The 68,813-nt window shown below is 46.4% G+C and overlaps 5 protein-coding genes across 8 annotated transcripts in view; 3 read left to right on the top strand and 2 right to left on the bottom strand.

Annotated features, from left to right (window-relative positions):
- Positions 1–1,901, bottom strand: part of chgb (chromogranin B) — a 5,280-nt gene extending 3,379 nt beyond the window's left edge. The window contains exons 1-4 of the mRNA XM_076044646.1: positions 1,648–1,901; positions 1,420–1,466; positions 920–1,010; positions 1–692 (exon numbers count right to left, since the gene is read on the bottom strand). The exon at positions 1–692 is cut by the window's left edge and continues 1,397 nt beyond it. Of these exons, the coding sequence (XP_075900761.1) occupies positions 1–692; positions 920–1,010; positions 1,420–1,466; positions 1,648–1,693 (876 nt within the window). The 5' untranslated portion in view covers positions 1,694–1,901. The remainder of the gene's footprint in view (positions 693–919; positions 1,011–1,419; positions 1,467–1,647) is intronic.
- A 6,316-nt stretch (positions 1,902–8,217) lies between these two features.
- On the top strand, positions 8,218–17,356 carry LOC142900362 (uncharacterized). The gene is made up of 26 exons (XM_076044619.1): positions 8,218–8,299; positions 8,445–8,564; positions 8,792–8,941; positions 9,022–9,179; positions 9,510–9,669; positions 9,766–9,947; positions 10,071–10,191; positions 10,337–10,493; positions 10,646–10,899; positions 10,980–11,144; positions 11,226–11,334; positions 11,453–11,548; positions 11,671–11,953; positions 12,675–12,773; positions 13,321–13,435; positions 14,144–14,287; positions 14,428–14,585; positions 14,783–14,942; positions 15,039–15,220; positions 15,320–15,440; positions 15,506–15,662; positions 15,769–16,022; positions 16,100–16,264; positions 16,348–16,456; positions 16,529–16,624; positions 16,738–17,356. Exons 2-26 carry the CDS (start codon positions 8,502–8,504, stop codon positions 16,989–16,991), a joined length of 3,912 nt encoding a protein of 1,303 aa, XP_075900734.1. The 5' UTR covers positions 8,218–8,299; positions 8,445–8,501; the 3' UTR covers positions 16,992–17,356.
- A 2,714-nt stretch (positions 17,357–20,070) lies between these two features.
- Positions 20,071–32,671, top strand: gpcpd1 (glycerophosphocholine phosphodiesterase 1). Its single transcript, XM_076044523.1, has 20 exons — positions 20,071–20,352; positions 20,456–20,537; positions 20,866–20,953; positions 21,045–21,129; positions 22,142–22,217; positions 22,981–23,022; positions 23,233–23,356; positions 23,527–23,767; positions 24,251–24,413; positions 24,518–24,647; positions 24,734–24,788; positions 25,182–25,274; positions 25,377–25,454; positions 25,704–25,743; positions 25,857–25,915; positions 26,020–26,085; positions 26,186–26,322; positions 26,512–26,647; positions 27,696–27,856; positions 31,595–32,671. Exons 2-20 carry the CDS (start codon positions 20,489–20,491, stop codon positions 31,791–31,793), a joined length of 2,022 nt encoding a protein of 673 aa, XP_075900638.1. The 5' UTR covers positions 20,071–20,352; positions 20,456–20,488; the 3' UTR covers positions 31,794–32,671.
- A 1,888-nt stretch (positions 32,672–34,559) lies between these two features.
- napbb (N-ethylmaleimide-sensitive factor attachment protein, beta b) lies at positions 34,560–40,862 on the top strand. 3 transcript variants are annotated; one of them, XM_076044546.1, is made up of 11 exons: positions 34,560–34,769; positions 36,061–36,140; positions 36,265–36,381; positions 36,880–36,926; positions 37,361–37,438; positions 37,544–37,599; positions 37,712–37,796; positions 37,900–38,004; positions 38,096–38,164; positions 38,276–38,326; positions 39,682–40,862. In XM_076044546.1, the coding sequence occupies exons 1-11, from the start codon at positions 34,669–34,671 to the stop codon at positions 39,781–39,783; spliced, it is 891 nt and encodes a 296-aa protein (XP_075900661.1). In that variant the 5' UTR covers positions 34,560–34,668; the 3' UTR covers positions 39,784–40,862. The 3 variants fall into 3 exon arrangements, with proteins under 3 accessions (XP_075900661.1, XP_075900662.1, XP_075900663.1); XM_076044547.1 differs by lacking the exon at positions 34,560–34,769 and adding an exon at positions 34,847–34,867; XM_076044548.1 differs by lacking the exon at positions 34,560–34,769 and adding an exon at positions 35,686–35,976.
- A 229-nt stretch (positions 40,863–41,091) lies between these two features.
- Positions 41,092–46,081, bottom strand: gzf1 (GDNF-inducible zinc finger protein 1). 2 transcript variants are annotated; one of them, XM_076044544.1, is made up of 8 exons: positions 45,814–46,081; positions 44,359–45,347; positions 44,007–44,190; positions 43,739–43,908; positions 43,542–43,636; positions 43,286–43,453; positions 43,020–43,177; positions 41,092–42,322 (listed from the first exon to the last, which is right to left on the bottom strand). In XM_076044544.1, exons 1-8 carry the CDS (start codon positions 45,871–45,873, stop codon positions 41,738–41,740), a joined length of 2,409 nt encoding a protein of 802 aa, XP_075900659.1. In that variant the 5' UTR covers positions 45,874–46,081; the 3' UTR covers positions 41,092–41,737. The 2 variants fall into 2 exon arrangements, with proteins under 2 accessions (XP_075900659.1, XP_075900660.1); XM_076044545.1 differs by lacking the exon at positions 45,814–46,081 and adding an exon at positions 45,628–45,788.
- Between the last annotated feature and the right edge of the window lie 22,732 nt (positions 46,082–68,813).

Raw genomic sequence — 68,813 nt, 5'->3', positions numbered from 1 at the left:
GCTGCGCTCATCACCCCAGTCTTCTCTGGGTCCATCTGAAAGCTCTTCATCACGTTTGTGTCTCCTTTGGTGGTGTCTGCCAGGCCTCCAGTCTCTTTTGTCCCTTCCAGTGTCAAAGTCCCATGATTCCTGACTACGCTCATCATATGGCTCCTCCCTGGCTTCTTCTGGCAGCTCTTCATCGCGTTTGTGTCTTGTCTGATGGTACCTGCCAGGCCTCCAATCCCTCTTGTCTCGCCCATCATCAAAGTCCCAGGACTCTTGGCTACGTTCTTCTGTCCCCTCGTCCTCGCCACGCTTATGCTTTCTTTGGTGGTATCTTCCAGGCCTCCAGGTCCTCTTCTCTCGGTCATCACCTTCTCCTTCTTCTTCTTCTGCTCTTTTGTCCTCAAACCCCCAACTCTCCTGGCTTCGCTCATTGTCCTCTTCTTCCTCCCCTCGTTTGGGTTTTCGTGAGGCGTACTTTGGCCTCCAGCTGCTTCGCTTCTCACGCTCCTCCTGCTCTCCATCCTCATGCCTCTTGTCCTTCTCCTCATCTAAACCCCAAGACTCTTGGCTGCGCTCATCCTCTGGGGTTTGCCGCTTTTCCTCTACGGTCTTGAGGAGATCTTCTATGTCTTTCACTTCTGCTCCCTTAGCCTCGGTTGCTGTACCCTCCGTGCTCTTTTTGTCCGGTGGGGTATGTTTAACCCCTACAACAAAACATAACATAGATAACAGAGATCAAAAGAAGGAAATAGTAGTGGTTGTTTAGATAAAATTTAATTTTGTGTCTGTAATTTGAAGGAAAGTAAAGAGTTTCCTATAATTCTGTATTCCCCATTGCGTGGCGAAATTAAATACAGAAACAATCTTGACACAAAATATTTGGTTTCAATTGCACTAAATATGAAAAAAAAATACTTTATCAATGACAAACCTGCCAGAATGATGTCTTTGCATTCATCATCCAGCTGCGAGTCTGGTTTGGAGAGAGCTTTCGACAGGACTTCGGTCAGACACCGTGCTATCTGCAGTCAACAAACAAATAATTGAATGAAAGTCAAACGGATTTACCACCTTTTTACTACTTACCCCTCAGTGGCTTTGGTGACATATTCTAATGATCACAATAGCTTAACTTAACGTTACATTTAGGAAAAGAATTCAATCCCAAGGCAGTTCAATGGAACAGAAGAACAAAAACATTCCCTCATACTGCTGTTGTTTTTTTCACTTTGAGTACACGTTGTGCAGTGTCCATTTTATCAGCATTTTGTGGAATTATTTCCCTTTATGAAACTGAAAATTGGGGTGGCAGATAGTACAGACGTGAGATTTGGGTTTTATATCAACTTCACACTTTCCTTCTGGCACGAAGATGATCTGCATTCGGTTTACAACTTTTAATAAAAAAAGTGAAGAAGGTAGAGAACAAACCACATCTTTTCTCTGTCCATCTTTTCCAACTGGAAGCGCGAGAGTCTCTGCATGAAAAGGAGAAGTACTTTAATGTAAGAAACAGAGAGAATGAGGAAACTGAAAATAGACAAGATTCCTCAGTGTCTCTGTCCATGGTGCTGAGCTAAAAAAAATAAAAATAAAAATAAAAATAACTTAGCAGTGGGGCGGGTGAAGGAGTGAGAGAATGAGAAATGCGCCACTCACCTGCCAGCAAAGCGGCGACCACAACCAGGACCCAAAGGCGTTTCATTGTGTCGGGGCGCAGGGCTTCGGGACCGCCGCTCTCTCTCCTGTCTTCTCCTCTCTTCTCCTCTCTTTCTCTCAGCAGCAGGTAGAAGAGAGCCCCACTGAATGGGGCGCAGGCGGCGCTCTGACGGGTCGATCCGAGGAGCGCCTCTAATAAAAGCGAGAGGAGTGGGCTGGGGGAGGCGTGGGAGGGAGACGCCGAGGGCTCCGCTCATGTCACGACTCATTAGACCCGGCGAGAGAGTGATGGCCAGAGAAACGCGGTGCGGTGCGGCACGATGCGGTGCCACCACGTGGACGTCTGCGGTTGCAAAGCGCGTGTGTAATAATGCGGTTAGATGTCCCGGCGGGGGTCAGGAGGGCTGAATGATTATTGACAAGGATCGACAAGGAGGCAAGGGAATCGGAGCTGGTGCGTGTTGGCGTTTGAATGCCACGTAATGCCTGAGGAAAGGCAGAGGTGGACCAAAAAATGAGAGAGTGAGTGAGAAAGAAAAAAAGAGAACACAACCTTGCTGGTTGGTGTTGTTTGCCCACTTGGTATGCACTTTTTGGACTGTTTGCAGAAAGCAAAAAATATTGTCTTCTGCTCTGATTGCAGACACATTTCTGCAAAAATTAAGTTTTTATTTTCAAATGAGGCTTTTCCCAACGTCTGGCTGATGTTATGTAATCCCTCCTCCATCTCAACTGCAGTGTTGCCCTAGTTTTGGTGAAAAGCGGTTGGCGTCTCTGATGAAAGATAAAAGTCTGACGATAGCTGAAATATGGGATCTCTGAACCAGAATTCATTTACACTGATTTCATGGTTAGCCATCCGGTTTGACGGCTCACGATTAAACCCAGCTGACTCCCTCATAATTCACTCAGCCCTCAGTGTCTACTTGACACCAGTTAGAAACTATAATAAATGGAAACCTGGATCAATAGCTTCTGAGATTGACAATAAAGTAAAAAGATATTTTTGTACTACAAGTAAATGTCAACGTTTTTCATTGATTGGATACATTTAAGTCCCTATGGGCCTTTTTTCCCATTTTTCGATAATTGGCTCTTTTCTGTTTAATTAAAGTTAGCTGTGATTTGCGCTGTCTTCATATCAAGCCCCAGTGAGGGCTGACCTGAAGTGTGCAGCTACAGACAGAGCTCAGAGGTAGATACCGAGGTCAGTGTGGCTCAGAACATTCAAACTGACAGCTGCTGGCGTCTTCCTTTTTTGGCACTTTGCAAGATATGTTTTCCGGCTTGGGTAAAAAAAAAAAAGTGCATGTATCACATTATTCAGCAGAAGAAAGCACCGTCCAAACTCTTGAGGCTTGTCAGAAATGGATTGCCATCAATTTCTTTCCTCTTCAATCCATTCGCGCACGTATATCGGCACGTAAATGTTGGCAACATTGTGCACGCAGCATGTTTACACAACAAGAGCTGACCTTTATGTATGGCGGCATTCGCTCATATTCAATCATGTCTCCAAAACCATAAGCCCAGCAAGTGAAAAAAAAAAAAAAAACAGCTGCGGGCAAAATGAGAATATCGTCCTACATAAATCTCGTCTCTGCCCCCCGGCGTCTCGTGCCTGCACAGACTGACATCCATCACGGGGCCGAGTCCATTCCAGTGGCTGAGTTTGTAATTCCATCACAAAGTATATTGTGCAGCCAGGCAATGAGCGTTGATGGCTGTTTTAATGTAAATGCCGGCTTTTTTATGTGTGTTGTTTTTCTGTTAGGTGCGAAAACAGCTCAGTCGTTTCCGCATCGTCTCTCTGGCTGAAGAAGTCAGAAAAGTACCAAAGTACACGAGTCCCACGATCTGAAAGACAGTCGGTCTTTTCTTCCGGCCTTTTGAATATTTTTGGTGATTAACGGAGATGCAGGAGCTCACGGCTGCCTGGATGCGTCCGGACTTACATGGCTTTTCCCGTTCCGCCCCTTCGCTGCCGCTTTCATCACGACCTCTTCCGCGCACAGACAACAGGCAGGGCGGCGAGCACAATGCGACCGTCCGGATAAAAGACGCAGCTGGCCTTTTGATCATCCGCCCGGAGACGAGGTAGCAGGTCTGTGTTTGACTTAACAACCATTTTGAGAGGTGACGCTTTGTATGAAGGCCTGTTGTATAATGTATCACGGAGGCAAAAAGGCCATTCTGACAAATTCATAAGGCTTTGTGACACCTGTTACAAACGTTCATAACATCTTACATCTTATAACCGAGGTTGTATTGTGGTGGATATTATGCATTTCAAGCTCTTCAGACATTTTGGATTGTATATATATTACAATTCGCGCATATAGAACTGCAACTGCTGTCCTACACACTGCAGTTGCAGTTGCTGCAGTTTTTTATTTCAACACAGACCGTGTTAATATAAAGAACAGCGCTAACACAGTGCTCTACTCTTAGTAATTTGAGTAAACGCTAAAGACCCTAATGAGGTCTTTGGGGAAGAAAAGAACAATAAGGGAGAATTATTGTGAATAAATGATGAATGCACAAGAGAGGACTCGGAACCTAATGTGCCTTGTGTGGAGTTTAATTCTGCGTCGCTCCCTTGTGAACGACTATAAAATCTCAAACAAATGACACAGTGGTTTGCATGTTGCACTGCTGGACTGAAGGTTTAGCGTTTTAGAGTTGAATGTTTGTCTTGGCGAGTCATTTTTTGTGTCGTTCCTCTTTATTTGTCTTTCTTTTGGAACTTCATATTATAGCAGCCTAATTATGGTGCAAGTAGTTCTGTAAGTTGCGTACTGTTGTGCAACAATAAAGAGATAAATCCAAAGTATTTAGAAAACATCTGACCACTCCACAAATGTTAATGTTATAATATAAAAACAAGAAGAACATGTATGTACGTACATACACACACATTACATGCATGGTGATAAAAATTAAAAAAAAACTGTATGATCGGTTTTACTATGTAGGCAAAGATTTCAGTCATTTTCCCAATTACCAATTTTGAACGTTCTTGAATTATGACTGTATAGACCGTATAGATTAGTACATAAATGGCACAAGAAGGGTGATGTGTGGATGATGAATGACGGACATGTGCCCTGTGATCATCGAATAGTAAATCTGAAAGGCACATGCACGGTCCAGTGACACGAGTCCATCGAGTCCTCCGTCAGAGTCGTGGGCTCACATGTCATAAAGCCTAATGGCGGTGGGGGACGAGGGGTGGGGGAGGGCCGATGGATCTTCTCGCCAAGTCAGTCCCTCCCTCGCGTGGTCAGATGACTCGTTCGCTCTTGTCGTCTTGTCTTCTCTGACCTGACAGGAGGGTGGCGGCGCTGGCAGTGACAGGGTATTATCATCTCTTACATAACTTGTTTGAGCGAGGTTGTTTTATGAGCACAGTTGAGTTTTGTTAAACGTGCAGAATGATGGAGGAGTTTAATACAGTCACCATTTTCCCACAGGGACTGGATTAAAAGCTTCGTACACAGTGCGAGAGGCTCCAGGTTGGAACGCTGTTGGACTTAAAGACCCCGACCTCGGCCGACGAGCGCTGGATATTTTTCTACTGTATTGAGTCACACAAAAAGCACACACCCTTCAAATATGGTTCACCGCCAACGCGGAGCATCAATCACATTAAAACCCCTTGTGTTTTTAATAAACAACGCCGCTCTCATTTCTTATCACCGCAGATGCACGCGGTTAATATTTCATCGTTGCAGATGTTTACCAGTGTTTTTGCGGTGAAACTCTCCAGCAGATGAAAAATTAATGACCCCAATCGTCTCTGTATTTGCATCCCTCTCCATGCGGTGTGTGACCCTGTTGCACGGCCCAGTCGGCCGGACAGACCGACCAGTGAACCAGAAGCAGAGATTGATCTGACCACTCGGTGCCGAGCACAAAGCGCGGTTTATGACCGCCGCACTGCTGACAAGTGGTTTCTCTATAAGGCTAATTATTTCCTATTGACCTTTGTGACATGAGCTGTATGTTCACCATACTAATATTGATGGCAAAGCACGTGTATGTATTTGCGTCCACGTGAGTCTCAAGACAATGATGCACCACTCTTTTTAATACACCATCAAGTCTTTTCCGTTCAACAACAGGCGTGTGCTTGTTCAATCCGATGTTGTGCAAATTGAAAACGTTTGTTGTTTCCGATAAAACGTCTGTATGTTGCGAAAAGGTTTTTACGCTTGCGTGTCTCACAATTGAGACTTGTGCAGCACGGACTATGTATCGTAGACAAAGAGGGGGAAATCTTCAGTGCTGCTCTGTTAGCTACGCCGCCATCCAGTTCGGACAAACTCTTTCGGTAACAGCAAAAAGCAAGCTGATTGGTAAAGGAATCTCATGATAAAATTAAAACTCTGTCTGTGTGAGCTTGACAAGATGGATCACAGAACTGAAACATTATCGACCCAACTGTCATGCAAGGCTGTAATATTCTTGACTTAATAAAAAGAACCTTTTTAAGTATCTGTGTTGAAAAAAAAAAAATCAAACTGTGATGAATGAGATTCTGGGGCAAAAAAAATGATTGGTTGGTTTTTCGTCCTCAAGCACTAAACCGAAAAATAATACCTTGGTACGATGATCCACTATATCAAACCTATTGATTTATCCCAAAGCGCCTTCCTCGCCGTGACCTTCAGCTCTCGGGCTAAATTGGCACTGATGCTAACCGTTGTTCACAGGAGGGTGATAATGCCGGGGCAGCTTGAAGAGATCGTGCCAAGGATAAATTGGATTGTTTTGTTTGAGCCCTCCTCGGGTCCAAAGGTTGGAAGGTTGACAATTAGCCTGGAGAGGAAACTTCCCCAGTGAGGCCTTTGGGTTTAAAGAGTAACCGTCATCTCCAATTTGAGCAACAGGTCTCATGATGCCACCTTCTGTTTGTTTTGCACAAACCTTCAATCAAAGACTCACTTAGCAAATAAGCTGCCGCAGCGTCTCAAATGGGCTGAGATCCCTTTTGGCTCTGATGTCGTTTGGAAGTGACTCAGTGCTCGTTGTGATTCATAGACAATATAAAGATAAAAAGGAGCTAGGGAACGAGGTGTTTGACAAGGCGACGGCTCATCGTTAGATAACAGAAACCTCTAAAACCCACTGGAGCTGCAGGGGTTTCAAAAGTTTACCACCGTGAATGTAAATGTTTGATCGAACCCTTTGGTAATGTCTCTGTTTTTGTTGCTGTGGTTTCACTTTTACCACTTTGTCATGTGCTGTGTCAGAGTTTTTTTTCGAGCGCATTTGTCCGTCTTGGCTTGAACTCTCAGCATTTGTGACCATGAGTTATGATTGTGCACAAAAGACATACAGACCTCTAACATTAGACCGAGACCACGAGACTCAAAATACTCACACTCACTGCCTTTTGCCGTATGTTACTTTTCATGGAAAAACCCTTTTTACTATTCAATTTGTTTTATCAAAATTGACTGAGCTCCAAGGACTCTTTTTTTAATGTATTACCACCACATTTGCTAATTTTAAAGTATGAAAATGTAATGTAAATGTAATTTAATGTAAGATGTTGGTGTTATTTGTCAAAAATGTTTCCACTGGCTAGCTGTGTGTTGTGTTATTTTATAGTTAAAAAAAAAAAAAAACTCATAATTTTGTTGTTTTGAAAAGCAGCCCCAGGGGAGGGAAAGCTCATCAGCACTAATGAACCAGAATGGGGAGGGGGAAAAACTACTATTAGTACCCAATACTGCTTGTGGCTGAATTGCTGAACCTCGAGGAATATTCTTGTTTTCTTCACGACTGACTGAGACGTCAGCCTGGAAATGGACTCCAAAAGAAAAGGATGGAGAAACTGAGTTCTTCTACAATGAACTGAAGTTCTACCTTTGTGGTGAATTCCTCAGGCTGCAGCAGTGAAGTGTAGATGTTGAAGGAATCCTGGTTGACACCGACTTGATTGTATAAAAGCAGGTTTATTACAAAGAGGTCAGGTATCAAAGAGGCGCCTGAGGAGGTTGTGTGTCCAGATGCGCACAAGCTCTCACAATCTCCTGAGAATAGATCGAACATCCCCTTCTTATACACACAGGTCTCGTCATCATGCACAATTCCATATAAGGAGGACAAAGAAATAAACATGAAACAGAAGACGAAGGGAAGGGAAAGTTACAGGCCGGAGTTAGAATGTGCGTTGTCTAAACACTCTTCCAACGGAGTGGACATGAAACTATCCAGGGGAAGTAACCTGATACAGGAGTTGCAGCTGAATGTGTTAAGTTGCTTCTTGCATGATTTTAGTATTTTTTTTACTCTATGAAGCCCTTTGAGTTGCGTTAGTGCATTATTATTAACGCATAAGGAATTGTGACGCACAAATATGCTGCCGTGCCCTGTTTTAGCACCTTGACGTGCACACGGGTTAGGGTTAGGTTTAGGTTTACAGTGAGGATTTGTTAGTGTTCCTGTATTTGCTCACACTAGATTCTCAGGTAGGAATGTTACTGTCATTCATTGAAATAACAAAAACAAAAACCTTAACGATTCGCACAGTGATGGGTGAGCTATTCACTGTGATTAAAGAAAACAGTCCCTCCTCTGAGTAGAGTCAGTCTGGGTCCGTCCGAGCTGTCCGCAGTGCGCTCACTTTTGTGAATTCCGCCACGTGAGTGTAACCTGTGTGAGTGATGTGTGTGCTGCTGTTGCCGTCTCTCGCTGGCTATTTGTCAAATAAAGATACTGTTGAACCTCGGACCCTTTGGGTGGATATGAGCTCACAGTTTTTTGTCTTTTTGTTTATTTTGTCTCAGTGCGCTGGTAGCACGGCAGCGACTCAGGAAACGTGAACCCGATGTTTTTAGTCAGATATGATGGCATCTGCTGTGGCACCCAGAAAACATGAAGGAGGACTTTGCAGTCTGGAATTTGATGTAAGTGGACAGACGTTCCCGTATAAAATATAGACTTCTCTTGACAAATTGATTGTTAGTAATTGTTAGGTTTGCCATTAGGCAAGCGTTGACATTACCAGGAGAGATTTACTTGGCTTCTATATCTATATATTATATATTTTGTTTTTTCTCATTTCAGGTTTTTTTGCACATTAATTAGACAAAAAATCTGACTGGTTAAATCTGCTTGTTTCCAAATTATAAAGGTGCTGCCGATAGATGATGTCAATGATCGACCAAAGAAGAAGAGAAAATCATGTATAGACATCAGGATGCCAGAGGAGGGCAGAAACAAGCTGGTGTATTCAGTGACTGATGTACCACCTTGGTATCTTTGTGCATTTTTGGCCTTGCAGGTGAGTGTCGTACAAAGTCTCGCCAGCGTGGCTTACCGTCGTTTTAACGCAGCTCATACTTGTCTTGTCCCGCCGTGTAGCACTACCTGACTGCGTTCGGAGCCATGATCGCCATCCCTCTGCTCCTGTCCGAAGGTCTTTGTCTGCGGCACGACAGCTTGACCCAGAGCCGACTCATGAACACCGGCTTCTTCGTTTGCGGCCTGTCCACTGTGCTGCAGGTCACCTTCGGCGTCAGGTCGGGATGTCGCTGTTCATTAGTCGCTCAATGACGCTCAGTAAAGGGAAAATGAAAGACATTTAGGGCTTTCTGCACATTAAGAATAGCCTTCAGAATCAGAATAGCCATTATTGTCACTGTAGCAGAGGATACAATGAAATTGCGTGACATTTGACGCAGGAAATACACAGCGGCTGGGACATTCGTCAACTACACACAAATGGAAATGCTGGACGTTTGCATCAATCAAACCAACATTTGTAGTGTTGGGTTTTTTACCCAACCCCAACTGAACACATTGTTTTCCCAATTGTCTAAATGTGTTTGCGTCGACTTTCCACCTCCCAGGCTCCCGATCCTGCAGGGAGGAACCTTTTCTTTAATCACACCTACAATGGCGATGCTGTCCACGCCAGAGTGGAAGTGCCCAGCTTGGACCCAGAATGCCAGTCTGGTCAACACGTCTTCACCTGTCTTCATAGAAGTGTGGCAAACCCGCTTGAGAGCAGTAAGCCAAACAAGGACGGAACAGTTTCAGTGTTGGTCTTTTAATCCGGAGATCGTGTGTTGTCACTGAGGCACATTGTGTTGCATTTTTGCACAGGTGCAGGGCTCCATCATGGTCGCCTCCCTCCTTCAGATCTTGGTGGGTTTCTCCGGCCTCATTGGCTTCCTCATGCGCTTCATCGGACCATTGACCATTGCACCCACGGTTGCTCTCATCGGCCTCTCGCTGTACGACTCAGCTGGAGTCGAGGCAGGGAGCCACTGGGGCATCGCTGCCATGTAGGTCACCAACCTGTCCCCATTGTGGCTGTCAAAGTCTAAAATGAAGAACAATCCCTGAAGTCTGACAAATTGCAGCCTTCAAGACTGCTTGCTCCAACCGTTTTCCTTTCATTCCCACAGGACCACCGTGTTGATCATTGTCTTCTCCCAGTACCTCCAACGTGTACCAGTCCCTGTCCCTGCATATAGCAGAACCAAGAAAGCACACGTCACAAAGTTCTACATCTTCCAGACGATGCCCGTATGTTCTGTGTAAAATTTCTTCTCTTGAGCAACTGCCAGAGTACGATTCTGTCAGTTATGTTTTTTTGTCTCATCTAAAGTTTCTGTTGGCTTTTTATTTGTTGATATTACTTTTTAATATGTTAATATTATGCCTTAAAAAGATTTTGCTGGGAATATCCGTCTCCTGGTTGGTCTGCTACCTTCTCACCGTCTTCAATGTCCTACCATCTGATCCCTCCCATTATGGCTACATGGCCAGAACTGATGTCAAGGAGAAAGCGATCTCTGATGCACCCTGGTTTACATTTCCATATCCTGGTAAATTTATAGGAAAGCCATCAATGTGCTGAGGAAATTGTCAGTGATTTGTTCACCTACACATACCGACGAATAAGAGACATTTAAAAAGTGTCCCTAGGAAAAGAATCTTACCAAAAGAAACATTTTCTTTTCTTATTCTTCTTCTTCAGGTCAGTGGGGCATGCCGACTGTAAGTCTGGCAGGCGTTCTAGGCATTATGGGTGGGATCGTCTGCTCGATGACCGAGTCTGTAGGGGACTACTATGCTTGTGCAAAACTGTCAGGGGCCCCTCCTCCACCCAAACACGCCATCAGTCGGGGGATTGGCATTGAGGGCCTCGGTAGTCTGCTGGCTGGTGCTTTTGGCACAGGCAATGGGACCACCTCATTTAGTGAGAATGTGGCCATCCTTGGCATCACAAAGGTAAACTGAAACATGTTTAAATCAAAATGCTGGCAGTTGGGGACTGGTTCTGAGTCTATGATTTTCTTATTTCCTGACAGGTGTGCAGCAGGACTGTGATTCTCCTGAGTGGAGTGTTTATGATTCTGATGGGGATCATTGGCAAAATTGGTGCCATCTTCACCACCATCCCCAACCCTGTGGTTGGAGGAATGTTTATGGTGGCCTTTGGTGTCATTGGTGCTACGGGCATTTCTAACCTGCAGGTGAACAAGCTGCAGCGTCATATTGTAATCAATCTTCAAGACATGATATGAAAAAATGTGCTCACACATCTCCATTTAAAGTCCACAGACATGAATTCTTCTAGGAACATATTCATCTTTGGCTTTTCCATGTTCTCTGCATTGGTCATCCCCAACTGGATCATGAAGAATCCTGGTTTCATTCATACAGGTACAGTCAACTAGAAAAGGTACTAAATTTATCAACTTGTCCTTTAATCAAGGCGGCTACTTGCTTGATATTTTTTGAATGTTCCATTTTTGTTTCACATGTCCATGCATAACCATAGGTGTCAAGGAGGTGGACCAAGTGCTACACATATTTTTGACCACCCATATGTTCATTGGAGGCTTTCTTGGCTTCGTCCTTGACAACACAGTCCCTGGTAAGAGCATGACTTTGGTGGTGGACTTAGAGCTGAACTTTGTAACCTCTGTTGGGCCAAAACATCAGTCGTATTTCCATAATCTTCTTTGCAACTCAACATTTTATTTTTTTTGCGCCCAGGGACCAAACGTGAGCGTGGCCTCTTAGACTGGAACAAGGTGGAACAGCTTGATGACTCAGATGAATCCATGCCCTCAGAGGAACTGTATGACCTCCCCTTTGGCATCACTCCTTTCCTGTCATCGCAGTCCTGGGTTCGCTTCATTCCTTTCTGTCCACGGAACGGCGATGAAAATCTGTGCAGGCCTGAAGACGTTCAGACAACAGCACAGAGACAGAAGAGGAAGGAACTGTCTGAGAGGGCGGGGCCTATCAGATCTGCTTTACTGAAATTAATAAAGAAGTAATATGAACCAGATTCATTTCCATTGGGGTGATAGTTTTGTACGTTCATCTGAATGGTGAAGAGTTGCAATTTATGTCAGAACAGAAAACCAGGTAATGTCATCACCTTGTAATGCAACTGCTACTTCAACACATGCTGTATTTTTAAAATTCATTTCAAATCAAATTCAGCTCCACACATCCCAACTTGCCCTGGAGATCAGAGTTTTATTGGAAATGTTGCCGTTTGTGTTTCTTACCTTTGCATGCAAAGGAGATTTCCGGCTCACTTTTGGAAAGAAAATCCTTCTTCACCTCGCTGAGATAAAATTAAAATTTGCCTGGAAAGAAATGTATTATATTGTTCACTCTTGCTGCTCCTGGAACCCATAAAACCAACCAATAAGTTATTATTGGTATTCTCACTGCAAAACAAATAACCCACCTCCTTTATCTTTCTCTTGGCCGCCCACACCGAGGCCTTGTGTAGCCTGCATTCATTTCCTCTTTGGTAGCATGAACGGCTTTTACGCGTCAATTCCGTCAGTGGTACCATCACTTTGACCTGAGGACATTTTGTCCACTGGCAAATGATTGGCTAGCGAGATGACAATTGTGGTTAAAAATTTCCTTTTGAATGATCCCTCTCCTTAGATGTGCCTATTACTGTTTGAAATCTGGGAACCCAGTGTGGAATGTGATGAGAGACAGAGTCAGGCTCATTTTGAGCTGATGTAAAGGGGTATTTTGTTCCCGAGGCACTGGTCGACAAGAGAAGTGCATTTAAGATGCAATCACTTTTGTCCAAATCGTAAAGAAGCCACTCCATTCATCCCCAGGTAAGACTCAGGGGATTCTAGCCTATGGGTCTGGAGCCAGTAAGTGTGAAAGTGCAGTTGTGGTTTTAGTTGTTTTTTTTGTTTGTTTTTTTTTTCAGAGGTGTGAGAGGGCATTTGTACGATGTAAATTGCATTTACATAAAAAAAAAAAAAAAATCTATTTTTGTGAGTAATTTTTCCTGTAGTTGTTTTTTTTATGAAGGGAATTTCTGGGGAAAGTATTTTCCCATGTTTTTCTGAGTAATTTATATTTTTTAGTTGTTTTGTCAAGGTATATGGTAATTTGAGGTATTTTGGTAATTCAGGGGGGGAAATTACTCTTTTTAAAAATGGAAGAGTAAATTACTCCAAAACACAGGGGAAAAAATACTACAAAAACCAAAACTGCTTCAGTAAACATGATCTAGTTTTTTAATTACTAAATGAAAAAAAAAACTTGTCTGATTTATCCTTGCGTCGTGTCCACGTCACCTTTTCAAATACAGGAAACTTCCTTTTACTCCTCCTCCTTTCATGATGCATTTCCTTATTGGTTCGCACTGCCAAGGTGGAAGAACTTTGACACAAGATATCACACCAACATTTTTTTTCTACGATTGTGCGTGCTCTCCAACATGGGTACTCGGACATCAAACGGAGGACTTAACAATTCTGGATTTAATGTAAGTATATGACTGATTCATATTGAATATAAAATATGTTTTCAAAATAATAATAATACTTTAAAAAAAAAAGCAGTTTCCAAATTGCGTCATCATAGAGTAAATAACACTTATTTACTCTATGAAAGTTATTGGGAGAATTTTAATTCGAAGAAAAATGTCAAACTGTACATTGTGCTTATTTGTATGTTTCATTAAGTTTCACATTCTATTTGTTTGAATGCTTTTGGGTTTTTTTGTTTTGTCTTTTTTTCAAATATTACTAATATAGGGTAATAAGAAAACTTGATTATTTGTCTAAAAACTTAAATTACGCAGAATGCAAATTTGTGCCTCACTATTTTTCTGATGGTGTTCTCAACGGCGGCTGTATCGAGAAGAAAAATCAAAGATCTTTATTGTTATTATGCAAGCAGAACAACATTTTGCTTGCATAAGTAACATGGACATTCAAGAAAAACATGTTTGAAAAAAAAAAATGTAAAACATTAGAAAAAAATATTTACAAAGTCCATAGGACACAAAATATTAACCACATTTGGATTTTTTTTTTTGATTTTTTTCGGGATCAGAACTGACCCGCAAGCTATTATTCAACAGGAGGTGGTGTTATTTTTTTTTTATGTGCCTGTGTAATTTTCTCTTGCAAATTCTTTTATGATTGGTTGCATGTGTTATCATGTTCATATTTTCTTAATGGTGCTGCAGATAGGTGAAGTCAATGATCAATCCAAAGAAACAAACGCAAAGCCTCCCATGGACGCCAGCACGCTACAGAAGGACAGAAACAGTCTGACCTATGTGGTCACTGACATTCCACCCTGGTACCTCTGTATTTTTTTGGCCTTGCAGGTGAGCGTCTTACAGCCTATTTCATGGTTTGAATTTGGCTCCTGGCCTTTGGCCCATGCTTTGAGCTGGGCTTGCTTGCACTGTTTGCAGTGGACGAAACACTGCATTGATTCCAGTCATAAATTCCTTCTCATGTGCAGCACTACATGACGGCATTCGGCGCACTCATCACCATCCCTCTGCTTCTGGCCGAGGGTCTTTGTCTGCAACATGACAGCCTGGTCCAGAGCCAACTCATCAACACCATATTCTTCGTCAGTGGCCTGTGCACCGTGCTGCAGGTCACCTTTGGCGTCAGGTCAGAATGCTAGAGCCACTCAGTTTTTTCAGCCACGGATGCTATTTCTGTGAGGCACAACTAAAACACAGAGCCTAATGTCATCATCAGCTACACACACCTGAAAATATGGGCGTTGATTATCATGTAGCGACCAGATGAAATGCTTTCCTTTCCTGATTGTCTAAATGTGTTTGCGTCGACTTTCCACCTCCCAGGCTCCCGATCCTGCAGGGAGGAACCTTTGCTTTACTCACACCTACCTTGGCGATGCTTTCAACGCCAGAGTGGAAGTGCCCAGTTTGGACCCAGAACGCCAGTCTGGTCAACACGTCTTCACCTGTCTTCATAGAAGTGTGGCAAACCCGCTTGAGAGTAGTAAGCCAAACAAGGACGTAGCAGTTACAATCATGGAATAACGATCTGGAGATCAAGTGTTGTCACTGAGGCACATTGTGTTGCATGTTTGCACAGGTGCAGGGCTCCATCATGGTCGCCTCTGTCCTTCAGATCCTGGTGGGTTTCTCCGGCCTCATTGGCTTCCTCATGCGCTTCATCGGACCATTGACCATTGCACCCACGGTTGCTCTCATCGGCCTGTCGCTGTACGACTCGGCTGGAGACAAGGCTGGAAGCCACTGGGGCATTGCTGCCATGTAGGTCACTTGCTTCTGCGGCATGTAGATGTCTTTGTGCAGATGTCAAAGATTTCCAAAGGTTTTAAATCACTTACCACATTCCTCCCATACCCACAGGACCACCGTGTTGATCATTGTCTTCTCCCAGTACCTCCAACGTGTACCAGTCCCTGTCCCTGCATATAGCAGAACCAAGAAACTCCATGTCTCAAAGTTCTACATCTTCCAGATCATGCCAGTATGTTTCTATCTATCTATCTATCTATCTATCTATCTATCTTACTTATCATAGATCTTTCTCAGATTCTTTTAGGAATTTCCATCTCCTGGTTGGTCTGCTACCTCCTCACCATCTACGATGCCCTACCATCTGATCCTTCCCATTACGGCTACATGGCCCGAACTGATGTGAAGGGGGATGTGGTTTCTGATGCACCATGGTTTACTTTTCCATATCCTGGTAAATTATGAAAAGATACTGATAAATCAATATCAGTATATCAAATATAGACAAAATCCTATGAGGGAGCTGATGTGAGGTACCAGTGTTTTCATCTCTCACTCAGGTCAGTGGGGCATGCCGACTGTGAACCTGGCAGGCATTCTGGGCATTATGGGTGGGATTGTCTGCTCGATGGCCGAGTCTGTGGGGGACTATTACGCTTGTGCCAAACTGTCAGGTGCCCCTCCTCCACCCAAACACGCCATCAGTCGAGGGATTGGCATTGAGGGGCTTGGCTGTCTGTTGGCTGGGGCCTTTGGCACAGGCAACGGCACCACCTCATTTAGCGAGAACATTGCTGTCCTCGGCATCACAAAGGTAAGCAACTCCACAATTCTGAACCGAACACAAAACGTACTGGCAATTACCTATGATTAAAAAACACTTCCTGACAGGTGGGCAGCAGGACTGTGATTCTCCTGAGTGGAGTGTTTATGATTCTGATGGGGATCATTGGCAAAATTGGTGCCATCTTCACCACCATCCCCAACCCCGTGATTGGAGGAATGTTTATTGTGGCTTTTGGTGTCATCAGCGCCGCGGGTATTTCTAACTTGCAGGTGAACAAACTGTCTCGTCCAGTTGGAATCAATCTTCAAGATATGATGTGAAGAAAAATATGCTCACTCATCTCCTTTTAAAGTCCACAGACATGAATTCCTCGAGGAACGTATTCATCTTTGGCTTTTCCCTGTTTTCTGCATTGGTCATCCCCAACTGGATCATGAAGAATCCTGATTTTCTCAAAACGGGTTAGTAAAACATAGAAGATAGCATTTGCTGTATATCAATTAGTTTGTTTGCCTGACTGTCCACTTTGCCAGGTGTCGTGGAGGTGGATCAAGTGCTACACATATTGTTGACCACCCATATGTTCATTGGAGGCTTTCTTGGGTTCTTCCTTGACAACACAGTCCCTGGTAAGAGGAAGACAAGGGTTTTATTGTTAGCTTAACATAGGTTCCTGTCTAAATATCACTTACTTTGTAAGTGTTCGATAATCCTCTTATAATCAACGTTTAACATTCCGTAGGGACCAAACGCGAGCGTGGCCTCCTAGAATGGACCAAGACGGAACAGCTCGAGGACGCAAAAAAACCCATGGCGTCAGAGGAACTGTACAACCTCCCCTTTGGCATCACTTCCTGCCTTTCATCACAGTCCTGGGTTCGCTTCATCCCGTTCTGTCCACACAACAGCCAAAACAGGCAGCACAAGTCTGAGGACGATGATACGGTACAGGGATGGGACAGTAAGGAGCTGGGGGTGGTTGAATCTGCCTTTTAGAGTTTAGGACGTTGGACATTGACTATAAGACTTTTTCCCAGCAAGTTTGTGATGTTTCCACCTGAGAAGAAGCCTTTCTACCTTTAACGATTGTAAAATTTAAATGAACAAATCACTATGTTCCAAACAGTTAATAGTTAATTCACCTTAATGATTTACAGCAATGAGTGGAGTTATGCATATTCTTTGACTCCTCCTCTGGCTCCTGGACAGAGGATTTTTCTTATTTATTATCCACCTCTCAGGGAACCAGAGCAAAACTTTTTATTGTCTTTCCAGTATTCACGGTTTCATGAAAACTAAGTTGCGGCAGCCTTGAAAATTGAAATTTTATGCAATGTGTGCATGACTATTACATGGAAAATACGTTTTTTTCCTGTCGCTGTTGGCACCACCTGGAAGCACCTAGATAAGATTGATTCTGCTTCTGTGACGTATTTAAGACTTAAGTTTTGCATAATAAAAATGTCTCGCACAATTTTTGAAAGTGTGCACGCTTCTTGCAAGCACTACTTTCTTTGAAAGAAAATCCATCTTGTCCGCCTTGCATGTGATTGGCTGTGCAAGTGTCCCTTAATATTTTTTGTTTTGGTCCCTTCTCTGTGATATCACAATATTGCACATTAAAAATTTGTATCTTAATGTGCTCACAGGGGTTCCTGCGCAGCGATTCACAGAAGGGTTTTACATAATTGTGTGCTGTCATTTTACATATCAGTTGGAGAGATGCTGACGGCTCAGCTGCACTCTGCTGAATATCAGCAGCATCGTGCTTTGCCGTTGTCTGTGTTCCCTGCTTTATTAAATCCGAGTGATATCTGTCCTGTAACTTTCAGACATAAGATGAGATCTTTCATAGCGGCATAGATATTACATCAATGAAAATAACTTCAGTGAAGAGCAGAAAGAGAGAAACAAACTGGTGGTGATTTACCGAGCAGTGAAGGGAGATAAAGCTCCGGACAAAAGTGAGATAAGGCCCCGGACATAGCTTCTGATTTGACAGACAATGCAGACGTGCAATAGCTAAAAGCAGCTACATTAAAAAAAAAAAAAAAAAAAAAAATGTCTTCAGTCTGTATCACTCACCATGTTTCTTAGTGTCAATGTGAAGTGCTATTTTTCATTTTATTTTAATCAACAGACCAAAATAACAAATCTGTGAATATTTTATATTATATGAATAGATCAAACTGTTTGAATTATGCCTTGGTTCACTGATTAATTGATTAGTGTCAGTATTTCTCAGTGTTGACAAAGTTTGTTCTTTCTTCTATTCAAGGATTCTCATACATTTGTCTTACATTACTAACAACTTGCATAGTTGTCCAGTGCTCGCTACACTCAACTTATCTTATTACTGCTCTGCAGCGACGTCGTTGTGCAGTGATGTTCAATCAGTAAAGAATGTCCTAACAATACAGTTCAAATTTGCACTTTTCTCTTTTTGTGTTTACGTCAGTGTTTTTCCCTTTTGCTTTATCCACTAGAGGGCGCCCAAAGCGAAATTTACAAAGCTTCTGTGAGCAAAATGCGGTCTCCAAGCGTTGTAGTTTTTGGTTGAAACACCACATACCAAAACCAATACTAACCCACGACTTGTGTTTTGTTTTTGTTTTGTTTTTTAACACAAAATGTTGCCATTGGAGACTTAAATAATTCAGCTCTGTTGTATGAGCTGTTTAAATGAAGTAGAAAATAACCCCGGAGTGTATTGCGCTGAGCAACAGCAAATTATTATAGGCGAACACAAATTGAAATGGTCTCTTCCATTTCTGTGCTCATTCGACATTTCTGTGTTTGTTTTGTTGCTTAAGTTGCCTTCCTTATTCTCGAGGGACCTTTTAATACATGGAATATGTACAATACTCGTTTGTTTTGTTGTGTTTTAAGAGTGGCTCTAAACAGGCGAAGAGAAAGTCGCAGCTGATCCCCCTCTTTTAGTCCTGGACAAGTGAGCTCTAAACACCACGTCACCGAGTCGCCGCGGAGGCAAAACTCGGCCAAGTCATCAAATATTTACATTTCAGCGAGCTTTCGTAGTACAGGCTTCCCCTTTAACTTTAGCCCACACTGACATGCGCATTCAAACGTAACGTAACAAAAACTTAATTTGTTTTCTTTTTTATTTGAATAACCTTAAGGCACATTTTCTATGCTGTCACCCTCAAGAAGTCTGTTTCCTGATTTAAAAGATTCCCCTGCCCCTTCTTAAACCAAAAATAAATAAATAAATAAATAAATAAATACAAATGTTTTTATTTTATTTTTATTTTTTTCCGAAAACACAATGCAGTGCATTTCCTCGGTTCATTTAACAGTATGTTTACACACATTAGTGTTTTCCCAGCACTCAGTGCGTAAACGTTTGTTACTGCCCACAGATACCCTAGTAAGTTGTTTTGTACTCCAAATGGCTGCAATGAAAACTTATCAGATCAAAGTATGCGAAGTTAACAATCTTGTTTCCTGGGGTTTTCTCCATCTCTGTGATATTTCCGCATATTTGTTCCTCGCACACTGTGGTAAGGTACTTTGTTGGCACAAATAACCACGACTATTATCATTATGTTTACTAAGGCTTGGACACGTGCGGGCAAAACGTCACGTGACATACCAGTAGAGTACAGGGAGACGTTTCGTCTGAAATCCGGAGCAGGGCGGTTTGAACCAGCTCCGTCAAGCGGTAGTGGAAAACAGGAAGCCCTGCGACCCGGCTTTCGAAATAAAACACTTGGCCCTTCAAAGGAAAGTGAATACCATAATATTAGAACAGTATATACCACACCTTCTTAGTTGGGTGTTCTGTCAACCTAAATTGTGACGTTTTAGTGAATGACCGGCTCACTGGTAGTTTATTGGCACTGTGTTCTCTCGCCGTTATTAGCTTTACATGCACATGCATATTTAAATTAATTCCTCAGGTCGTTTGTTTTGTCATTAGTCGCTAGGTGCATATGTTTGTGACCAATGCTGTCTTCTCTTTGTACGGGTTTTCTTTGCTCAGCGGCTTTCTCAGGTCAACAAGCTCTACCTTTACTTTGAAAGTGATCACCGGAAGCTTTGACCTTCACGCGAATATAGCGGTTTATAGTCAAGTGTTCCGTCCCCAGTCGTCAAGGTCCCGCGTTACGCTGTCAGAGATAGCGCATCAGCAACGTCGAGATACTATATCGGAGTTTATAAATATTTATTCGCCGACCTTTTCACAGCAGCGCTATGAACGTCGGTGGACCAGGGGAGTTCGCTTTGCTCTCGCCCGTACAGACTTAGCTGCAGTGCGGCTGAACCGGCTGCGCCCTGCCCGCTTTCCGAAGCGTCCACGACTCCAACGAGCCGCACAGCTGCCCAAATCCTCAAGGTAACCCCATTTTGCCCGTATTCATGTCCATTTTTGCAATACATTAGCCGATGTAAAGTCTCCTTTTTTTCTTCTTTTTTTTTGCCTTTTATTTCTCCGACAGCTAAGTTCTGCCTTTTGTCAGTGCACATAAAGCATGGAGACCTATGAGGTGACTCTGGTCGTCAGAGGTGAAACATCCCCAGGTAATACATATGGATACGTTTATTTACTATATTTACTTATTTTGTAGCAATGCCTAAACGAAGTGCTATATATGCTAGTGTGTGCGCGTGCGCGCGCGTGCGCGCGCTTTAATTTTAGACGTGACAGCAAACGCGCATGCGAATATTCATGAATATGAACGTGCTGATGTTTTCAGTATTTGCGTTGTTTCCACACTTAACTGCACGTGGCGACGCTATTGCTTTGATGTCATCATGTTCTGCCCCTGCAGCGATTGAGTAATTTTAGCTCTCGAATCCAAATAGTGGGATCGGGCTCATTGGGCTCCCTTTGCTTTAACTCTTTCAGGTGAGGTGGTTGCCGTCGTTGGTGGCTGTGAGGCCCTGGGGAGCTGGTGCCACCAGAAAGCTGTGATCTTGTCTCCTGTTGGCGACGGGTGCAGTACTTCTCTTTTACGTACTGGACGATCAAAATGGCCATTTCTGCCTCCTGTATCAACGTTGACATTGTCCAGCTTTCCTTTCCAGGCTGATATGGACGGCAACGGTCACTGTGCCACAAGGGGGGGTTATCAAGTATCGCTATTTTAAGGGCTTCTTTCTTAAGCCAAAGGTGAGCAGAGACTTCCTGTTCCTTTTTTTTTTTTTTTTTTAACCAACTCTATTGATATTGATACGTGTGAGTGTTATTGTCAAAGTCTTGCACAAGTGTTGCTAAAATGTTAGCGGTGTGTGTTTAGAAGTGGAAACTGGTTTCATTAGATGTTTAGGAAAGATGAGAACTACTGAAGCAATGGGCCCCTGGGTATGATTCTGCACATATCAATGCTTTGTTACAAGTTTTTGTTCATGTCGTTAAAAGATGGGTGGAGGAAAAACTTTGACCCCATACACTTAACGCACAAGCTGGCGTTAGGCACGGTGCCAGGTGTCGCTAGTCAAGATTGGAAAACAAAACAAATGTGAGGCCAGCTTCTTCTTAGACGTGTGCAAACGTGCTCAGGTTCAGGAATTGTTTGGAAAAGAAATAAGTCAAGGCATTGACTTTTGACTATATAAATGACCTGTTTTACTAAGTCCATGAATGTGGAGCTTTCGCATCGTCAGTCAACAGTTAATGCAAAGTCAAACAGCCACTTTTCACTGTTGGGCTTAAAAATACTTGAGGTCATTCCCAGAACACAAAAGGTAGTTTGTGTTCAATTCCTGAATAAATATAAATTTAAAAAAAAACCCTGTTATTTTATACTTTTTATTTTTTGTTAGTGTACATCAGTGAGCACAATGCTGACATGGTATTTTTCAACTCGTTCACTTATCATCTGATTCTCCTGGTCTTCTAGCTCATGGTGACCCAAGTACAGATAAAGAGAGCCTCGTAATGCGTCACTCCAGTCATCTGGCAGAGTTATTTTTCTTTTTCCCTTTGCTAATAAAGCCACATTTCAGATTGCAACCCATGATGGCTGGCGGGCCTACATGGTGGTTGGTGAATATGCCAGTTCTGATTCACTCTTCCCCCCCCCCTCGTCCCAAAAAGCCAAGCAGCCGCGGCAGGCCAGAACGAGCGAAGAGGTGCAATGTGTTTTGATCTGCGAACCCTAACACTGTACCAAACTTTGCAGAGTGCAGGTGGCCCCCCTCAAGTGATAGTCAATATGTGGGAGACCCATCAACAGCCACGCACGATGAACCCCACAGGTATAGAACAACAAGGTTGATGGTTGGGTTTGGGAAAGAAACGTGTGCCGTACTCAAACCCCTCTCCCCCGACCTCGCATCACAGGCACGACTTGTCCACCAACATGCAAAATAGAACCCAGTTTGTTTTTGTTAACCAAATTTTTTTTCTTTTTTTTTTCTTTGTCAGAACGTTTGTCAGCCAGAACTGGTTAGGTGTCCTGTTTGGTTGCCAAATTGCAGCAGGTCTTTTTTTTTTTTTTTTCTTTTCTAATAATAACAACTGGCAGCACTCCACTAACAGATGGAGCTGCTGCAGCACAGCAAAAGACGTCACAGCGTCGATCTCTCTGGGTTAAAAAAAAAACAAAAAAAAAAACATGGCTTTGTGTTTGTTGCAACGCTGACGTGGCTCATTCAAAATGGACCCGATAGAAAGAATAGTTGCTGCTGCTTTTGTCTGATATAATTCACGACCCTCCCGCCTGTCACCCCCTCCCCCTTTTCCTCTCTATCAAATTTAACTGAAATGTTCCCCTCTCTTTATTTCCTGCTTTATCAACATGCTCATACCTGTTAAGATTCCATTTATTTTTTTAGTTACCTGCGTGCATATCAAACTCAGAGAAATTCAGTACAGGCTCCTTTTTGTCTGAGCTCTTTCTCAAACTCCAAAACATAATTTGCTCAGAGACATTGCTCTAGTTTGATCTATCTATCTCTGCTTTGGCAGCGTTGCGATGTCCTGAGTCGTGTGTCTAACGTGCTTCTCCTTCTATCGCAGAACCGTTCTTGAACATTGACGACGGCGAGTTTGGAATTCACAGTAAGTTGCATTAATCCCATGCACCGTCAGCAGATTTTACTGTATGTGCAACCATGGGAACTAAACTCACCGCCGACCTCATTGCAGTGACTTCCTGTTAGTGCAACAAAGGTTTAGAATGCTATAACAAAGCAAGCAGTCCCTGCCCCTGCATTGTCCTTGAGATAAAGTGCCTGACCCTCCCTGTTCCGGCCTTCTCTTTCTGCTCAGATGGGCTGAGCTGCGTTGACTCCGGATGGCTGACGTGCCAGACGGAGATTCGCCTGCGTCTGCACTACTCCAAGGCGGCTCCAGTGTCCATCACCAAGAAGAAATTCAAGAAGTCTCGCTTCAGGTGAGGGCCACCCCCGGCGGAACTTAAATCCGACACCGGGCGGAGAGAAAGTGCCGACTTGAGAGCGACACCGATGCACATCCTTTTCCCTGAAATCCACTACTGGAGTGTGTTAGCAAAAACAAAAAACCAACATGGTGACGGACGCACTCTATCCCCATCTTGAACAGGATCAAGCTGACGCTGGAGGGCGTCGAGGAGGAGGAAGACGAGGAGGAAGACCAACTCAGCCCTTCGTCCCTGCACAAGATGACCACCACGCTGGAGATCAGCATGATCAGCGCCAACGGCTACAAGTCGCGCCACTCCCAGCCCGAATGTGGCTACGCGTTGGAGCCCTCCAAGTGGACCGAGTACAGCATCCACACCATGGACCCGGACAACCTGGAGCTCACCTTTGAGTTCTTTGAGGTGATACCGCCTGATCCGACACCTCAGAATAATGAGGAACTCTAGTCCTGGACCCAGAGTGAAGCCCTTAATTTCTCTGAGCGATAAGGGGAATAAATGAGAGGACAGAAATGAATGTAAAATCAAGATATATGTAATTATGCAGCAAAGAAAAACATGTGAAATAACTCTAAATATGCTTTTTATGAAACACTTTTATTGCACTTTTAGTACACTTATTGTTTCCCCACATAATTCCATGTGTGTTTACACATAGTTTTGATGCCTTCAGTTGGAAACTGCAGTGTTAATAGTCATGAGAATGAAAGAAAAGACGTTAAATTCATAGGGCGTGTCCAAACTTTTGACTTGTAGTGTATTCAGAGAAATGTAAATAAAAAAAGAGCATAAGCACCATGACACCATAGAACCAACCATACTTGTCATTTTGACTGCAACATTTCAGTTTCCGTGGTTAAACATGGCTTGTAAATCCACTTTCAGGAGGACCTGGGCGAACACGTCGTCCAGGGCGACGCACACCCAGGCCATGTGGGCACAGCCTGCCTCCTCTCCTCCTCCTTCCGGGAGAGCGGCAAGGACATCGGGCTGGTCACGCTTCCCATCATGGGCCGGAATTCCAGGCAGACCATCGGGAAAGTCAAAGGTAAGACAGACGACCGGCGCGGCCGGATGTCGTCGCCAAGAGTCGGTCGGGCTCACAGCGGACTTTCTCTCTCTCTCTCTCTCTCTCTCGTCCCCCGGTTCCAGTGGACTACCTGGTGATCCGGCCCATCCAGGGGCTGCAGTGCGACATGAGCGCCTCCTTCGCCAAGTACTGGAAGAAGAGAAGCACCCTGGACGTCGGTCACAGAGGAGCCGGCAGCTCGTCCGCAGCCAAGTGAGTCAACGACTCGCAGTGAGCTTGCAGCTGGCATCCCATCGCCTCGTAATAATCACAGTTTCTCCACTGACTTGTGTTTGCAGGCATCACAGGATCAGGGAGAACACAATAGCTTCATTCAAAAGTGCTGCCAAGCATGTAAGTCACTCAAGGGTGTTGATGCAAATTTAGTTTGTTTGTTTTTCCACTGAAATTGGGAGCCTTCATCGCTCCAGGATATTTGGCAGTTTGGAGCAATTTAGAGGCAGATTGTCTGTTCAGGTTGTGTGTCGGTCTTGCAGGCGGACGCTTTGCCCACGGCACCATCAATTTTAATTGCTCAACATTTCCCAAAACAAAATGGCTCAGAGCAACTTCAGCCTCGGAGTGACTCTGCAGCTTTGACAATGTGTTTGGTTCTCTTCAAAAATCCCACTTTCACTTTTAGTTGTGTTAGGAAGTCGTACGTGACTAACCTTGAATTTCCTTCTTCTTTTTTTTTTTTTTTGTTGGCTAAGAATTTGTCTGTCCAAACACGATACGATCTTGCAGGGTGCAGCCTACGTGGAGTTTGACGTCCACCTCTCCAAGGACGATGTGCCCATCATCTACCACGACCTCACCTGCTGCATTTCCACCAAGACTGTAAACGAGCCGCCCGCCTCATCTTTTGTTTCTGCTGCACGCACGTCTTATGCAACAGTTTTGTATTTTTTAAAACAAATTTTCGTTGTTTCTGGTTCACAGAAAAATGACAAAACTGCGCGGGAGCTAATTGAGGTTCCTGTTAAAGACCTGACGTTTGATCAGCTGCAGCTTCTGAAGGTAAAAGATGAAAAAAGAGAAAACTTAACAAACAAAACCCACCGTGACGCGATTCGTCACTGCCATTTTGCTGCGAGTGTGAGTTCCACATAATCCCAGTGAACTTGCAGCTTGGAGAACAAGGCTCATGATTAAAATCTTTAAGGGATTTGGCTGATTAAAAATCAAAAGACTTTTGCTGAGGATAAACAGCAAGTGAATGAAGCAGTTTTGCGTCATCATATTTTGGTTCTCCCCCCCCCCCCACAGCTGGCCCACTCACAGGAGCAGAAAGAAGAAGATGACAAGGGTGAGTTAGTGGAGCAGCTGCAGACGCTGCAGACTCATAAATCATTTATTGCAGAAGGGTCCAATCATCGTCATCATTTGTCTCCTTTGTTTTTTCTTTCCTTCTGGGTTCAGATGTTCTGGATGAGGGGGATGAAGTGGACGAGCACCAGCCGTTCCCGTCGCTCTCCCAGGTAAACTCCTCTGCAGTTTGTCCTGACTTCCTGTTTTTTTTAAATCATTTATTCCCACTGCGTTTACATAAAAAACACCTCATCCACCTTCTCCCTCTGTGCAGATTTTCCAGGCCATTCCTGAACACGTGGGTTTCAACATCGAGCTGAAATGGATCTGTCAGAACAAGGTGCGCACACTCGTCCGGCGGCAAAAGGGGGAAGGGGGGTTTGTTGATCCACGCGATTCCGGTGAATAAATTCAATAAATGCGATGGTGTTTGCCAACAGGACGGGTCGTGGGCCGAGAACCTGTCTTCCTACTTCAACATGAACGCCTTCCTGGACATCATCCTGTCCTGCATACTGAAGAACGGCGGCAACCGCCGCATTGTCTTCTCCTGCTTCGACCCAGACATCTGCACAATGTAAGCAGGCAATCCCATAAAGCATTCATTCACCGGCACCTGCCTAAATAAAGAGGCACTTAGGGTGCGTGGTCGAGCCACAACACCCTAATCCAGCGCTGCCGCGTTAATCCGGTAATAGCGCAAGGTTTGCGTTGAGCTCCAGCTGGTGTTTGACCTGCGTGTATTTCTGTCCTGGCCTCCCCGCAGGGTGCGTCACAAGCAGAACAAGTACCCCATCCTCTTCCTGACTCAGGGAATTTCTGACAAGTATCCCGAGCTGATGGACGTCCGCTGCCAGACCACGCAGATCGCCATCAGTTTTGCCCAGAGTGAAAATATCTTGGTGAGCATTTGTGGCATAAGTCAAAAGATTCATCACGGAACTGTTGTTGTTGTTGTTGTTGGATTTTTTTTTTTTTTTTTTTATGAAAATGGCAGAAAGCAACATAACTAAGCCAGACTTTGATTATAAAATCCTACCGAATTGCTGAACCGGTAAATAGTTACACATGGATTACTGCATATTTTCCCATTTCCTGCACCCAACCATGAACCATTTTGCCTTCTTCCCAATTCAAAGAGCATGGCCGTCCTATTAAAATGACCATAACTATTGAATTATGGTCATCTTAACTGTTCTTCTGACGTACTTGCACTACACGTCCCACCTTGGAGGAAGAAAATTTTGGTCGCTAGAAGCCCAAATTTGACGTGGCTGTATCTTGAGGGATCCCGATGAACCTGCAAGCTTCAATCCCCTAATAGAACCATAAAGGTCTGACGTCATCCAATCTCAAATGTTAAAAGCAAGACCTGTCGAGCTCGTTCCCTGTCAAAGACTGCGGAGCCGCCCAATTTCTTAAGTGCTTTTATAAGTCGGACAGGTATTTTGCAAAACACGTCGCCTGCGAGCAGGGTTTGGCAGGTTGTCTTGCCGTCTAAAGCCCATAAAACAAAGTGCATGGCGTATGCATTATTCTGTTCAGAGCACCTGGTGCAGGCGTGCTGGCCTCAGCAAACTCAGAATTATTTCTTCAGACATAGATAGATAGACAGATAGATGTACTTTATTGGGAAACTGGGAAACTATGCAAAATGCATTTAAGAAGTAGAAAAAAAAGGTAATCTCAATGATGAATAAAGCTATGAGTGACACTCCAATGATTGCAATGCCCCTCAGGTGGTTTAAACATTAGTTTAAACCTGATGACTGAGCGCTGGTCTGAACAAGAGCAAACAGCCTCAGGCCAGTGTTTGCAACAGCGCAGTCAGACCGACCAGACTTGGGTAGTGTTAGTAATCACATACAGAGCTCAAAGGGCTGTAATTGCTACTTTTTGCCCGTTACGGCGGATTCGTGTAATTGAAAGCCGGACTCGCTTCTTTTCCAGGGTATCAGCGGCCACACGGAGGAGCTGCTGAAAAACATCTCCTACATCGGCGACGCCCAGTCGAAGGGCCTGGTGGTTTTCAGTTGGGGGGACGACAACAACGACCACGAGAACAGGAGGAAGCTGCGGGAGGAGGGCATTGACGGCCTCATCTACGACAGGTAGGTCGGCGCACGGCCTCGCCGACTCCACATCAGCTTATCTGATCAACCCACAAAGGGTGGTGTGATGGCCCGACTGCCGGCAAGGGGAAGTCACGTCCAGACACTCACTGAACCAAGACGGGACGATCTCAAAGGTTTTCCTTTGCCACGTTTCTGGGAAAGTAAATACTCCCGGCAAATGCGCATGTATTGCGCCGTTGAAGCGCTGGTTTATGTGACCTCATGAAGTCTCAATGAATGTTGTTGTGTATAATGGTGTTTGAATAGTTATCGAAAGAAGGGATGTACAAAAAAGATTCAATGGAATAGTGAAAGCTGAGGAAGAGTGAAAAATTAAGAATTTATAAGATTATTTCGACAGGACAGTGCCTATTAGTGAACAGTGAGTACATGAGTACTCACTGTAAATACCCCTGACTTAGCACGGCTGCTAAATTTCATCCGTAGTCCCCAATAAAATACAACAATTGACATAAAAAGTCTATAAACATTCACAGATAGTCTAAAAGTCAGACACTCTCTAATATCTCTCTCTATCATGGGAAGCTTGTTCCATTGTGAACATCCTTGACATTGACAACACGTTATGAGGATTTGCATAATTTAGGGGTTCCACAGATGGAGGAAAAAAAATAATTACATGGGTTCCTTGGGCCAGAAGAGTTGTCCCAGATACGGTGGAGCTCCAAAACAATGAAGGCTCTCTGCTTGTGTGTGTGTGTGTGTGTGTGTGTGTGTGTGTGTGTGTGTGTGTGTGTGTGTGTGTGTGTGTGTGTGTGTGTGTGTGTGTGTGTGTGTGTGTGTGTGTGTGTGTGTGTGTGTGTGTGTGTGTGTGTGTGTGTTATCATATCTTATTCCAAAAGGAAGCAGGTGTGACAACACACTGCAGCCATAACAGGACACAGATTCCTGTGTTTATTTTGTGCAAAACTCGTCTTTCCAGGAAGGAACGAACCCTGCCACACTCAGGCACAGTCCGTCTAACATTGGATGGTTGCGTAACCTATTTTTATTGGCCATGCAACCCTATTTAATGCCTGGGGTGTTATTTAAATAGTTAGTCACGCACTTTGTTGCTGATTGATATATCAAGTGATATGTTTTATATGGGCAGTTGTAAGTATTTATTGGGGACGATGTCCCACTAATGAGGAGGTGTTGACCGCTGAGGGTCAACTATGCACTGCCATGAAAAACAAACAGAATATAAGGTGATGTGGTTGCTGGGCTGCACAAAGCTGTGTTTTGGTGGGGTTTTTTTGTTTTTTGTTTTTTCTGATCGGCTCAGTCTCGCTGCTTCAGCCGTTTCACTTCTGCACCGACTGACCGTACACACACTCGATGTTTGCCGCAGATGTCTGCGTGCACTTTGGCCCCGACTGTCTGAGGGTCGAGCAGGAAAGCTGAGCCGTGACCTTCTCCGGGGAAGTGTCTCTTCCGCATTGTTGTGATAACTTGTGCCTCTGTCTTCCAGAATTTGTGAATGTTTGGGGCCGTATTTTGACCCAGATTCTTCACATTCCCGTAATGTCTCTCTGGTTGCTGGCTGCGTTTGTTGGTTTTGTTTCATTTGCTCACGTTACTTGTGGCTTTTGTATGATTTCTTTTTTTTCATCTTACTACCTGCCTGAACGCTTGGACTTGACTCACTAAACAGTTGTTATTTTTGCAAGTTTTCACATTAACAAGCAAACAAACAAAACAGATGAATTAAGCATACCATTGTGAGTTTAAAAAAACAACTAATTTACATATATGTATATACATTCACATACACAAAATAAAATAAAAATAAATAAAATAAAGAAGAGAGGAAAAAAGGGAAATAAGAAGTTAATACACCAGGCCTAGTATATAACCGGTTTGTGGCAGGTGCAATGCCAACACTGCCACTCCTTTACCAGTCTCATGAAATAATTTTTCCAAAATGTTATGTCGATTTTGCTGTTTTCGACATGAGAGATGAATGGCTGCCAGGCCTTTTTAAAATCTTGTCTGTAGATCCATTGAGAGTGGACCTAATCTCTCGCTGTAGGAACCGCATTAGATCTCCAATCCAGTGTGAGTGTGCGGCTGGAGCCCCATCCTAACATTTCAGAAGAGTTAGTCGTCTTGAAATAAGCGATGCGAAAGCATTTGATTATGTTCTTGTCAAATATGATGCAAATGTGTATTTTTTAGCAAATAAAAACGCAGCACAATTATTAAATCAGCTTTGGGATTTGCAGAAGTAGGTCATATGATATGCAGCTTTTTTCTTTTTTGCTAATAATCTGCCAGTAAGAGCATTAAAGCCTAGAGTCCCCACTCAGAGAGAAGTGGTGCGTAAGCATGGTAGAATCCTAAGTGGTTCCTGCTGAAAGTCCCCTGTGTGAGAAGTTCCTCTAGTGTGGATGATGATTTCTTGGCAGTGATGCAGGACAGTTTCCCTGCCACACTTCACTTTGCACGACTTGCATGACTTGCTTTTGGTGAACCGACGAGTCAACTTGGTGCTGGTCTAAACTGGCCTGCTCACTGCCACGTCAGCAGTCACAGGTGTGTTTTTTTGTTGTTTTTTTTGTTTTTCAAAGCATCCTTTCATAACACCTGGTCTGGTCATGACTCAGTGGAAACTCAGCTATGGCCTGTTTTTCTGTTTTGTTTTTTTGGCCTGTCTGTTTTGGTTTGAAGTTTACCACAGTGTCACACAGAGAGGGGTTGGTTGAGTTTGCAAGCTTGTACTGCGGCCTGTTTTCTTAATGAATGGCCTGATGACACTGGATCAATAAGCCTGACTTGACTTGACATGAGAACAACAAGAAATCTTGCATGGTGTCTTTTATTTCCCTTTCAATGAGAAACTTTCAATACAAGGCTGATATAAAGTTGGAGGCAGAGAAAATAAGGGAACGTAACAGACTAGAATTTTTTTAAAGTAATTATTTATAACTAGTTGGATGGCTACCAGTTTAGTCCTTCCCATTGCTACAGTGTCCGCATGCGTGCTGTAAAAAATGAGTGTATTGCAACTGAACTCAACCTGCCTGAAGCGAAGGACTCATTGTGTGTTTTCCTGAATTTAGTCGATTTTGACTTGCAGCACAATGCTGTGCACTATCTTGGATGCCTTACTGTGTCGGTAATGATTGATTGAAAACAAAACTGGTGACACAGGTTCTGCTTTTTCATATGAAAATGCAGAACCTGTGTCACTTGGAAAATGTGACACACATGAAAAATGAAAAATTTTCATATGATGCAAAATGAGCTACACCTTTCACCTCCTTCCACTTGTCAGAAAGCGTGTGCTAAAGCCCACAGCTCTGAGAATCAGCCTTTTGTGATGTCACAAAGGGTACTGATACGGCAAGGAAACCTCTTCCAGGGTCATGGTCATGATTTCCTGCCTCTGAGGCCACCTTGCGTCCTCCGTGTTGTTGTCCTCTTCCTCTTGTGGAACTTGGAGCATTTTAGCAGGAAGCTAAAACCGTGATTTTCTTCCCGTGTGTGCTGTAAACAGAGGGCTAAACGTGCCATTTTATAAAAGCCATGGAATCTTGTATCGTACTGGACCTTTTTCTATTAGCTGTATTCTTATGTCTGTTGTCCGGCAGATGTTATGAAACTGCATTCCAACTTGAATTCAGCACCTTTTTTTTTTTCTTTTTTTTTTCATTTTGGGCCTTGAGTAACAGAACCGTGTCAGATTCTAGTGGACTTTCCCTAAAACTGCGCCTCCTTCCTTTCTTTCAGCATCTGCGAGGAACGGGGAGAGCAGCCAAACATCTTCCAGGTAGAGGAGCAGCACTCGCTGCAGGAGGTGATCACCGAGGAGACCCTCAAGAGCTGCACCTGCTCCTGCTACTCGGTGCCCTGCACCATGGCCCCCTGCCAGAACTCCAAGGTCCGTGCGGGCAGCGCCGAGTCCGACTCGGGCCTCAGCTCCTCCTAATCTCTCCGGAAGCACCCCACTGCTTGCACGCACACTTTAGCGGATCCCCACGGGGATGGTTAAGTCTTCATGACTTCATTTTATGTAAATAGTTCAGAGTTGATGCAGAATTGTCACTGAGGTGTCCCACTACTACTCAAGATGTCCACAGGAGGGAAAGTCCAAATCACCGTTCCACTAGATTATTTCGTGCCAGGTTGTATTTTATCTTCACGAATGTTGCTTTGTTTATGCTTTTGATTTAAACTGGTCAGTGCTTTTGCCAAAATCTGAAGCCAGTGACACTTTCAGAAAACATAGTTATTGGTTGTGTCCAATGTATTTATTTTGCCAATAGTTTGCCTAGGAAAATGTCCTAAAAACACGATTTGTATAGACACAATAAGCCGTAAATATTTTTACCATTTTTTTTTTCCTTTTTTCTTTTTTTTGCACGTAGCCACGACCAAGTGGATTGTGTCCAAAAGTGGTGGACCACGACTGCTTTTACCATATTTTACTATATCCAACGTGTCATCACCCAGAATGCAACTCTGTAGTTTTCAAACGTCTCCAGGAGCGGACTGCTGTACTTCAATGTCCGTCTACAGGGGTTTCAGGATATTTTGTTTTAAATGCCACATTGTGTCGTGTAAATAGATAAAAACTGAGAAGGCCTTATTGAGGGGCAGACATGCCGATGATGTCCTGCCTTTTAGTTCCACTGTCACTGATACCTCACTTGTCACGTGACCACAGCTTTGATGTATGTACGGCATAAACAAACTCTTCCTTGCTGAGACGACGAATGGCCCTGCAGGGAGGATAATGTTGATTGTGTACAATTATCAAGTGCCACTGCAAGACAGTGCAAATTGTAAATAAAGTTCAAATCAACAGTTCTGTTCCTGTGCCTGTGTTATTTTCCTCCCCAATGCCCCCGCGATGATCTGCTTTCTCAATCTTCCACATGCAGTAAATGCAAAACCAGAACCACTGACACGTGGCCGACTGTAAAGAGAAACTCGCACAAGGAGCAGTTGCATCATATTTTCAAGTGCCAATGCGTGAACGGTGCAATGTGTGTGTGGACCATTGCAAGTGTTCCGTGACCAACAATGTTTTTCTCAGGCATGCCCCTCCATATCTGCTCACGTCTGTCATTCAATCAGTGTGTGTGTGTGTGTGTGTGTGAGAGCGAGCGAGCGAGCCAAGCTTGTACTTTGTCCTGATGCAATCTGCGAGACTCGAGGCAAAAGGTTTAGCCGGTGGAGACTTGACACGTTCGCTCGCTTCCACCTTTGTGATGAGAAACTTCTACACAATGATGCAATCCAAAGAATATGTTTGGCCTGCTGCAGAGCGGCTCTTCACTCCTCCCCATCTTTTTTGCACACTGGTGGAGTTCTTTGCCTTTAGCACTGTGGAGACTACAGACTCGCAACATTTTAAAATTTTAAATAAATTTGTTAATTTTGAATAAATAAATAAGAAAATCATTTTAAATTCATGAAATTTAAATATTAAACTGACTTATTAGATAATGTCATGCAAGATCTCTACAACAAACAACAAAACCAGTCAAGAGGTTTAGAGTTCCCGTCTGTTTGGAACATGTGTCGTAAACCCACCGACTGTGCCGCGCTCACGGTTATTAACTCTGGCATGTGTCCCTTTGTCTTATGCAACAGCGTCCAGCAAGATAATGTTGTTCCACCACAACAGTCACACTACGCTGACCTGCGTCAGCTGTGCACACTGTTGCCGTCGCGTTCCTCCGGCCTGTCAATTATTGACTTACAGGTGCATTTATCAGTATTGGCACCAGACGCCGCTGATGGAGATCTGCCATTGCCTGAGGTTGAAGGTCCAAATACAAATCTTGACAATGTTGATGTTTTTTTCATGCCCAATGAAGAATAAAAAGACCATTTAACTTTTGATTGATTTAATGCCATTTAATTAGCACGGCTAGACTCCTGTTTTATAGCTGTGTCAAGGGCGGTGGCAGACAATCCTGTGTCTGTAGTCTTGGCTTTGCTCATCTAGACTGTTCACTACAACATTTTTCATGATGAGTCATGTTTTTGTTTGTTTGTTTTCCCCGCGACACCAATCCGACTAATGGCTTCAACGTCAGACGAGCTGTGGGTGTGGCAGCCGAGACGAAGCATCTGCAGTGCCACTACGCGTGTCGCTTGTATGTGCAACCAACATGTGGTACCTTACAGCCTGTAAATGTCACCATGAGGGTCTAAGAAGCTAAGGTGACTAAACTGTTAGCAAACGATTTAATTTGCAACCTATGTATTTCATTATAAACTAACTTACCGATTACATTACTAATTTTCTTTGTCCAGACTTATTCTGTTGACAACAGACTTATGCCGTTTCGGAAGGAGGGAACTTACCAACCACAAGAAAAGTCGCAATTTATGATTTACTCTGCAAAAAAGGAATCTAAATACAGTAGCTCCCCCTGCTGTACATATGGTTATTGTACAGTCATGCGATGTGTTTTCAAACTACAGCGAATTCTATTTCATTTCCAGAAGACACCGACGTAACCAGATAACATTCTAAATCTAATTGATTTGATTAAACTCTTGGTAAAGTGCGATATGTTGGCGAATTATTGTTTGCTATTACGTTGCACGATATAAAAGGGTTTCTTTCTCTGGTAATTGTAGTTCTCTCCGCTCTGAGATCGGCTGTGTTGTGGCGCCCTAGGAACTCCAACTCCCAGCGTGCAGCGCGCGCCGTAAGCCGCTATAGCTGGTGCACGCCCACGCTAAATAAACCCAGCTACAGTAATCCTCGCTGTACAGCCAGCAGCGCAGTTCTAGCTTTCCCTGTCTTGTCTTCTACATATTTTTATTTTAGACAAAGCAAGAAAATGGACAACTCCGGGAAGGAGAAGGAGGCCATTCAGCTCATGGCTGACGCCGACAAGAAAGTCAAGTCGTCTGGCTCTTTTTTGGGAGGAATGTTTGGAGGGTAAGGCGGCGGCGGCGCTGCACCAAAAGCCCCAACACACAGCCACAGCTAGCGAGCCCAACTGGTAGCTGCAAAGTTGGCACGCAGCCTAAATGTATGTTTACATACGCACAACAAGATGTAGACCTATGGCTGATAATTGTGAGGTTTTTAGCTCGTTGGATACCTCGCGTGACGACAATGACGCAACGAATCGAGTCCGCTAGCTTACACTGGCGTTGTAAACAAGCCGAGTTGACGTCTGTCAAAGCTAATTGAACGAGTCTGGCTTTCATTAAGGTAGCGTAGCTCGCGATGCTGTCATTTTCTCTTCCCCCCGATGTATCATCGGGGAGGTATTGCAGCCTTGTCAAAGTCTAATAATATGTACAAAAAATGTAGAGACATGGGCCTTAATTGACTTTCAGCAGAATGGAATAAACCGTTCATTTCATGATGCAGTTGGCCTATTGAAGTCTCCTAAGAGAGAAAACATTAAAGGTTTTGTATCATATCCACATGTTGTTGTTTTTTGTTTTAATATCTATATTTTTCAATCGACCATATTTGGCCCGTTTTTAACAGCCTCTCATATAAAATACAATGGCTGTGTTTAAAGGACTGGACAAAAATGCTGATTAAGGGTTGGCAGGTGCTTGCTATTATTGCTTTTTTCATTTGCCATTGCAGTTTCTCACTGAAGGCATCAAAACTACGTATGAACGCACATGGAATTACGTAATGAAACAAGTGTCAAATATCTCAAACGCGTTTTATTTTTAAAATCTTCAAAATAGCCACCTTTCACGAAAAGCACATTTATTAATATAGTTATTCAAAGTGTTTTTCTTTGCTGCATGATTACATGTATCTTGCTCATATATTTAATGTCTTCAGTATCTATCAACAGTGTAGAGAGTTGTATTGCATGGTGTATATAACATTTAGGAAAGGCCAGCTCAGAACAGTCTGTGTGTCCGGTAGCTGTTGGCAGGTTTTGTTGCTGTTGCTGTTGATGATGTAATCCTCAGTCATGATGGAAGGGGTCAGGAGTATTAGCGCAGCGATCCCACAGGTCCTCTTCCTGTCATGGAGCGAGATGGCAGTGGAGGTGGAGGTGTGGCCTTCACTGAGGGATTTACTTAAGTCGGTCCGCCACCGCCTCTCCCATCTCCCGGCTTCGTTACAGCCGCACATTGTCACGTCTTGGAGGAGTTGGAAGAGTCCAGTTAGGCCATTTAACTCGACGCCAAGACGTCGTAAAGCTTTTCTTGAATACGGCCGATGAATCCCTTTCTCTTTTCTCCTGCAGAGGACCTCACAAAGTGGAAGAGGCGTGTGAAATGTACTGCAGAGCTGCCAACATGTTTAAGATGGCCAAGAACTGGAGCGGTACGCTGCGCCTTTCCCTACAAATAATATACCCCAATACATAATTGTATTTAATTATTTTGTTCAATACTGCATTGGTCTTCCGCCAAGTGGAATGTATGGATTCTTCTTCCGCTTTCTTCAGCTGCCGGCAGTGCATTTTGCAAGGCGGCCCGACTCCACATGCAGCTGCAGAACAAACACGACTGCGCCACCAGTTTCATCGATGCGGGAAACGCTTACAAGAAAGCCGACCCCAATGGTAAGTTAACGAGTTTGGCGCACGGCATGATGCCCACCGCCCCACTGGAACTCCCTTGTTGTGCCCTCTTGTGTCACGCTTGTTTTTCACTGCCGGCATGCGTGGCAACACCCTGGCACCATTAATCATCCAAAAAAAAAAGGATCTCCAGAATACAGCATAATTAGCCCTCTGTTTGCAACGGTGCTTTTTTGGGGGGGAAGCAAAAACAAGGTCAACACGATTTCTACAATGTCCTCTTGTTGAATGCCCTCAATTTTAATTGTAAGCCTGTTGTTGTTCGTCAGGATTCATGAATCACGCTGCACAGTGGCTTTGCTTTTCATACCTGCAACTTCTCTTCAGTTGCATGACGCACTACACGGTCTGCTCTTATGTGTCCTGTGGTGCAGATTAGTATGTCAGTGTCTGTCCAGTGTCTGGTGCATGCTAGCTGACCTCTAACGAACTAACACGACCTTTTTTCTTTGCGACTTCTTCCTTCTATGCTGGCAAAAGAGGCAATCAAGTGTTTAAATGCCGCCATCGATATTTACACAGACATGGTAAGACGGACGTAGAAGCACCCATCTTGTGTTCTGACACACTGGTGTGTGTAAAAAAATAAAAATAAATAGTGGGTGCAACTGTTTGCTTTGTTGCAGCAATCTCTCGTGATCGGGTCTCTCTCTTTTTTTTTTTTTTTTTGAAGCTGTCTTCTGTGAACGGATTGCACATTCTACACTGCACCGACCTTCCCCAGCCACCTTGAGTTTGATCCATTTATTTATTTATTCATAGCTAATGTGTAATGTTGCGTCGTCACATCAGCTCCTTGCTCTGTCCTTCAGCAAGGAGGAATTTGTTAAAAGTTGAGACCTTTAAAAGGCACGTTTGACAGTTTCAGACAACGCGCTCACCGAGGGAGTTAATACAACATGAAGCTACAAGGTGCCTGTTTTGAAAGTAATGCTCCTTCTCCTTCTCCTCCTCCTCCTAGGGAAGGTTCACCATCGCTGCCAAACACCACATCAGTATTGCAGAGGTCTACGAGTCTGAGCTGGTGGATATCGAGAAGGTTAGAATTCAAACTGCACCTACTAGCAGTAATACCATAACAAGTAGTAACATCTTAATAAATATGGGGAGTCTTGGTTATTTATTTTCCGTCTTGTTTTCGAAGGCCATTGCACATTATGAACAAGCAGCCGACTACTACAAGGGAGAGGAATCCAACAGGTGAGAGCTTCTGGTATTTATTCATTATCTAAATAAATAAATTAATTAATTAAAAAAATCTGCTTTTGATTTTTTATTTTCATTGAACATGTTTTATTTTTTTCCCCCTCAGTTCTGCCAACAAGTGTCTGCTGAAGGTCGGGGCCTACTGCGCCCAGCTGGAGCAGTACCAGAAGGCCATCGAGATCTACGAGCAGGTATGATGAGTAGGGCGCCGAGGGGGGCTCGCAGCGTGCAGCGTGTAGCGTGCAGCGTGTAGCGTGCAGCGCGCTGATGGATTTTCTGTTTGGCCGCCTGCAGGTGGGAGCCACCACGATGGACAACCCCCTGCTGAAATACAGTGCCAAGGAGTACTTCTTCAAAGCCTCCCTCTGTCACTTCATCGTCGACGAGCTCAACGCCAAGGCGAGTTCCGCCTTGGGAGGGGGGGGGGGGGGGACGGGCATGGGAGGGAGTAGCTGGAGGAAATTCCAACACGGCTGTTGTCTCTCTGCAGATTGCTGTTGAAAAATACGAGGAGATGTTCCCGGCGTTCTCCGACTCTCGGGAGTGCAAACTGCTGAAGGTAACTCGGCGCGCACAACTCTATTCATTTATTTATTTATTTTTTGCTGTGTGATGACCGAACTTTTCAGTTTCCTTCAGTAACCTACTTTTTTTTTTCTGTCCCCTGCAGAAACTTCTGGAAGCTCATGAGGAACAGAACAGCGAGGCCTTCACAGAGGCGGTGAGTCCCGCACAAACCCTCTGGGGCGCGAGCTTTAAAACGAGGCCCTCGGCGAGCGCGGGGATTCCCGCCGCTGAGCTCCGCTCGTTCTGTCGGATCCCGTGTGCGTTGAAGAAAGTGGAAGGCAAACTCCCCACGTATCTCTTCAGTCTCTCAGGAGTGCGTGTTTATGTGCTGCAGGATGGCAGATAGGCAGAGTACTCAGCTGAGCCGCTGCAAGTTTTTAAAGTTTGGTTAAATTCAGAGAAAAGAAACATTCTCACATCAACACTGTCAGATAATGTACAGTACAAGGTAAGTAGTACAAGTACAAAATAATTCATTTGAGATTTATGAATTATACCAGCTGCAGTCAAACCTTGTCCTATAAATCTCGTTCTCGAGTTTAAAAAAAAAAAAAAAATCAGATCATTGAGGGAAGAAGAAACGATATTCTTCTTCTACATTTCTATGTGATGTATTTGCATTCCATCTAATTGCATTACACATGTGCAAAGACAGCATATTAATTAATTAGTACACTGGTGTATTTAAATATTAACATAAGAGGTGCGAGACTTAAAGTGCATTAAATATTGACATGAAAGTCTATAAATAGACAGAAACGCTGACATGTTGCTGGGGGGCGGATGCAGGCTTTTTCACAGCCAATCTCATCAATGCACTGTTTCAATACGCATATCATTTTGCTTTCCTAAGTTCACCGTCCCCATGAGCGCAGCGTTATTTTGCGAGGACGCGTGACATTTGCTGCTCCGTGATTGGCGCAGCGAGGCAGTGCAGCACGCTCCCTCATTTTAAGAAGAGCAGAGAAGGAAGGAGGCTGGTGGAGGAAGCTGATTGGCCCGCTTTAAGTGTGACAGACAGGTTTGTTCCAATCGCTTTTAAGTTTGTTTGAAAGGGGGCCTCCCCTTTCAGAATGGGAGGATGGAAACAAAGGGCTAAAAGTGCTATTTTTTTGTTGTTTTTTGGGGGGAGGGATTTAGAACAGTGGCGCTCAACTGGTGGAGTCTCACGGAGCTTCAAGCCAATCAACAACTCCGTGACCCACTTTTGGGTTGCGCACCCGCCTGTTGAGAAACACTGATCTTGAGAGTATTTTGGATATCCAACTTTGCACAGCTGCTCCACTGCAAAATAGATAAACGCATTTAATTGGCTGCGATGTTGAACTTTTTTTTAAGTACTCCTTATTATTTTTCTCAGAGCTTATTCATTGAACCATCGAGAGGCATCGAGATGACCTATTTTGCAACCAGTCTGACTCGGTGCGATTCCGCCGCGAGCGTCCTCGACGTTGAACACAACAAAAGACAGATCATTGCATTTTTTTAACCCCCCCCAACCCCCTGCAGGTGAAAGACTTCGACTCCATCTCCCGCCTGGACCAGTGGCACACCACGCTGCTGCTGCGCATCAAAAAGACCATCCAGGGCGACGAGGGGGACCTGAAATAAAGACCAATGCAAAATGCCAGAGGAGGAGAGACGCAGCACGGAGGGACAGAAACCCATCACGCATGCTTTTGTACATACACATACACACAGATTCACTCTGAATCCCGGGACGACTGCACGCCGACGGTTTCAGTGTTTCCCGCCTGCTCACCGCCGCATCGTTGCTTTTCCTCACGGGCTGTTGTGAGTCTAGTCAGAATGTAAATCCTTCTCGCCCTCACCTCTCTCTGCAGAGGATTGCTGCAAACCTTCTTCTGCTCAAATCTTTCGCCGGCTTCCGGGTGGGGGGGGGGGGGGGTGTGTGTGACGTTTCACGGCCGTATCTTGTATTGAGAACCGGGCTTAGCATCGTCAAAGAGCACCGACCGCATGTTTTTGTACAAATACAGTTTTTGGTTTTTTTCTTAGTCGCGTGTTGTTATAAAAACCCGTCGTCATGTTTTAGTTCTGCAGTAAAAGAGCAATTCTGAAGTCTGATGTGTGATGCGGATGTTAAATATGTTATGTATTTTTTAATTTGTTGGGTTTTGGTTTGTCATGAAAGAGAGACTCTTCTCGAAGAAGGGCAGAGATATGCACCAAGTGTAGACTGTTAAACGTGTGTATCTATTCACATACACATTCATATTACATTATTTACTTTAGGAGTTTTGGTTGTTTGTAAAAAAAAATATATATATATATATATATTAACTTTGAATGTTTGAGATAGGTTGAGTCTTTTAAACCAAAACACTGAAACCTTTCATTATTTTCCCCAGATGCAGGACTCATTGATCTCGTTTCCTTTCCCCTCTGTGCCGTGTTGTGACGTTCACCTGTTCCTGAAAACTCTCCTGCCGCAGTGCAGCCTTCCAATAGCCACTCGCTAAAGCATGTCGTCGTGCAATCGCTCAGTGTTTGTGTTGACTTCCGGAACGTGAGCCAAACCAAAGTTGTTGTTTTGTTTTTTTTTCGACTAACGGGGTCGTTTCTGGTGTGCACCCAGCGTCCTCCGCCTCGACCCGACCCGACGGCGGAGGGTGGAACTGATCCTCATGCTTGTGCGAACAGACAATAATAAAGATAATACGCCCCCATTGTTGCCTGTCCTGCCCTTGGCCTCTGAAGCCACTCGCGTAAAGTTTTAATGAGTGTGTGTGTGTGTGTGTGAACTGTTGCATTAATGATGAGCTGGTAGGAGTGACAGACGGTGAAAGGATGCATTTCAAGGTCGGAGCACAACCGTTACTGTAGTGTCGACTGAAAGTCTAAATTCTGAAGTCTTTTTATAAAAAAAAACAAAAAACAAAACAAAACACAGTGGTGTACACTTCAACAATGCACACAATTATGCATCATTTTAATTTTCATACAGCCACACATTGATTAGAAGCAATGTTACATAACGGCTGAAACAAACCGTACATGGATAAAATGGAACTGACAAAAAAAAAGAAAATCACTTGCTACAGTCACTCCTTTAAATACTGTCACACTGTTCAACCCACACATGAGCGTTTGAATTAGTCAAATCAAATTAAGTGGGCTGGAATGAATGCTTCAAAATATACTTGATTGTTTCAATGTTCTCTATATGACAATGCCACAAATGGCGGACTGTGCATTATTCAAATAACAGTTCATAAAGCAACATCATCAAGATGTTTTGGCTATAAAGACTCCTTTGCAGTGAATATGATTCACACCATTGTATTGACGCAGTGTTTCCCTTTCATCCATTTTCATTTCACTGAGGGAACTCGACTCCTTCCCGCTTCACAGCGGGGCGGGGGGGCAGGATCACGCATGGCAACATGCTGCGACCCCTGGATATGCCTCTGAATCATGTGAGCAGACCTGAAAACCCGATGTCATTGTTTCTAAACACCTTCCGTACAATGGACTCCAAGCACCAGCGAGTCTGAAACCTTCTGCAGCCCCTCCAAAGTGTTTGGGCTCCAGTGGGAGTTTCCTACGCTTCGTCCTGAGCTGCTCCCGGCTCGGCCGAGGCCTCGTCAGCCGTCCTCTGGCCCTCAGCTGCCGTTTGCTCCCCGGCGCAACCCTTTTCGCCGGCCACCGACGGGGCTTCGCTCTGCGACTCCGGCGCCAGGATTGTCTGCGAGGCGGCGCTGGAAGCCTCTGAGGCGGTGGGGAGCGCCAAAGCCACCGAGTACGGGACGGGAATGGCCGAGCCTTCCAGGGAGATGACGCCGGTGCCGTCGGCGGTCACGATGGGTTGGATCTGGGTCCCGTCGGTGTGGATCACGGCGATCCCGCCCACGGCGCCGTGGCTAACCACCGTGATGGCGCCGCCGGCCCAGTCGGCTGGCAGGGCCACGGGCTCGGCGGCCACCACGATGGAGTTGGAATCCGATTTTTCCGTCACGTCCTCGGGGGAGGCGTTGTCGTCAGCGGGAGCGGCGGCCGCCGTGGATTTCTTCCCCTTTCGCTTCTTCTCTTTGGCTGCTGCTTTGTCCGATGCCGCGGGCTTCTTGTCCTCCACGTTCCCCTGCAGGACGATGAGGTAGGTTTTCCAAGGAGCGTCCGGGTCGTGGACCTTCAAGTCACAGGAGAATTTGAAATTAAAAATGTGCCAGGAGCTGGATTGTGCTGTCCTGGGGGTCTTGGTGTCATCGCTTCGTCCCACCACCACGCCTAGGACCTGGACTTGTCCTATCGGCAGATTGCTCATCGATGTAGGCTCTTGCCTTCCAAAGCATGGACAATTACATTCTACGTGGACAGCAGCCTTGAATTTATTTTTCCATTTTTTGTGTATATCCATTTTGTGGATGCCTGTTTTTACTCTGTCCTGTCTGCCACCCTGGCTCACTCTGCTCCTTTCTCTGTCTCTCCTCTATTTTTGTATTTCACCCCAACTACTCATAGGCAGATGATGGCCCTCTGGAGTCTGCTTCTGCCCGAGGTTTCTTAGCATCTTAGGCATCTTGGTTGCTCCGGGGGCCCGGTTGGTTCTCTCTGATTGTATAAAGCGCTTTGAGACGCCTTTGGTTGTGATTTAGCGCTGTACAAATAAAGTTTTATTATTATTACTATTATTTATTTGTCCCGAAAACGAAAAAAAACTAAACCGTTCTGTTTGCTTCACTTGTTCAGAAAGCGTGCGGTAAAACACACAGTTCTGGAAATCATCCTCTGTGATGTAATAACCACCAGTCTGGCATTTGTTCTTCCACGTTTTTTGTCGCCTTCTTAGCTTTCAGAAGGAGCAACAGTTACAAACCACCACTCACCATGGTGTGCCTGCGCAGCGTGGACCTGTCGGTGAAAGTGCGGTTGCAGAGGCTGCACATGTAGGGCTTCTCCCCCGTGTGGATCCGCTGGTGCCTCTGGAGGGCGTTGAGCTGGGTGAACTGCTTGTCGCAGTCTTTGCAGCTGTACGGACGCTCGCCTGCAAAGGCACGAGCAGACATTGTGTCAGAGTTTGGGGGGGGGGGGGGGGGGGACTCGAAGGGCCGTCAATCAGCTCAAAAGAAATACGTTGCTTGCTATTGGTCACCTGTGTGGATTTTCAAATGCTGGTGGAGGGAGTTCCTCTGAGCGAAGCTCCGGCCGCACTGCTCGCACTTGTAAGGCCGCGAGCCGGTGTGGATGTTGGAGTGGTGCCTCAGGTATTCTTTGGAAGCGAAGCTCTTCCCGCACGCCTCGCACATGAAAGGTTTCTCGCCTGAGTGGAAAAAAAAAACGGCAGTGGAGACGTGATCGATTGGACAAGGAGAAGGAGACTCGAGTTTGTCAAATGACGCCGCTGGTACCTGTGTGCAGCCGCTTGTGATATATCAGCATGTGTTTCTGAGTGAAGCGCGACTCGCACACGTCGCATGCGAATGGCTTCTCTCCCGTGTGAATCCTTCACGCAAAAAAAAACAAAAAACGCCAAAACAACACAAAACATGAATCGGCACATCAACACATACTAGTTCAATTTTTGCACGTTCTTGTCTTCCGTTACCTGCGGTGCATTTTGAGCGCGGAATTCTGGGTAAACTTGGTGCCGCACTCGGTGCACTCGTAAGGCTTGTCGCCCGTGTGCGTTCTCTCGTGCATCAGCAGCGCCGTCTTGGAGCTGAGAGCTTTGCCGCACCGGGTGCAGATGTGGCGCTGGTTGCTGCGTTCGTGGACCTGAGAGGCGGCGAGACGGAAGTGATGTGCAATGGAAGCAAAAACTCAAAACCAACTCTGTGGTCCCTTGCGTCCTCACCCCCCCCTCGCCCCCTAACCTGTCTCTGATGGCGGACGACGTCCTTCTTCCTCTTGAAGGTCTTCGAGCAGGAGTCGCAGGAGTAAAGCCTCTCGCTGCTGTGCACGTGTTTCTCGTGGATCTTCAGGTTGCTGCGGTTGGCGAAGGTCTGCTCGCAGGTCTCGCAGCGGTAGACGACGTCGGCCTTGACTCCGTGGTACGTGCTTTGCAGGACAGAAGGACGGGCAGGTAAGTTTCTCTTGCAAAAACAGGATTTGTGCTACTAGTGCACAAAAACATGAGGTGGTGCTACATCTTTGCATGCATGCATAGTACATACGTTCGACTTTAGTATCACACCTTGCATTCCTGATACGACATGACTGATATACCTGATGTGCTTCAAGTAGCTCCTCTCGTAGTGGAAAGTGCGCTGGCACTTGTTGCACTGGAACTGGGCCTTGGAGGGTTTTTTTCTGCTTTCCTTGGACTCTTCTTGGTCTTTGTCCTCCTCATTTCTTGCAGACGGCTGCAGGGCCTCGTCGGAATCTTCATTGTGCGCACCGCCCTCCCAGTCTTCGTCGTCGTCGAATGATGGTATTCTTATCATTGCGGCATCTCCCTGCTGCTTCATCGACTCTTGCTGATCCTCCGCCTCCGCCCCATCCTCCGCGTCAGCCGAGTCCTCGTTGCTGCCTTGACTGTCATTGTAAAAGGTCTGCCTTTGCCTGGTGGTGCGTCTTTGAACGACTTTACGGCCACCTGAGCTCACTTTTCGCTTTTTCCCTTGACTCTCGCCCGACGCCGGTGTCTTCGCCTTCCCTCTTTTGGCTTTGACTTCTATTTCAGGACTCTGCACGGGCTGCTTTTGAGAATTTCTGGGCTGCCGTTTCCTTTTTGCCCCCTGACTCGTCTTGCCATGTAGCTCGTGCGTATCAACCACTGCTGGTTCATAAATTGCTGCAGCAGGATCCTGTACGATCCCAGCTGTCAGCGCCTCCCTGCAGACCTCCGCCAGGTCCTTGCAGTCCAAACACTCTGCCACTGCCAGAACATCTCCAATCTTTTCTCTCAACAGCTCAATTTTGCCTGTGTAGACAAACTCCAGAAACTTGGAGAAATGCTCGACGTGCACGGTGGGCAGCAGTATCTTTTCCTGGGCGCCATCCTGAGAGAAGAGGGCAGTCTTGAAGTAGCCGCTGGACGCTGCCAGCATCAGCTTGTGGGCCTGAAACTCTTGCGTGTAGCCCTGGTTGTCCACCTGCACGGTGACATCAGTGAGGTGGCCCTCTGTCCTCAGCTGCTGCAGAGAGGCCAAGATGTTTTCATGGTAATTCTTAGAGGTCAGCTGGATGACGTTAACTCCCATGATGCATTGGCGCTGTCGAAATAAAGAAGTATCACCGAATTTGTGAGTAGACACGACGAACAATGTTTTGTTACACATCATTTGAGGTGCTTAAGAAACAGGAAACAATGGTAAGCGCAGCTAACTACATGCTAGTAGTTTCCCCCCCTCCTAGCGGATAACCTACTTGGCCAATTTAAAACATCATCACTACCGACAACAAATGTTTTATCTAAACAGTAAGTTCAGTCAGCATTCTGACTAGCGTGAATATTATTTACTGTTGTCGTCTAGGACGTGGAGCGCAACTAACCGTAGCTACGCAGACTACGCAGTCTGTCTGTAGCTACCGCTACTGTCAGCTAAAAGCGCTCGTTTGAGATAATTTCTCCAACTTTAACGGCGAGCGGAGCCCGCGTTGACGTATGGGCCGCCCGCCGCCGCTACTGGTGAAGCAACACTACATTGGATTCATTCGGCACGAAGCGAGTGTACTTACCGTAAGCTCGGTAAAATGGCAGCCCTTCGCAAATCCTTCGTCGCCGCCGAAGCAGGGCATTTCCTGTCGGAGGCCTCTTTCGTCATCCGCTGTCGAGGCGGCCGATTGGGAATCGGTTTGCGCTTGTTGTGTCGTATTTACTCGCCGAGCTGTCCGAGCACGGCGACTGATCCGGGATCATTGTTAGCCCGGGCAGTGGGCTGCATTAGCAAAGCGGTAAGGTTGCTCGGGCGAAAAATGGTTTTCACTGTATTTGAACGTCGCATTTTTAGTGCGGTGATTACCGGCGAAGCTTGCTAAAAAAAAAAAATGTATTTTTTCCCCCCCTTTTTGACTTAAGATAACATGTTTTAGTAAAAGCAATTGGAAATGTTTTGTTGCATGTTTGCGTATTTGTTTCCTATTCTCAGCGTTTGTAATGTTACCGTAATGAAACGTCGTATGGAGGGCATGCATTGTAGCCATTTGTCCATGCGAGGGCGTCATTGCACAGCCATAGATGTTGTATTAGGGTATAAGAGTTGGATTTAAGACTTTTTTTTTCCTTCTTTTTTTTTTTTTAAATTATTATTACGACGTCTGTATTGTTTCCTTCAACGTTTCTGCATACATATTTACCCATTCTGGCACTACACTATACCATGCTGCACTCATTAAAGGTTAACCCGCTCTATAAAAAAGGCAGTTGATGCCTTTCTCTGACATGGTTTTAGATTTTAGAGCCTGAAGAGTTTCTAAAATTCTAGGGGGGAAAATAGTCGAAACAAAGCCAACATGCTAGGGGATTTCACACAATTTATTATTCTGTAAAGCAGCAGGGAGTTTAAAAGGCTGTGTTTGTTATGTGCTCTTACAAGCAGTGCAGAAAGGAGTAAATCTTAAACATCACACAATTAAAATCTGGAGTGCTGCAAATTATTAAACAATAAATGAGAAAGTCCAAGTGAGTAAAACCAATGTCTTAATGCTCATTACTGTGCCAAAGACTTCATGGAATAAATTTGTTGCCCAACTAGTTTTAGGATTAGCTATATATGAATTGTACAGCATTTTGAGGTCTAGGATCATATAGTGTATATATCACAGCCAGCTGTGGGTTGTGATATTGTCACAGGATGCCTTTGTCAGATTGACGATAAAGGCCGAGAAGCAGACCTGAGGTTTCAACATGTCATTGCTGCTTGTGTAATCCGGGGGGGAACAAACATATTCTGCATCCGCGTGATAACGAAAGGTCAGCCACTCATCTCAGAAACCACAGCAGTCTGCCTTTATCGATGGCACTGGTTAACCGTGTTGAAAAATAGGTTTAGGGTGTTTTTGCAACTTGTCAAAGGTGGCACAGTTGAGCAGGCGAAACACACAAGACCAAAAACCAAATTGGCTGTCTTGTATTGTATGTGCAGTCAGACTTTGAGGCTCTTCCAGGCCTGTTTGTCTGTAGGCTGTGTAGTTGGCAAGCAGACTCATTCGTGGCTGCTCATGCATTGGACTCAAACATGGCTTTGGACATATGATCTCTTCCATTGTGTGCGCTACTCATCTCTGCCTTGCTGTTGTGATTGATGTATATCCGTGATGCACGTCTACCCGTCCAAGAAAGAAGGATCACTCCTGTGTCTGAGGTTTCTTCTTTTTTTTCCCTGTGAAGGATTTTTGAAGTTTTTCCTCACCCACGTCGAGGTTCCAACGGTCTACATTTGTAGATAATGTGAAGCCTCATGAGGCAATTTTTCTTTGCAAACCTGGCCTATACATATAAAATTTGGTTGATTTAATTGATTGCAATTTCATCCCCTGCGGGCACATCATCCGGTTGCCAGCTAAAGGAGAGGGGTTGCAAGTGCTCACAAAAAAAAATGATTTCTCTTGCCTTATGTGCTCTGTTATGGGTAGCCTCCTCCACAGAACCAAAATTGTCCACGCCGACATTCCACGGAACCCAAACAGCACGATGACAAAATGTGCACAGCGTGCGAGAAAGAGAGAGAAGCTTAAAAAAAAAGCAGACGCACAAGATTTAATTTGAGGCGCACAAATGAAGACATCCTCATGCGTGCGCAAAGAGTAGTCGGGTACACCACACTTCCATTTGGACACAGTGTGAGAGATAAAGGCTGTCAGCCAATGTTCTTGCAGGACCTCCCTATAGCCCATGGACCCGGCGGATGATCTGAAGCAGCGAATGGCGAGCGTCAGAACATTACGTGGAAGTGTGGATCACGGCGGTCTAGGAACAACCGCAGCGCTCTCTTTGTGCTTTACCCATGTAACCGAGGAGTGGATGCCAACAGAGCACTGTTCCAAGTCGCTGTCCTGTGGTTTCTTTTCTTCCCCCTTCAGTTGCTGGCCACGGTTAAAATAAAAAACATGTTTTGTAATTTTTTCTTTATGATGCTTTTAGGTTTTCATTTAAAAAAAAAAAAAAAAAGAAAAAATCCGTTTTAAATGCATGGCAGTTCTTTTCTCCTGACGCAAGGTCTCCTGATTCACCAACGAGATGGCTTCAGCTGTTTTTGGTAAACACGCATGAATCCCCACTCATAATTATGTTGGGGTTTGTGGGGGGGGGAGGATTGTGCAGGAGTCAAACATTGTACGTTTGTGCAGTCATGTCGAGGCCAAGGTTGCCTTGCCAGGACACACACACACACACACACACACACACACACATGCGCGCACAGAGCAGTGCAAGACCTATGCTTTCTCTGCAAAGTTCAGCCCAGCTTCTCTACCCTTTTGTCCTCTTCCTTCCCCTTTTCGTTGGCAGGATGCCACACCACAATCGGCCACTCCAGATTGCTGCCGGAACCCCTGAAACCTCAGAGAAACATTAGCTCACAAGAAACCAATGATTCACAAAAAATTGCAGAAGACTCTTCAACCATTGTTGGGAAATAGACTCCGTCTTGGCCCAAACGGCGGATGAAAAATTTCAGCTTTTGCTGAAGGCAACGGCCTCGTGCGTGACCAGAAGCGAGCGTGTGCGGTCGCGAGGGGAGGTGAAAACACTTTGTGTGCCATCACGGCGATGCCACTGTCTGTCTGACTCTCAGATGGCTCACCGCTGGGTCCTCTGCTGGAGTGGAATCCTTGCACAATCCACTGTGTGGATGTTAAAATTTGGTATGGACATCTGGAATCGATCGGAGGATGAACCCAAATGACTTCAGTCATATCCTGTCCTTGAGATTATATCTGTTAGTTTCTAGAATAATTTCCAATAACCGCACGTCTGGTGTTATTCATCATCATCTCCTCCATCCCGATAGATCATCAGCCCACGGCCAGAACAGCGGCCCCTCATCTTATTCCTGCCAGATTATCCGTCCCTCACCTCTACCTCATTTATCCTCCACTTTAAACATACAAACGTGCTGGGCCACGTCACTGAGTCCCGGATCAATCGGAAAGGTCTGAAAAGCTGTCTAATAAGTCACCTGCAGTTCAAACCACTCCATCCTTGCTTACTCCTACTTGCTTGTCCCGTCATTGAAATGTGCAATGGTGGGACTTTGACATTGACGTCTTTCCTCGCTGAATTTCATCTTGAAATTGAGACTTCTGCCTTGTTCAACAACAACAACAAAAAAAAACTTTCTTTCCATTGATGAAAACATTGGCAGCATTCAAGAGGTGGAATTACTTTCTGAACGGCCTCTGACTCACCACCTCCAGTCCCAGCGCTCGCCCTCCCTCACCCCCCCCCCCCCCTTCCTCCACCTTCACTCGTCCTTGCGCATGTTCTGTCTATTGTAACTGTATACAGCACTCGGTGGCTGGCAGACAAACCAGCTCAAGGGCGACTGCCCACTCTTGCTACATTCAGAAATAGACCGGTTTGCCCACTCTTACCAATCGCCTCGGCCACCGAGCCCGTGTGGGTGCGTGTGGACGTTGCGGTGCTCTCACAGAAATAGATCTCACGCTGCCGACTGTGTGAGGGATGATTCGGGCCCGCCGCCTGCAGCCAGCGGGAGACCATTGGAGAGGGAATTGTTGTTCTGTTGCAAAATAACATGAACAGCGGTGACTCACAACGTCTCTCTCCTTTTCTTTTTTTTTCGCACATGTTTCTTGGTCATCTGTTTGCGATCGGCGGCGGACGCTAACAGGTGGCGGCACCTACGCAGAGCTCCCCCTAGAGTAGCAAGGCCTCCTCCCTTGATGCCGCTCCACCCTGATTGTGTAGGACTCGACCATCAGCACATTCCTGGAGAGCTGGATTCCCACCTGAAGCAACAATCCCTCTTCCTTCCCTCCCGCCCTTCCTTCCTGCCGCCCTCGTGTCCTCTCCCTTCGCTTCCGCGGATTGCATCACTCGTCTGCCTTCTGGCCTCCGCGGCTCAGACCCTTTAATCACGGGGAGCGCACATACACGAGCTCATGCACGCGCAAAACAAAAGTGAGTGTGCAGATTGCACACACACACACATACGCATTGGTGGGCATGCTCACATGCACTGGGGCCAAGGAGGCACCCTGGTCCAGAGCTTGTGTTGGCTTCGTAGCCCGACTTGGAATTTTATGGTTGGTTTGAGCAGAGGATTCTGGAGGCTTTCCAGCTGCCGTCCAAATTCCCTTCTTCTCTCTCTTTCTTTCTCTCTCCCTCTCTGTCGCTCTCTCTCTCTCGCCATGCCTTTGCTCCTTTGCTTAAGAGCTCCTCTAGTTCTTGCTTCCCTCTTCTCCTTCTCTCCCCTCTGCGGTTGCTTCACCCAGTTGGCCCTAAAGGTCAAAAATATCCTGTGGTTTAGGTTTTGATCCCTCTGGCCGGCCCTCCCCTCGTCCTTCCCTTCCCTTCGGTCCCGCCGGCGCTCGCTCAGAAACGCACACGCGTGCGCAGAAAAAAAGCAAACCTGCGCACATCCGCACTAAGTAATTGTTATTTTGAGTGCACAAGGGCCTACGCGCGTTTGCACGTAGAGAGAAGCCTGCAAAAAAAAATGCAGCGAGTGATTCGCAGTGGTGCAAAAAAAGTAGGCGTACATCAACAGACACTTTGCACCCTGTGCAAATGTCATACTGCCGGCAGAGCAGAACAACGGTGGCACGATGGCGTTAGCGTGCTGGCTAATGTAATCCTGCAGAGGCACTTACTAAGGCATAATACATTGTGGCTGGCTTTCCCATCTACCTTCCAGTCGCAGTCAATTGTTACAAAAAAAGCTGCAGCTGATGAAGTTGTGCCCTTCCGGTCAGTACACAATACTGTGCACAACGGCAGTGTGCAACCTGGCACGCTGCTCATGTTGCAGGAAGCATGCAATTTTGGAAACAGCTCGTCAGTCAACCGCGCGATATACTTACACTAGAAGCGCATGTGGTGTCTGCATGCCTGCAATTATGCATGGACATTCACTTACACGCGCGCACACACAGATACACACACACACTCACTGAAGGCCACCAGACTGTATGAACAGTGTAAAGGCATCATGACTGAGGGAAATAAAAAAAAAAATCTGTTTCTGCGTTGGTGTTGTTGTTGTTGTTGTTGTGCTTTCCGTCGTTCACCCTAATTGTTTGTGCCAAGCCTCCATTCATATGAATGATCCCCAGCCACTCTTCACTCCCTGGCAGTGAAGGGAAGTCACTGGCACAGGCCAGCTTAACCCCGTCCCGCTGGGTTCACCTATTCTGTGGGGTTGTGTAACCTGGAAGAAGTCCAGCACTTGCATAACCACGAGCCGGGCCACAGAGGCGGAAAGGACACCAGTTCAACCGGCCACCCGTTCAAATGTTAGGAGGTTAACGGGAGGAGACATTGTCTCGCCAAATTAACCGTCAGGCGAATTGTGTTTTTCGAACGATAAGCTACTTCCCCGAAAACCCTCGGATCGGGAGGTCGTGGTGGTAGCTGAGGTAAAGTCAAGTGAAGGGAGGATTGCGTAATGCAGACCCCAAGCCCCCCTACCGACACCAAAAAAACAATTTGTTTCGAAAAATCTTTAGTCCTTCTGTGCCCACGCGCCACCTTTTTCTGCCTTTGCCGACTGGGACTTTCACTTTAACTTTACATCGCTGCAATCTCTCCGCTGTCCGTGCGGCTCGACGTGTCATCTCGTACTCCGAGCCAGTGGCAGGAGAGTTGCCGCTGCCGCATGAACTGTCTAATTAGAAAGCCTTACGCAACCATACGGGGACTTTCCTCATTAATTTTTACTACTCCTCTGCACGTATGAGGGCCCCTCGGCATGCCAAACATTCTGCTCCCGCATCTGGCCTCGATCCGACTCAACCACTCCACACCGTGCAGCACCGACTCAGCGAGACCTGAGACTTTTCTTTGGAGCAGCGTCTCGGCCCTGCCACTCGCTCTCAGGAGCTTGTTGACACAGCGACTCAAGGCTGGGTTGTTTTTCAAATATGCAAGCCAGTTGTCAAATACACAGTGTCGGATTAACTTGCGGGGTCGCCACCCAGGTCTGTGTTCTCCAGACTCCAGAGTTTCGGGTCGTTTTCTTTGGGTCGTCTCCCAGAAGCTGAGGAGACCGCAGACATGAAAATACCTACATGAAGACCAAACCCCGAACTGCTGCGCCGAGCGCCTCAACCCCGTGTCCTTTCAGCTCCACTGCTTCCTGCCGCATTCTTACAAGTTGAAATAGTTGAACCTCAATACATACGTTTGCTGTGAATGTAAAAGGACACCTCGTGGGATCAGCGCCGCCACCTCCATTCTGTTTGGGATACTTGGAAATATTACCGCATGGAGGCTTTGTTTGCCTCCAGATCTCAAACACTTTCCCCGGCGCTGTGCTCTAGGTGGGTGGATTATCGCACAATCCCGGTAATCTCGAGAAACACAGCTCTGCTTTCATGCAACAACCTCCGCTGTCCTTCAACGTCCCCTTTTGTCCAGAACTGGTGAGGAAAGTTGTCGGCGACTTCCGAGTTGCGCTGGGCAGGGAATCTAAAGGGCTGTGTGACATCCCGTCTGTGACTGGCACACTCAGCGTGTGAAAAAAACAGCAAGTGAATGTGTGAGGGAGTGAGAGGACACACAAAAACTAAAAATGTTCTTTTTCTCTACATGGCCCAACTAAAGTCAAAGCTGTTCGCCCCGCAATTTTTGTCCGTTGAGCCGTCCACTGGCAACAGAACTGAGTACGGAAGTGTGCGATTTGGAACTCACTCACTGACTGATGGATCTGCTACTTTACCATTTCGACATTTTCTGCCTGTTAGTGATTATTCGCAGTCGTTAAGAACAGGAACCCATACCGCCACGGGAAGACAATCCATTGTGTGTGTGTGTGGCTTTTTTTCTTTTCTTTTTTTTATTAATAAACAATGCAGCATGTTAAAAGCTGCAGGACTTGCGGGGCTTGCGTGCGCACACACACACACCCACACACACACACACACACACACACATACACACACACATTAAAGAACAATTCCAGCGGTTTTTTATGTCGTAATCGCTCTGGTCCCGACTCATTTAGGTTTCCTGTTTCGTTGTACTTTCCCCTCGTTCTCCTGTCTCTCTCTCCGTGTGCGGTTGTGTATTCCTGTGGGTGAGGCGGGCCGCCCCCACGTCACACCTGAGGGTTGACCATGAACTATTTAGCAGTCCTGAACATAATAAGGAGGTTTGGTCTCACCTTAGGCTAGATAAGCACGAAGCCCTGGCGCAATTTTGATATAGGTCGATACAGAGTTTGCCCTGAATGAACAAACAAGAGACAAAAATGACATAGTCACCTTGAAGAATGACCTTCAAGTTGTTTTTCCATTGATGTTCCATCGGATGTGCCATTTATTGTGATTCCGCTTTGGAATGCTGCATTTCACACAGCGTGCCAGTTGGAAGCGTGACACTTTCCTGTGTTTTTGCTACGCTGCCCTCACTTGCTTGCTGTTCCAAGGTGCCTGCGGGCCAAGTGACCTTTGGCACCGCTGACAGACGTGCTGTCTTTTTATGACAAATCCTCAATTTTCTTTTTAGTGTTATTCAAACAAATCGGTTTGGATTTTTTGTTTGCAGATGAAACAAACACGATGAGATGACAAGTCGTGCCAGCAGCTCTCTCGTGTGTGTGTGTGTGTGTGTGTGTGTGTGTGTGTGTGTGTGTGTGTGTGTGTGTGTGTGTGTGTGCGAGTGAAGGGGCTTTGCACACATTTGCATAGAGATGTACAAGATAAGGAGAGTGAGGAGGTCACTCTGCCCGTCTCCTGCAGAGTGCAGGGCGTCCCTCACGCCAGGCTGCACAGATCTTGTCAGAGCCGTTGCACACATGTGAGAGCCTCGATACCACAAAGGAGGAGGCCGACACGGTGTACTTGCAAAAAAAAAATGAAAAAAATAATGTGTGCGTATGTGTGTGTGAAAAGTTGTCAGGGTGACCTTAACGCTGCTGCTACCGCTGCTGCAGTGCAAATTAGCACGTTGGAGGAGGCAGTCTTGTCTGGGGCGAGTCGCACACCAAGTGCGCCCGAGAGGCAATTTAGCCTTTCGGGCGCTGCTGCACAAAGTAAACACACAACAAGCTTCGCCCTCGCAACCCCGGCCGACGGGTGGCACGCGGACGGCAAGAAAAGAAAAAAAGGGACAAAAAACAAACACTTGTGGGTACACAGGTGGACGGACACAATGATCCGGTTTGCTTCATTAGAGACAGAGAGGGAGGGAGGGAAACGCTGTGTTCCCAGCGATCCTGTCGCCATGGAAACACAGCAGTATTGTCGCCGGGCGGGGAGGTGTGTGTGTGTATGTGTGTATGCGTGTGTGTGTGTGTGTCTCTCCGGCGGGGGTTCTCGTCTGTCAGTCTGTCGCTGCACATTCGCTCATCATCGGGGGACTCACATCAGTGATATTCTGCACCACCAGGCTGTGACTCATGTGCAGTGTTATCTTCTTTTCTCTCATTCTGGAAGAAAAAGGGTGTGGAGTAAATAAACAATGCACATACACAGCTTTTATTTTATTTTTTTCTGTTTTTTTTTGCAAGTTAAAGTTTTGACCTCTTTCCTTTTTCTCTCATTGCATCAATCCCGGGCGGTTATCTCTCGCTCCAGATCGGAGCAGACAGACATTATAGGTACGTGCGCGAGGTAGATTATGGGGCTTTAATTGCGTTTTGCTCTCGCAGATCGGCTCAGGGCGCTTTGTGCCGTTTCCGGCTTATCTGGGCTGCCAGATGTCAAAATCGGAATCCTAATGGAGAGTTGGAGCAACGGCAGCAGCCCCGCGTAGAGGGAAAGAAGAGAAGATGTTGGACGCCATGGGGAAAAAAGGAGAAACTCAGAGAAGGGCGAGGATGTGGAGTCGATTTCCTTTTGATGCCTCTAACGGGAGCGCATGCTCTTGCCTCCTGAGGCGAATCAACAAGATGTGGGTGACCCACTGAATTTTCTTTTTCTCCTTCTTATCTTACAAACAAGGAAATGTTTGCTCTTCCATCTCGCCTTTGTCCAATAGACAGACAGGCAAAAGTTGTCAAGTTTTGGGGGCTCACGAAGCAACCAGCTTGCTTTGAAACAGGAAAGAGGCCTACGACACAAAATCACCACAGAAGAAGACCAGCTTGCTGCAGCTTATGCAGAATTGCCACTACTGATTATCATTGATGTTGTGGTGCAAGACCAAAGATTGTACTGGAAGTCTTTTCTATAGTAGCTGAAATGGTCACATGACTGTAAATAAATACAAAATCTCAGAAACGGACACAATGAAAGTCGTTAAAGTCCCACAATGCAAAGTTTGGTGTCCGCTCCCACGACATGCGACAGAGCGCCCCCTCTAGCAAATCAATGCAACGGCAGTGACGTTGGGAGGGAGGAGCGTGCGAAGGCTCAACGGTGCATCACTGATGAGCTTCCCGCCTGTAGGTGCTTCCAACCAGGCCGGGTGCTCCCTGGCAAGGCGAGCGCTGCACATGTATGACTCATCACGACAGACGTGGTGGGTTTTCTAAATGCTTGCGCGCACACACAGACACACACAGACACACACAGACACACACAGACACACACAGACACACACACAGAGACACGCACAGAGACACGGTCGCTTATCATCTCAGAAGGGGGGGCTTCCCTTCCCCGACGGCTCAATACAAAATTCCAATCGAGGCCGCACAAAAGGGGCAAAAAAAAAAAAAGAGGCTTTTCGCGTTCCAGCTGGTGGCTGAGTGCCTGTGTGCGTGTGCGTGCGTGCGTGTCTGAAATGAAATGTGTGTGTAGTAACAGCAGAGCCAGAGGACGTGCGAGTGGTAGTGGTGCTGATTTTTCCTGTGGGAGCCACCGTTTGATGAGGGATGACTCATCCGGATGGAGACCCCCGAGGAGGAGTGGCGGGGTTGGTGATTCAGCCTGCATTAGGAGTGTGCAAGTGTGACTGTGTGCGTGTGCGTGTGTGTGTGTGTGCGTGTGCGTGTGCGTGCGTGCGTGCGTGTGCACCCCTCCCTACAAACTCATTTGTATGCGTACAGTTGCTGCGCTCATCCTCGGCGTGTGTCTCCGTGCACATAATCGTGTAAGGTCGGGGGTAGTGGGTGTGTGTGTGTGTGTGGGGGCGGGGGGGATTTTCAGACATATGGTATAATTAGGGATATTTGTGTGTGTGTGCGAGCGTATGCAAGTGTGTGTCCTGCAGGTAGCCGGTTTGTTTTGATTTTGTTCTGTTTATCCTCTGTTTTGATTTATTTTTCTATTTATCCTCCTGCAGTGAAGACTGAGTCGGTTTGTGCATAATCAGAGGAGCGCTGCCGGGGTGTCGCTGACTCCATTAATCCAACAAACACGGGCGCAATCGTCCTCAGCCGCTGAAATAAAGAAGGTGTAGCACAGCGTTCTTGCATCTGTGCATTCGCGCCATTGTGTCTCATTATCTCCTCGTCAGATGGGGTCGGCGTTTTTCAAAAGTGGGCCGAGCGGCACAGGCGACTTTATCAAAGGTATCGCGGACTCAGAGGGCAAATTGAAATTCCGGCGACACCGAATCTGCAACCCACACACTTTCTTTCTTTCTTTGGTTTTTTCTATTCTATTATTTAGACGTCTTTCGCGGCTGCCGAGAAGCATCCTGGACCTTCTGACAGAGTGGCGGCGTTAGGCAATTCATTTTGATCGTCCATGCGTCTGTGGCTTTTAATGAGTTCTTCTTCTTCTTCTTCTTCTGCTTCTTCTTTTTCTACTACTCGCCAGAGATGCAACAACGTCGACGACTTATGAAAAGCGTGTAAAAGATGCATAGCAGCTCGATATGCCGCTGTTAAAAGGAAGTGGGACCCCTTCATCTGCAAGGACAAAAACACGAGGCTTGTTCCAAGGTAACTGGATAAAAACCCCTAATAAACTGTGATTACAGAGGATTCAATAATTCACCACAACGGCATTGTTAACGCGGTGTTACGAGGTCATACGATGGGACCCACACCACTGCGCTTTGCGCGGTGATTACATGAGCGCGAGGGGAGGCTAATAACAGTGCACATGCGCCAACGTGCACCCGGGGGGGGGCTGTGGTGGGGGGTAATGAGCGATCATCGCATGGCCGCAGTTAAAGCAGCGCGGCTGCGATCTCTTTACATTAGCGTGATGGATCGGCTGATGTCGGAGGCAGCTATCTGGAGGAGACAACAGTCAGATCATTAATCTTAAGCTGGGCGATGAGGCTGCGAGGGGTGGGCGGGGGGGGGCAGTGTGAGCGTTTGTGTGTGTGTGTGTCTTTGATGAGGTGAAAGCGGCTTCTGTTTGTTTACAGCGACACTGATTAGACTCCATGCAAATGCAGAGAACACCGGCGCTGTTTGCTCTCATACACGCGCACGTGACTTTGACTCGATCGGCTCTCCAATGGGTCACCTTGAATTGCACCCATTGGCTGGTGGTGGTGGCGGGTGGTGGTGGTGTAGGGTGGGGGGGGTGTCATTAAGTTGCATTCGCACCAGCCCAGTTTCATCAAACTTGACCTGGTTCACTCGGATATTCCGCTTGGTTTTCGGGGGAGGTGCGAACGCCCGATTGAACTCTGGGATGAAAATCCGCTAAGCGATCCCTAAACGGACTCGGTGGTTTCACTCGATGGAGTCTCGCCTCTTTCCGATTCCCGGCGTTCCCTCTTGTTTTTGTTTTTCCTCACCGATTCCCCGCTCTGCCTCGGCCTCCTCGTTTATCAAAACAGTATCTCCTCTCTCTTTCTCATTATGTTTTCGCTCTCCTGTCGCTTTCACTCTGTCACACACACACTGAAGCATGCACACACACACACACACACACACACACTGAAGCACACTCACTCCCCCTCCTGCCTCCCTGCTGATGAATGAAGTGGAAAGTTTTTGTGCAGTATCACTGAGCGCGAGCAGTTCCTCCGCTCCGTCACCTCCAAAGGCCGTTTAATACACCTCCAAATCCCTCCCATCCATCATCCTTCTTTTTGTGGCTTAAGTAAAAAAAAAAAAAGAAAAAAAAAAGCACCACACACACATTAAAATAAATGCATTTCTCCGGCTTTACTTATCGTGTTTGTTTGCCTGTGAGTGACACGCAGGAACTCGGAGAAAAGCGCTGAGCTTGAGGAAGAAAAATAACGACGTGTCACGGAAACAGCGGAGGCTATTAATTTCCCCACAATCAACGCTGTCACCGGAAACAAGCGCTTATTTAGTAACTGACGTCTGAATGCATCTGTGTTCAATTGTGTAAAAAAAAAAAGAAGAGTGTGAGCCAGTGATCAAATCAAAATACAAAACAGTTAAAGTGGTTAATGAGACTGAAGGAAAAAGTAAGCTTGCAGCAGTGGGGTTAAAATAAGTTCCTGGCATCTAACGGTACCACATTGTCACTATTTATTAGCTAGTATCTAGTGAGGCTTCACTCTTGAAAATAATGATATAAACCAAAGAAAATATATATATATATATATATATATATATATATATATATATATATATATATATATAAAAAGCATAAAATATATAATACATGAAAGTAATTTTAGTGAGCTAACATGAGCTAACTGATGGACTTGACTAGACTTACGATCTAGCACAAACCTGCACTGTATGACTTGATGTATACGATAAGTCAAGGTAAGATAAACCGTTGTTATTGTTGTTACAATTATTAACATTATTGTTTACACAAAGGCGAAATTTGCAGTGTATGATAAGTTTACAGCGATGTCTCGTGCATGCAAAGAATCTTACATAAACAATCTGTGCAGGATTTAAGGCGCATACTGTATCCAGCACTGTATCCAGTGTATCCAATACATTGACTTACCCATCGAATGCTGACCTGCTGTCTGTACTGACTGGCTACTGACACTCTGCCGGTACGACCAGCAGCAAGAAAAGGCGTTTTGACACCAACATCGGTTTCGAAACACTTATTGAACGCAGCTCAGGCAACAAAAGTGAAGCTTCGGTCTCGCTGACCCACTGAGCCCTCTTGGCTTTTTGTCTCGCCGCCGGCCGCGTTGTCATGGAAACCTCGGCGGAGCGGGGAACACTGTGGTCGATTGGCAAATAGGTCGCACGGGGCAGAACATAGAAAAAAAACAAAAACAAGTGCTTGTACCTCCCACTGCGTGCATCAAATGCAGCGCTGCGAAGGTGAAGCAAGGCCCGACCTTTGAACACCAACTGCAACACAATCCCTCCTGTTCCTGTTGCGACACGTCTCACGATATGACTGACGTGATTGTGCGACTTTCTTCCTTCTTTTTCTTTTTGAGCGAAAGAATGGAACCGCAGCCACGCTGACTCAGATTCGCCGATTGATGCTCAACCACGGAGGCATGAGGAAGTCTGGGAGCGGCGGCGCAGGGAGCGGGAGAGCCCTGCGTGGTGACTCATTAGTGGACACAAAGGGGGAAACACTCGGTAGACAAAAAGCGCAGGAAGTGGGAGAGAAGACGGAAAGATCACATGAGAGGCGAGAGAAAGCGCTGGGAAAGAGGTCACGACGTCGCATCGCTCAGTGGCCTCACTTTCACAGACGCCCCCTAGTGGATGGTGGGTGTCGGTTTTATTTGCTCGTTGCTTCCCGTCGACGCGTCCTGGCGACCTTGTCAGAAAGAGACAACAAACAAAGACCTGCAAAGGCCGACGTGATGTAATGAAAGCTCATGTTTGCCTCGGAGACGAACGCAAAGAGAGAGAGAGGGAGAGGGAGAGAGAGAGAGAGAGAGAGAGAGAGAGAGAGAGAGAGAGAGACGCTGCTCTATTCCTGGTTGCAAGTGGTGATAGAGTTGATGCAGAGAGACGTGAGGTCATAGAAGCACACACTTATCTGTCTGGCTGGCTCATTCACTCACGTACTCAATCATTCATTCATTCACTCACTCATTCATTCATCGCTTACTCTCTCCCTCGCTCGCTCGCGCATCCGGCCTTTTTCCAGTCTTTTTTTTTTTTTTTTTTTTGGACTGTCTGGCATCCAGTTACATCATTCTTCAGAGAACGGAAGCTCAGATTACAGGAAAGGCAAACACAGCAGCCCCGGGGGGGTACGTGCGCGAGCAGCGCCTGCCGTACGCTCTCGCCTTACGTAACCAATCAGGATGCCCCGACGACGCACAGTTCTCTCTCTATGGATGATGCCGGGAGGAAGGGAGCGGGCGGGTGGGGGGGTTGGAGGGGGGGTTGGTGGCGAGAGTTCAGATTTCATCACTCGACTCAACACAACACACAGATCCGGGGGGGCCTGTTTGTGCTGTTGACATTTCGCTGCTCCGCGTCCCGTCCCTCGAGCTGCTGCTGCCGAGGCGGCGACGGTGTGTGTTTTACTGAGATGTCACGAGATCACGGTTGGGGATTCCATTAATATGGTTTTTCTTTTCTTTTTTTTGATGTTTTGAAGGCGGGCAAAGGTAATTTCTAACCGCGCAGAGCAGCCGTCGGACGGATTTGCATTTTGATGCGCAGCATAGCTAAATGAGGCCGCGGCATGTGTGTGTATGTGTGTGTGTGTGTGCGTGTACGATTAAGTGCAAGATGTCAGGTCTGATGAGGTCACCGTGAGGTCCCGCCCCCCCAACACCTCCTCTCACAATTACCCTCCCACTCACTGCAGACAGGAGAGGCAGGTGTTTTTTATATATATTTTTCAGTCCTATGTGTGTATGGAAGGGAGGAAGGAAGGAAGGAAGGGGGGATGGATGGATGGATGGATGGATGGATGGATGGATGGATGAGTGAGAGCAGTTGTCACCCGCCCGCGGCCTCCCGAGAGCTCTGAGTGACTGACGGCGAGCTGCACTTATCGATCACTGGCGTGGTGTTGCGGGATGAGTGCCAAACAACACCCCCCCACGCCCCCCACCCCCCACCAGCACCACCCTCCCCATTAATGTTACAAACCCAGGGCCATTAAAATTCACCCTCTGCACTCGGTTCTGAATTTCGGAACTGCCGTCTTGTGGTGATCCAGCGCCGCCAGTGAGAGCAGCTTGAATTCAGCCTCCATCTGGAGGAGGAACGTCTTCCTCGTCTTCCCCCTCCTCCGGCTCTGTGTCACCCTCCTGAGTCTCACCCGCTCGCTCTCCGTAATGCGATTCAACGAGGTGACAATAATGTGGCTCACATGTGGGGGAAAAAAAAAAAACTCAACAGAAAAAAAACCCAAAACTGCTGGCCATCTGCAAAACACGGCTCCTCAACTCTGGAGGAAAGACAACGGTGAGGTGAAATGTTTGACCATCCAAGCAGAAGAAGGCTCTGCCCCCCTCCTTCTTCTTCTTCTTCTTCTTCTTCTTCTTCTTCTTCTTCTTCTTCTTCTTCTTCTTCTTCTCCTCCAGTCAAGATTGGCCAATTGGGGAGCCCCAGGCACAGAGTGTGCAGGGTCCCAGTGGGCCGGACCGATGTTTGGGGTTGAAATGTATGCTCACGGACCACTCTATTAGGAACACCTTGCTAGGTAAGGATTCACCATGGATATATTATAAGAACTGGGTCCCGGACTGGCATTATGGTGGCGCACCAATTTTTTTCCCATAGAATCCTATTGGGCCGGAAAAGCCTTTTCAGAGGTGAGCAGAGCAGCAGAAGTTGATAATGTGACCTCGTATGGATCCAAACGCCGCTTGAACGCCGCAGCTCAAGCATTTAACACTGTGAGAGCGCTAACATACAGTCTGGAGGATTTCCATCACACGCCGTGATGGGCGATTCACGCGACTCGTGCCAAACCGCGCTGCCCCCTGCTGACGCACAATGTCAAGAGATGGAAATCTATGCAAAGCGTAGGCAAATGATGCACGGCGCTCGCGGCTGCCAAGTCCTTCGGGGACGGCGTCGAAAATCCAAAGCGCACTGGAGGCTCCTCGTCAACTTTCAGTCTTGCGCTGGTTTTTCCCATGAAAAGCAGCGATGTGGAGGCAGCCGAGAGCCGGACAGCGTCTGAGTGATGGATTTAATGTTTGGAAGGCAGTTCTTTTTCTCAGCAGTTTGGAGAAAATGCCGTCAATTCTTGGCCATCAGCCATCGTTTACTGCAATGCAGCACTCGCCTCGCATGTCATCGCGGAAGGGAAATCGGACGTTTGGCCTCGCCGCTGCCCCCTCTGGTTAATGCTTGAATCTGAGAAAAAAACGAGACCAGATGAGTTTGAAAGTGCACCTTCAGAAGACGACGTCGGAGTGGCGGTGAATTATTCACCCAGCCTCCAGATTAAAAAGTGATTAATCAGTTCATCCGGGGGCTAAAAACGCATTTTTGCTGGGGGAAGGGGGGGCTGGTTGGAATATTTGACGACAATCTCATTAAGGAGGCCATCAGCAGTTTAATCTCCTCTCCGTCTCGCTCCTCTTTGTCTCCTCGCCGCGCTCCTTTACTCTCTTTTTCTCGCTCTCTCAAACGTGCAAGAGAAGAGCAGTTTCTGCCCCCTCCCCCTCCTGGAACTCCTTCAACCCCCCCCCCCCCACTCTCGGCGTAATTAGCAGAGAATATGCAAAGCGGATCACAACTCTGAATTTAATAAGTTTCATATTCACAACAAATTAGTTTTTTTTTTCCCTCTCTGTCGTGACGGAGGCTTCTCCTCCCCCCACTGTGCAGTTCATTTATGATTTTCACTCGTGTTTAATCGCTCAGCCGCCGCTGGAGCCGACCTTAGAAACAATGAATTTGTGTAATAAAGAAAAGGCCGCCCTCACGCTGAAAGCCTGGCGTTGCCGTGCGAATACCTCAGGAACTGTTCCCTCTGAAATGGAAAAAAGACACACAGAAAACAAAATACTATTAATATCAGCAGCTGAATTTTATTTTACTACATCCATCTGGCAAACACACACTCATTAAGTAGAGCTGACGAACTCCACACACACACACATGCTCCAGGGTTACCTCCAACTGTTTCTGTCGGTTTGCATGAATTCGTAACGTGCACGTGTGTGTTGGTGCTGGTTGGCTCTGGACTCATCTGGTCCATCTGCCCATCAGAGTCTCCACATCCTCTCAGGATTAGCAAATGTGAACACGCATCAACTCTTTTTTTCAACAACTGGCACGATACAAATTCATCCAAACCAGGTGTCCATAACCTTTTTGAACCTGAGAGCTACTGCATGGGTACTGAGTCATACAAATCTGTTTAGGACACTCTTCTGAAATAACAGATTTTCTCAGTTAGCCTACAGTGGGAAAAAAAAAAAAAATGAATGATACTATGTGAAGACAATGATCACGTTATTGAGTTCTCGTAATAATTTATCAATAATGACATAATGTTGGATACGGTTGGATAAAATTACATTTTTGACGCAGCTCACCGAGCTGTGCTATTTTTAGAACAGCCCTGCGGGCTACTCATGTGGTCTTTGGGGGTGACTTGGTGTCCGCTGGTGACCCCTGATCCAGACCCTCATTGTGAAGCTCGCTACCTAATCTGCCTAGCAACATCCGCCCGAGTTGCATCGCCTTAGAAATCTTCACCGTAAAAAAAAACCCCAAGCAGACTGAAAACATCCAAACAATGCTAATCTCTTTAGCGACAACCCTTAATGCTACTCCCTGCTTTTCCTTCTTCTCAAGGAGAGCTCGCAGCAGCCACTTCCTGTGTTGCTTTTTGCGCCCTAAGAAGAAAGCTTTGTTTGCTCCCTGATTTCTGAGGGCGACTGAAGACACTTACAAGCAGCGCTTGTCGTTGATAGACTTGAGACCTCAGTGGAACCAGCTGCACACATGGACTTAAAAAGGAAACAGATTTAAATCGTCGCTGCCAGTTTTGCCGCAGCTCCTCAAGAAGCCGCATTAAAAACAGGAAACGTCGCGACTCTGCAAACTCACCCTTGTAAAAAAGCGCATTATTGGGTGTTTATTGGTGCAATGTGAGACAATGGCAGGAAGGCACAAACGCAAGGATGGCATTTTAATTTCACCCCCCCTCACTCCCCCATCCCTCCATCTCTCCCGGCCCCCCCTCCAACAACCTCTCTGGTGCCGCCGCCAAATGCTAATACTTGCAGCCGTGCACGTTGGCGCACGTGCGCCGCGCCTGCGCGCCTGCGCCCTCTCAATTTCCACGGCCGAGGAGGAATTAAATTAGCGGGGAGGGAATCTGTTTAACCTCCCTCCCCCTGAAGTAGCGAGCGAGCGGCGGTTTCTATCTTTTGCTCGGCCGTCCGTCCGTCCGACTCGGAGAAGCAAATCCGCCGTGACTTCCAAGAAGGAAATCGATTTGCCGTTCCAAAGTCGAGTCCGGGACCCTGTAATGAGACATAAGATGTGATTAATGCGTCGGCTAGCGCCAACATTAGCTCCAGCATGTCGCACCAACTGTCGCACTTTAAATCCTGAACTTCAGACTGTAGCATTTTAAATGATTGTATTTTACTGTGTACTTTTGATTTTGATTTTTTTTTTTTGGTACCCAGTGGAGTTACTCTCTGAATTTCGGTGTTCTGAAAAGTCACAACGACGATGAAGAAAGGCTTTCAATTCAATATTCCCAATTTGAATGAAACCCAACAGACTTCTGGTCTCAGAGTGAAGCTGCCGGGCCGTCGCTCATCACCATGTTTCCTTCGGCATCACGGGACCTCGTCGCCTCGGTGCAGGTGATGCGCTCCGCATCCTGTCCGGGGGCCGTGACCAACATGAGTCAAACTTTCACTGGAAGTAAGTTGACGATTGAGGGTGAGCAGGTCAGGTACCACTTCTTCTCCACTCTGCTGCCCCCCACCACCACCACCACCACCAGAGCCACCAGCCACATGTTTCCCGCTCACCGCCCCTCCTTGCATCATGTTGTGATCACAGCCACAACAGGAGGAAGACGTAGCGAGACAGCAGCAGGCTGCCGCGCTCAGGGGTCTGAGGTAAGCTGCAGGACTTTTACATCAGAACTTGGGGAGACAGGGGAGAGTGGGGGGGGGGGGGGGCGGGGGGGTTGACAGCTGGGCGGGACTAAAGGGGGGGAGGTGCAAAAAACAGGTTCTGGAGTGGAAATCAGGAGGAAAAACAAAACTTTTTGTGAGGAGTTTGCATGATCTGCTTGTGTCTGTGTGGGTTCTCTCCGGGTTCTCCGGCTTCCTCGCACAATCCAAAAACATGTGCGGTGAATTGGGAACTCTAAATTGTCAGTAGGTGTGAGTGTGTGTGAGATGGCTGTTTGTCTTTCTATGAGGCCCTGCGATGAACTGGCGACTTGTCCAGGGTGTCACCCTGCCTTCGCCTTGTGACAGCTGGGAGAGGCGGACCTCCAGGAGACCTCTGCAACCCTGAGTGCAGGAGGAAGCAGGCATAGAAGCTGAATGGATGGATGTTTTGCAGTATTGTACTCATCGACCGTCATCTCCGCTGGTCTGAGTCCAGCAGCGACTTCCCGGGACTTCCTGCTGCTCGACCGCGAGTCTGGATCCATGTGGTGATGAATGGGAACACACTGGTCTTTTCCTCCATCTCACCCCCTGACAACCATTAGCAGACAAGCTTCTATGCAACCCCCCCCCCACCTCCTCCTCCATCCGTCCGTCCGTCCGTCTGCTAATGCATTATTAAAGAGCCCGACAGCATCCTCTTCCCGGGGAGACGACATGTGAGGCATGTGAGACGAGCCGCGCACCAGCGCTTCCTGTCTTCCAGTAAGGAGCCGCGTGACCTGCCTGACAGGAAACCATGTGACTCGGCAGACGCCAGACCACCAGGCCCGGCGCGTGGCTTCCATAATTACAGGATGGTTGGGAGGAAGGAAAAAAATATATAGAAAAATTACCTCAAACGTGACTCGAGTCCGTCACAGCCGACGGACTCGGTTCTTTCTGTCGCCGAGGTCTTGTTTGTACTCGTGGACGTACCTGCTCTCGTATAATGACCGGCCTCATTTGGCTCCTCTCCCCGGCCGTATCAAAGGCTTGATTTTTAAAAGGTGTGTGTGTGTGTGGGGACTGGGGGAGGGGGGTATTTTCCCTAGGTAAAAAAAAGAAATCCTGTCCTTTTCATCTATTGCAAAAGTTGGAGGGATCCGCGTTTGAAGTGCGAGCCAAGAACTCTCAGCGAGTGAAAAAAAAGAGAAAAAAAAGCGCTGATGGGCCTTTGAAGTGGCTTGTTGTGCAGGCACACTTGAGGATTCATTGAACGTTCTGATAGCGTTGTCACATGATGGGGTCGGAGCATGAAAGCCGCCGCCGCCGCTGCAGCTCTGAGGGGCTTCTTTTTCTTTTTCTTTTTTAACCGGCAAAAAGAAAAGATTTCTCTCTTTTTTCGCCGCCGCTGGCTCGGCGAGTTCCCACGACGCCTCGTCCTGGCGTCCCCGTGCTAGCTGCTGCCGCTGCCACCGCCGAGGGCTCCCTCTTTGCAAACGGCGAGCATAAATAAAGCGCACGGCGTGTTGTGTAGACGGGTTTGGGGGAATAAAGAGAGGAGGGCTTGCGCTGTGATCAGCCCTGCTCACTCCCCTGAGCCCAGAGCAGCGCGCGCTATACGTTAGCGCGCACCTGCACATGCATGCAAAGTTTGCAGCAGGAGAGTGGTGAGAGAGCGCAGTGCAGTGGAAACTCTGAGTCACCAGGCTCTCCTTCTCTCGCCGCTCCGAGTCTAAATCACCAGCGAGGCACTGAGTCACCGCCTCAGTGCCGGGGCTTCCTGTTGCGCTTCGAGTGCAGGAGAGAACTTGAGCACGGCTCCGCACTGCGTGTTTGAAGAGTCTCTCTGGTTCCGTCTCGCATGCAAAAAAAAAACAAAACAAAAAAAAACGTTACGGCAAAGTGTGTCGAGAGCATGTTGGCATGATGTGTGTTCCCACTCTGTGTACGTGTGTGTGCTTGCCGTTTTATTCCTCGATGGACGTTTTCCTCTTTCAGTTTAGCTCCAGTTTAGTGGAGGTTCGAAGTGAGGTTTGCCTCGGGTGAAGGTGAAGGTTGAACCTAAAGCGAGCTTTAGGTTTGCACGCCTCAAAGGAGAATGGAAAATGTGTGAGCGCTAGTGTAAAGTCCTCACAAAGCCGGCAATACCAGCGTATGTGTGTGTGTGTGTGTATATGCGTGTGTGTGCTCTCTTGACAGCGAGACTAAACCACAGGAGGAAATCCCTTTTCAAAAAGCGATGGAAAGACGACTTGATGTTGATCCAGGCAGCGCTGCGAGGTGAAGTGCTGCTGCTGCTGCTGCTGCTGCTGCTGCTGCTGCTGCTGAGAGGAGTCGGGCGGAGCTCCGCAAAAACCATCTCACACGCTTCAGGGCCTCCAAACAGTGTGAAAAACAACCCAGATGCAAATGTATTCGAGCTTCACGTGGCCTTCGTCGTACGCTCAGTGAGAACGCAGTTGTTGTTTTTTTTTTTGTTGTTTTTAATCTGCGTGCCCCTCCTCCCTTCCAACCTTCACATTGTTATGCATGGTAAAACATTCCTGCCGAAAGAAAAAAAACACCAGATGCGTTCTCGTGGCGCATCGCAGGAGTTGACATGTCAACACGACCTCGGCCGACGCAGTCGCGCTGTTTACACAGAGATAATAACGGCTTTTAGCGTTCTCACCACAGAACACGGGCAGCGTTTACACACTTGGCAGCGGTGGCGAGGGCACGCTGACCCCTCGGCTGGGGCTGGCGGCGCACTCCGAGCCGTGGTCGTGGGTTTCTTTTTTTTAATTTTTAATCTCCACGCCAACGTGGAAATAAGACAATCGGCGGCGTTCGCCAGTGATCCACTTCCTGGTCTTCCGACGGTGGCGGCTGGTTGTGAGTCTTCTGTTATGAATCATTGTTCTGAATCAGTCTGCCGCAGATTGAATCTCAATCTGAATCGGAGTCCTTTATTGACACGACAGGAGAAAAATTGTGGAAGAAATGATGAAAGCTACTGAGATGAGACCTGCAATGAAAAATAAAAAAAGCCCTGAGTGGAAGAGCCCTGAGCCGCAGCGGTCCGTACGTGCCGTCATCTTGTCGAGATGAAGGGATGGAGGAGGGGAAGAGTTGCGGCGGAGGAAAATTTTGGAAGCAAAACGGTGTCGGCGGGTTCACGAGCCGCGAGCCGTTTCCTCGACGCCGCGGACGCCCCACCGTCATATTCGTTCGGCCGTGAACGAGAAGTCATCTCGCTCCCCCCCCCCCCCGGCTTTTCAAATTGACTTGCAAAAAACAAAAATGAAAAGAAAAGAGAAAACCTGTAGGAGTGATTATTGAGATGGAGACAGGAAGGTGGGAGGCTCTGAAACTGAAACCAGCCCAAGTGGAATCAGATGCACGTTCAGCCAACCGCCATCGGCCCACTGCTGGCTCGCCTGAGAGCCGCTGACCTTTGAGAGTTAGACGGATATGGAAATTGTTGCTTAACAGACTTGCGCGCACACACACACACACACACACACACACACACACACAGATTGCCGTCACATAAACACGCACAGGCAAACTTTGGCTGCAGTGACTGTGCAAACTACTGAGAGTCTGGATCCAAGAGTGCATACCGGCGCTAATTCTGCCTTGAGTGCGTTGTGTTGTGTTGGGTTGGGTTGTGTTGTGTTTCGTTGTGTATTGGAAAAGCTGCGACCTTGTTATGATTTGCTGTGTCTAATAGAGAGCAGGAGCAGCCGGAGGAGCAGCAGCC

Source organism: Nelusetta ayraudi, unplaced genomic scaffold, assembly GCF_046127955.1.
Source record: "Nelusetta ayraudi isolate G7.1 ecotype Tasmania unplaced genomic scaffold, CSIRO-AGI_Nayr_v1 ptg000082l, whole genome shotgun sequence".
Classification (NCBI taxonomy): domain Eukaryota; kingdom Metazoa; phylum Chordata; class Actinopteri; order Tetraodontiformes; family Monacanthidae; genus Nelusetta; species Nelusetta ayraudi.
The sequence above is the reverse complement of the archived record's forward strand: the minus strand, read 5'-3'. Positions and strand labels throughout refer to the sequence as shown.

Coding starts and splice junctions, on each gene's coding strand:
- gzf1 (XM_076044544.1), bottom strand. CDS start 45,873: ATGCCCTGCTTCGGCGGCGACGAAGGATTTGCGAAGGGCTGCCATTTT. Junction 43,637..43,738: donor GCGCTCAAAATGCACCGCAG/GTAACGGAAGAC, acceptor TTTTGCGTGAAG/GATTCACACGGGAGAGAAGC. Junction 43,178..43,285: donor GCATTTGAAAATCCACACAG/GTGACCAATAGC, acceptor GTGCCTTTGCAG/GCGAGCGTCCGTACAGCTGC.
- gpcpd1 (XM_076044523.1), top strand. CDS start 20,489: ATGGAGACCTATGAGGTGACTCTGGTCGTCAGAGGTGAAACATCCCCA. Junction 23,357..23,526: donor TTCAAGAAGTCTCGCTTCAG/GTGAGGGCCACC, acceptor CATCTTGAACAG/GATCAAGCTGACGCTGGAGG. Junction 24,648..24,733: donor GGCAGCTCGTCCGCAGCCAA/GTGAGTCAACGA, acceptor TTGTGTTTGCAG/GCATCACAGGATCAGGGAGA.
- napbb (XM_076044546.1), top strand. CDS start 34,669: ATGGACAACTCCGGGAAGGAGAAGGAGGCCATTCAGCTCATGGCTGAC. Junction 36,141..36,264: donor GATGGCCAAGAACTGGAGCG/GTACGCTGCGCC, acceptor CGCTTTCTTCAG/CTGCCGGCAGTGCATTTTGC. Junction 36,927..37,360: donor TCGATATTTACACAGACATG/GTAAGACGGACG, acceptor TCCTCCTCCTAG/GGAAGGTTCACCATCGCTGC.
- LOC142900362 (XM_076044619.1), top strand. CDS start 8,502: ATGATGGCATCTGCTGTGGCACCCAGAAAACATGAAGGAGGACTTTGC. Junction 10,494..10,645: donor GTTTACATTTCCATATCCTG/GTAAATTTATAG, acceptor CTTCTTCTTCAG/GTCAGTGGGGCATGCCGACT. Junction 10,900..10,979: donor CCATCCTTGGCATCACAAAG/GTAAACTGAAAC, acceptor ATTTCCTGACAG/GTGTGCAGCAGGACTGTGAT.